This window comes from Bombina bombina, chromosome 4 (assembly GCF_027579735.1).
Source record: "Bombina bombina isolate aBomBom1 chromosome 4, aBomBom1.pri, whole genome shotgun sequence".
Classification (NCBI taxonomy): Eukaryota; Metazoa; Chordata; class Amphibia; order Anura; family Bombinatoridae; genus Bombina; species Bombina bombina.
The window spans coordinates 113,018,501-113,090,589 of NC_069502.1; positions in this window are offsets into that span (position 1 = coordinate 113,018,501).

The following is a 72,089-nucleotide window of genomic DNA, read 5'->3' on the forward strand; positions in this document are numbered from 1 at the left end:
CGGGAGTGAGGCGGATTAGGGGTTAATAACTTTATTATAGTAGCGGTGAGGTCCGGTCGGCAGATTAGGGGTTAATAATTGTAGGTAGCTGGCGGCGACGTTGTGGGGGGCAGATTAGGGTTTAATAAATATAATATAGCGGTCGGCGGTGTTAGGGGCAGCAGATTAGGGGTACATAGCTATAATGTAGGTTGCGGCGGTGTACGGAGCGGCAGATTAGGGGTTAAAAATAATATGCAGGGGTCAGCGATAGCGGGGGCGGCAGATTAGGGGTTAATAAGTGTAAGGTTAGGGGTGTTTAGACTCGGGGTTCATGTTAGGGTGTTAGGTGCAGACTTAGAAACTGTTTCCCCATAGGAAATAATGGGGCTGCGTTAAGAGCTGAACACTGCTTTTTTGTAGGTGTTAGTTTTTTTTTCAGCTTAAACTGTCCCATTGTTTCCTATGGGGGAATCGTGCACGAGCACGTTTTTTAAGCTGGCCGCGTCCGTAAGCACCGTTGGTATTGAGAGTTGCAGTGGCGGTAAATTAGGCTCTACGCTCCCTTTTTGGAGCCTAACGCACTGAAAACCCAGTCATTCTGTGAACTCTAAATACCAGCGGTATTTAAAAGGTGCGGCCAAAAAAAAGCACTCATAGCTAACGCACCCCTTCTAACGCAAAACTCCAAATCTAGGCCAAAGTCAACTGTGTGTGAAAATGAGACATTAAATTAACCCCTTCTCTACCGGAAAGTTTAGTGAAAAACTTGCTCAAAGTACCAGAGATTTTTTTAGCATTTTTGCTAGCACTCTATTTAAACAGAAATAAAGCCTTTGTTTTACGATTTACCTATGAAACCTATATGGGTTTTTTAAGGCTGTTCCTACGCATCCCCCTATGATTGGCCGTCCTTAGCAAATATACTGGGAAGAGAAATATCAATAATGTGCACTTGTTAAGTTGTTGACCTTGTGTGTTTTTTATTGTTGACACTGAGTTATGTTCACTGGTATTTGTTTATTTCATACCATATTGTACCATTACCTGTTAGATAGTATTTAGTTGTAGTTCCCCTACATTAGTAGGTGCCATCACCTCACATGGATAATACTTTGTTTAATGATGGGACTACCTTCCCTCTTCGCTTTAATGTAGAGTCTCCGGACTCAATAGTTATTCTCACCGAATTCCCCCCCGTGGCCCCTGAATCCCCTCTGCTAGTAGATAATTTGTTGCTCAGAAGCAGGGTCTAACTTAAGATCCCCCCCCCCACTTTGTTGTTTCTCATCTTGATGAGATCAAGGAATTAACATACCCATTTGGTTTATTTTGTATTCCTTATTAGGCGGTGAATAGTGCCGCCAAGTCTCCCTAGTATAGGATATAGCTAGGTCTAAGTCTAGACTAATTGTTCATACTGTTCCTGTCATTCTTCATCCCACACTATTTGTATGTACACCTACCCAGATTAGAGACGGTTCCACTACGTAATCCCTCCCCTGTGACTGCTTATCAAACTAAAGTGTAATTTGTTACCCACTAGTTGGTTCCAGCACTGAATATGGACACGGCATGAAATCCTGTATCCTTCAGGGGCCATTCTTGAGAGTCAGTCTCCAGGTAGGTGGAGTTTCGTCTCCCTTCTCTTCCCTTTTTGCTTCCCTCTCTTTTCTGTTTCTCTTGTCCTGCTACCTTCTCTCCCCTCTTCCCTCCTCTCCCAAAATGGAGAAAAAGCCAGTTAAACTAACGTTTGCATCCCTGAATTGTAAGGGACTGAATTCCTCCAATAAGCGCAGTCTTCTGGGCAATTACAAAAAAGGCCAACAATGCCAGGATTGTGTTTGTTCAGGAGACGCACTGGTTGTTCAACCCAACCCCTGTATTTAAGTCCCAAAATTTTACTAACTATGTCTCTGCCTCCCACTCGGATAAGACCAGGGGAGTAGCAATTCTCATTCACAGACTTGTCAGCTATGAGAACATTTACCTAGAATCAGACCCTGATGGTAGATTCCTCATTCTTATTTGTAAATTAGATGGCCAAGTATACACTTTGGTTAACTTGTATGCACCAAACCAGAATCAGCCTAGGTTCCTTAAGACCCTACTACAAAATATAAGCAGAATTATGACAGGGAGGTTATTAATAGGAGGGGACTTTAATATGATATGGCATCGTTCACTAGATAAAAAAGTCAGCCAAGGCAAAGTTGTCGATTCATACATTTCCACAGCAAAAAAATTCAGAGATCTTATTTTCCAACATAATTTATATGATGTTTGGCGGGCTTGTCATCCCACCACTAAAGACTATACATATTTCTCAAGACTGCACAACTCCTACTCTAGGCTAGATTATTTTTTCACAGATACTTGGACACTAAACATAATCAAGGATTCCTCGATTAGGTCTTGCTCCTGGTACGACCACGATTCTCTCCTAGTATCCCTAGACTCTGATATAGGTTCCTCTTCGTGCCCGAGCTGGAAACTTCCAGACTCCCTATGGGCTAACCCTGACTTTTAGCCATTGATCCAGAGCTCTATTCAGGAGTTTCTGACCCACAATAAGGACTCTACCCCCTCTCATCAAACGATCTGGGCGGCCCTCAAGGCCTACATTAGAGGAGTCTGTATACACAAACAGGCCTCTTTTAAACAGCTAAAGGGAGCCCCCCTCGGTCTCCTGGTGGCCAGGCTTTGAACAAAGGAAAAACTTAACAAGGACGATCCATCCCCTGAGTTAGCGGCAGAGGTAGTGGCCTTACGCTGCCAAATTAAGGAGATAGAATTAACTTGAGTCCAGGAAGCATTCCGTAGATTTAGGCAAGCCCGGAAGTTGAGGGGTAGAGCTGCGTCCTCCCACATCTTGTCCATCGATAATGGGAATCATAGGGTAACCTCCCCCAAGGACATAGGGGAAGCTTTTGCAGTTTATTACTCCAACTTGTACAACCTCCATAAAACTGAAAAAGAGGGTATCTCCTCTCATGATAAAATTTGAGTCTTCTCGGAGGGGTTGAAACTACCCACTCTGTCCCAGAAGGATGTAGACTAGCTTCTAGCCCCTTTCTCTGTCCCAGAGTTGAAGGGAGTGATTAACCAACTTCAAAATGGAAAGGCGCTGGGCCCGGATGGGTTCCCGGCCATGTTCTATAAGACCTTCCGGATGAAACTCTCCCCTTTGCTCCTTCAGGCCTTTGGGGAGGCCAGAGAGAAGGGCTCCTTCAGAAGTGAATTCCTGGAAGCAATGGTTCTTACTATCCCGAAACCTAAAAAAGACCCCTCTCTGTGTGGTAGCTATTGTCCCATCTCCCTCATTAATATTGATGTGAAACTATATTCTAAATTGTGGGCCAACAGATTGCGCCTTATCGTCCCAACCTTGCTCCACCCGGATCAGGTGGGGTTCACTTGGGGTAGAGAAGGTCCAGATAACACTAGACGCATAGTAAACATCTTTTCAGAGGCGAATAGATTGGGGGTTCCCATGCTGGCCCTGTCGCTAGACGTGGAAAAGGCGTTTGACAGGGTCAGATGGGATTACCTCTGGGAGGCTTTACATCGGTTTGGGTTCCCCAGGGAGGTAGTTCTGGCTATCCAGGCTTTATATAGTTCTCTGAGCGCTAAAGTCAAAGGTCTGGGCTTCTGCTCATCAAGTTTTCCTATAACCAATGGGATGAGGCAGGGGTGCCCTCTTTCGCCCATTGTATTTGCCTTAGCAATCGAACCGTTGGCTCAGGCCATTAGGAATTCTACCCTGATTCGGGGCGTCCCCCTGAGTCACCGGGGGGAGGAGTTAGGAGGAGGAGGTGAAAAGATTGCGTTGTTTGCAGATGACATTACTCTCTTTCTCACAAACCCAATAGGTTCCCTCCCGGCGCTTTTTGAGATTATAACCCAATTCAGCTCTTTAAGCTTCTATAAACTCAATCTCGCCAAAACGTAGGCGCTAGCTATCCATATCCAACAATTTGAACTAGAGATTCTTTGAGAATCATATCAATTTTCCTGGGCATCGGAAACTATCACCCATTTGGGAGTCCAATTAGGCCCGAACATTGACGTGGTTAGGGCAAAGAACTACGACAAGCTCCTATGTGAAATTAGAGCGTTGCTTAACTCATGGAACTTTCGGTAGGTGTCCTGGATGGGCCGCATGGCTTCAGTCAAAATGACTATCTTGCTGAAGATATTATACTACTTTTACTGTCTCCCACTGAATCTACCCCGAGCTCTCCTTGATAAGTTCAACGCCATGATAGTCAGATATATTTGGCAAGAGAAAAAGCCTAGAATTTCTAGGAAAATGCTGCAAAAACCCTACAATATGGGAGGGGTCTCTCTCCCCAATGTCTCCATTTATTATGAGGCAGTCCACCTTTCACATATGTCTCACTGGGGGACGATGGACATGTCACAGAGCTGGAAGAAGGTTGAACAGTTTTCCCTACCACCAGGAGTCAATCTAAGGGATTTACCCTGGATACCTGACTATAAAATTGATAGTTTACCTTTTCAAAATCCAATAGTTAAGCAAACTCTAGACTGCTGGAAAACTATCAGACATTATTCTGAAATACTGTAAAGATGAAATAAGAACAAACACAGAGGCGCCACATGTGTAGGTAAAAAAAACCAAGAGAATCCAATAAGCAACAGATTAAGGGTACTCACAAACAGGGCGGCACTCTCTTGTGCCGGCAGAGGCAGGCTGGTATTTACAGCAAACCAGCTGGCCTCATGATGAGGTTACTGATCCCTATTTAAAGGGCATATACACACACCTAGAGTACACAAGCCTGAGGAAACGGGGTCCGCCTGAGAAACGTGTTGCTATTGCACTCTTTGTGGGGAGATACTTTATGTCACACACCCAGCTGTAAATTGTAATACCTATGGTATTTTTATTGTGTATAATAAAATACTTATGTTTTTACTTTTACATTAGTCTGGTGTTGTTGTGGTAATCTCCATATCAGTAACCTTAGGGCAGCTGAGCCCCCCTCCCTTCCTTCTTTGCTCCAGTACAACTCCAGCTGAGGAGAATCAACATTCTGGGAACACCGGATAGAGGCAATACAACCAACAAACCACAGCGCTGACTACATCCGGTACAGACCTGCCACACAGCCAGCTGGTTTGCTGTAAATACCAGCCTGCCTCTGCCGGCACAAGAGAGTGCCGCCCTGTTTGTGAGTACCCTTAATCTGTTGCTTATTGGATTCTCTTGGTTTTTTTGACCTACACATGTGGTGCCTCTGTGTTTGTTCTTATTTCATCTTTACAGAAGTACACCATCACCTTGGGTGACCCCAGAGAGCTGCCTATCCAGTGTCGGGAAGTTGAAGATTCCCTTTGGGCTTTCCCTCCGGCTTTGTTTGGCTGGTTTTTATATACAATTCCTACTATTTTTTATTTTATGTTTATATTGTTATAATCATATATGTCATATTTGTGCATCTTCTGCCTCATTTTTTATTACCATTACATCAGCCTATTTATTGTTATTTTAACTATATAATTTTATTTATATATATCCCACGTCTGTTAGCGCCTCCTATAGAAGCACTGTGATTATTTTCTATCATTGTCACTTCTTTATCTATTATTCTGAAATAGCTCCTCATCCTTCCCCAATCCATTCAATCGCAGGTCTACTGCGGGGCCTCCCGGACTCCCATGTCTCCCAGTGGAGACAATGGGACTTATCATATGTCTCTGATCTGTATCAGCAGAATACTTTACAGTTGGTCAACCCGGCTTCCTTGAGGGAGACTCTCCATCTTCCTCCATGGTTCCAATTTTAAAGGTTTAGACTTCACAAGTTCCTTTCCAGCTGGGGTTTCCCGCCATTAGATCTTAGAGAACTAACCACTTGGGAGCAGAAATGGAAATCGGGCTCGAGTTTGTCGAGATTTTTATCTATCCATTACATGTTAATCATGAAAGATGTGGGTGCTGGTGAGGTTTGGCAGTTAAGGGCCTGGGAGCAAGACTTGAGAATCCAAATTCCTGAAAAGACTTGGTCGAAAACGTTTTTACTCACAAAAAAAACTCTCCACTGTGCCAACTCAATAGAATTATATGTTAAGGTATGTCTTAGATGGCACTACACTCTTCTGAGATTGGCCTAGATGGCCTCGTCCCACTTGTCCTCGTGCTGGAGAAACTGTGGTCAGATGGGCTCGGACCTACACATATGGTGGTCCTATCCTGTTCTAGAAAAGCTGTGGGAGGAGGTTTTTCGGTTGTGCAAATCGACTGGGATATTACTCCCGAAGGAACCTAAGGTGGCCCTTTTTAATATCTTCCCACGGAAAATACCCAAAATTCAGAAACAGCTAGCCATTTTTATTTTTGCAGCTACCAAAGTCTCAATTGCTAGATGTTGGAGACAGAAGGCCCCGCCCCCTTTGGCTGCAGTCTATAAGTCTCTAGAAATGTATGCTAAAATGGAAAGGGGATTCTATCATCATCTGAATAAAACTGACTCCTACTGGAAAATATGGGATCTTTGGGCCCTCAGACACAAATCCCCGGGTGACTCATAAGTTGGCCTGGGACTAACTCAGTCTCCCTGGATGTTGAGCCACTAACTGGTACTTTTTCTTACGAGAGAGACTTTTCCTAACTATTCCTGTATCCCCCCCTTTCTTTCTATACCCATTGCCTTACTGTCTCCCTCTTTCCATCCCCTTCATCTACTCCACGTCCCCCCTCCACTCCACCTGCCTGGACAAGGCGTAAACTGGAAGGTGATGGTGGGCCCAGATTAGATTGCCTAAGCCCCCCCTGCTTAGTGGGTATTACTTCAATGTATCCTATGTTTTCTATAGCAATCTCTAAGGTGATACCCAGTCTAGTAACGTGTGTAGAGGTCTCCTCAGGGAACTTTCCCTTAAGACATCCTGGGTCTCTATAATAATGGGTGAAATCTGGTAAGTGAGGGTGTTTTTTAATTGCATTCTGCCCGTTTTTTCTGGGATGGGTGTTTATAAGTAGTGATGTCGCGAATAGTTCGCCGGCGAATAGTTCCTGGCGAACATAGCTTGTTTGCGTTCGACGCGGCGGGTGAACATATGCGATGTTCGATCCGCCCCCTATTCGTCATCATTGAGTAAACTTTGACCCTGTATCTCACAGTCTGCAGACATATTTCAGCCAATCAGCAGCAGACACTCCCTCCCAGACCCTCCCAGCTCCTGGACAGCAGCCATTTTAGATTCATTCTGATCCTGCATTCTTAGTGAGAGGAGGGATAGTGTAGCTGCTGGTGATTTTATAGGGAATTGATAGCTAGGCTAGTGTATTCAGTGTCCACTACAGTCCTGAAGGACTCATCTGATCTCTGCTGTTAGGATAGCGCCCCAAAAAGCCCTTTTTAGGGCTAGAACATCAGTCTTTTTTTTTTTTTGCCTGTGTAATTTTGACTGTGAAACATCAGTCTGCTAGTGTAATCTAATTGCAGTTGCCTGCCTGCAGTGCCACCACTCATATCTGTTGTAACAGTAGTGTAAATTTTAAAAAAACAAAACTTTTTTGACTGTGAAACATCAGTCTGCTAGTGTAATCTAATTGCAGTTGCCTGCCTGCCAGCGTGTGTGCCAGGCCCACTTGCCCACAGTGCCACCCCTCATATCTGTTGTAACAGTAGTGTAAATTTAAAAAAAAAAAAACTTTTTTGACTGTGAAACATCAGTCTGCTAGTGTAATCTAATTGCAGTTGCCTGCCTGCCAGCGTGTGTGCCAGGCCCACTTGCCCACAGTGCCACCACTCATATCTGTTGTAACAGTAGAGTACATTTAAAAAAAAATTTTTTTGACTGTGAAACATCAGTCTGCTAGTGTAATCTAATTGCAGTTGCCTGCCTGCCAGCGTGTGTGCCAGGCCCACTTGCATTCTTAGTGAGAGGAGGGATAGTGTAGCTGCTGGTGATTTTATAGGGAATTGATAGGCTAGTGTATTCAGTGTCCACTACAGTCCTGAAGGACTCATCTGATCTCTGCTGTAAGGACAGCACCCCAAAAAGCCCTTTTTAGGGCTAGAACATCAGTCTTTTTTTTTTTTTTTGCCTGTGTAATTTTGACTGTGAAACATCAGTCTGCTAGTGTAATCTAATTGCAGTTGCCTGCCTGCAGTGCCACCACTCATATCTGTTGTAACAGTAGTGTAAATTTAAAAAAAAAAAACTTTTTTGACTGTGAAACATCAGTCTGCTAGTGTAATCTAATTGCAGTTGCCTGCCTGCCAGCGTGTGTGCCAGGCTCACTTGCCCACAGTGCCACCACTCATATCTGTTGTAACAGTAGTGTGCATTTAAAAAAAAAAACTTTTTTGACTGTGAAACATCAGTCTGCTAGTGTAATCTAATTGCAGTTGCCTGCCTGCCAGCGTGTGTGCCAGGCCCACTTGCCCACAGTGCCACCACTCATATCTGTTGTAACAGTAGTGTAAATTTAAAAAAACAAACTTTTTTGACTGTGAAACATCAGTCTGCTAGTGTAATCTAATTGCAGTTGCCTGCCTGCCAGCGTGTGTGCCAGGCCCACTTGCCCACAGTGCCACCACTCATATCTGTGGTAACAGTAGTGTAAATTTAAAAAAAAAAACTTTTTTGACTGTGAAACATCAGTCTGCTAGTGTAATCTAATTGCAGTTGCCTGCCTGCCAGCGTGTGTGCCAGGCCCACTTGCCCACAGTGCCACCACTCATATCTGTTGTAACATAAACACATATAAATGTGTTAGTTATGCAAAACTGGGAAATGGGTAATAAAGGGATTATCTATCTTTTAAAACAATAAAAATTCTGGTGTAGACTGTACCTTTAAACGTGGAGTTTGGTCTGTCACTGTGAAGCGGGCGTAACCCTTATACTACCTGATCGATACAACATCATACCCGATGTTTTTAAGCACGTTATTCCAAACAATTTAGGAATGTTAGATGATATATGCCCTTTATGGCTTAAAACCAGACTCTGCATCAACTATGTAATTTTCCATGGGAGTTTTGCCATGGATCCCCCTCCGGCATGCCACAGTCCAGGTGTTAGTCCCCTTGAAACAACTTTTCCATCACTATTGTGGACAGAAAGAGTCCCTGTTGGTTTTAAAGTTCGCCTGCCTATTGAAGTCAATGGCGGTTCGCCCGTTGCGGAAGTTCAAGTCCGCCGTTCGCGAACCGAAATTTTTAGGTTTGCGTCATCACTATTTATAAGTGGTTATAGAGATTTGCGTGATGGAATGACTGGGGATTTTGCTACTTAGGAAATTTTATATCAAGGGGTGTGCTGGTTATAGTTGATTCAGTTGTTTGTGTTCTATTCTTTTGTATCCTTTTACCAGTCTCTGATTTCTCCATATGTTGTGTTACTTGTGTATTTGTAATAAGATGTCTCGAGTCCCTGCTGTAACTCAAAGAGCCATAATCGTTTTAATATGCCTGTACTCAGTTCAATTTACCTCAATAAAACTTGAAGAAAAAAAAAGAGCTTTAAGTGGATAACAGTTTCAAATAGCTATTTGTTCACATGATTAAGAAAGTATTGTAAATTTACCCCAAAAAAGTAAAAGAGTATATAAAATATTACCACATGCCTGAAACACATGTAGCTTTCTAACTATAGAAAAACAATTTCAAAATTTGTTTATTGGCATCCTCTGATTCAGCTAAGACCACGCATATATATATATATATATATATATATATTGCATTATTTTTGATAATTTTAAGGTTTTTATCTGCAGCTATGTATACCATGTTCTAAAATGATACAATGGGGTAACACTCATTGATCTAGGTCCATTTTGACATATTTAATTAATAAAACAATTTGACAGTCAGATGTAAAGGGTACTGGGCATATTTGGAATGACATAACAGCTAGAATTCTCAAAATTGACCCCCAAAATGATATATATTTATAAAATAGACAACCCAAGGTATTGATCTAGGCCCATTTTGGCATATTTCATAATTCCATTTGGCAGTCAGATGTATGTAAAATATGATCATATAAAAAAATCATAGATTTTTTTCACAAACTTTGGGTTTCTTACTGAAATAATTTACACATAACTTGTGCAGTCATAAAACAAATGCTTGGACAAGCTGTTCTAGGATCCCCTTTGTTCAGATTTAACAGAATTGTATGTTTTTTTAATTTGTTTTTGGTGATCAGAAGGCCGCTAATTGAGTAACTGATTATTTTAACAAATTATTTGCTGGAGTATATATCCCATCTAAAAATATTTGTATTGATGAGTCTTTAATGCTTTTCAAATGTAGATTAAAATTTAAACAGCATATTGCCTACAAAGGAGTACATTATTGTATTAAATTGTATAAACTATGTGAGAGTTCCACAGGCTACATCCACATTTTAGAGTATATGAAGGGAATGACTTCAATCTGGATTCACCTGGCTGTCTTCCACCCACCTACCTCCCACCTTCCCATCCACACCTCCCATCCGCAACAGCAGGTGATTGTTATAGACGGTGACACACACAGTGTCACTGTCTGCAATGATCTGGCAATCTGCCTTCATATGGTAATGGAGCACCGATGAAGATTTGGGGTTAAACTATCTAACTTGGAGAGCCAGGTTCTTACTTCTTTGGGTGCAACATATCGTAGTAGAGTAGATTTAGAGATTTTGGAAGGTGTCGTGGTTTGTTATTAACACTAAACTTGGAAAGAGAATGTTTTCTATTGCAATTACCCTTAATAAGGATATAAAAGGTGCACTCACATTTAGGGAAAGCATAAATAGTGCTATAAGCGCAAACCAAGACCTCAGAGCCGCTCTGCAGACTCCCTCCTGTCAGAACTGTATCCCCAGCAGTTGCGGATCTCAATGTCTATGTCACTACTCTAGGCAGGGTCATTATGGAGCCACTCCACACAATGAGGCCTATCTATCAAGCTCCGAATGGAGCTTGAAGGGCCGTGTTTCTGGCGAGTCTTCAGACTCGCCAGAAACAGCAGTTATGAAGTAGCGGTCTAAAGACCGCTGCTCCATAACCCTGTCCGCCTGCTCTGATGAGGCGGACAGGAATCGCCTCAATTCAACCCGATCGAGTACGATCGGGTTGATTGACACCTCCCTGCTGGCAGCCCATTGGCCGCGAATCTGCAAGTCTGCAGGGGGCGGCATTGCACCAGCAGCTCTTGTGAGCTGCTGGTGCAATTCTGAATATGGAGAGCGTATTGCTCTTCGCATTCAGCGAGGTCTTGCGGACCTGATCCGTACTGTCAGATCAGGTCTGCAAGACCTTTGTTAAATTGGCCTCAATGTCTCTCCTAATAGGACATGAAGGGATCCACCATACAGGGTATGCAATCCAGTGAATGGGACTGAGACAGTAAAGGGGGGCTCTGTACAGCGTGAGTAATGGTCATGTAATAAAGCTCAAAGAGAGTAATATGATCAATATTTAAAAGTTTAACAAAACCATATATAAAAACAATAGTTAGTGATACAAAGCAACTTGTTTCTCAGCAGTAACGCCATTTCATAAGGTAGCCTGTGAAACAGTGTTACTGCCAAGAAACTTCCTCTGACTGTCTATCTGCCTCCCTGCAATTTCACAGATTTAGAAAAGAAACAGCTATGAAGTTTGGTTTCAGTACAAAAAAGTACACAGTGCAACAATATCCTCTGTGTCTATCAAAATAAAAAGTGCATATGTGTGCGTGTTTGTGTTTTTTGTTGTGAATATTATCCTTCCTTCTTCTTTGTACCCGCAAAGTGTATCATATGTTAAGACACAATAAATATTTTGGAACCTCTATATCATTCTTTTAATATAACTCAATATATATAAAATAGTGGTTACCAACTTTGCAGGGGCAATGTGTTCAATTTAATAACACTCTGAATTATTTCATTTGCAAAGAATAATACATATAAAACCTGAATCCTTTTAGTTGTTAAACTGAGACCAGATCAATAAACAGTGTATTAAAATAATTATTGCAAATAATAAGCAATATTTAAATAAAACTAATTTATAAGCATATATCATTGCAATGATTTAATGATTATCAGGTTAGAGCTAATGAAATCAGTCACTAAATTATTTTATTTGCAGTAGCTTGCATGTTTAATAGAGAAACTGAAATGTTTGTTATTCAAATTCATAACTGGCAAGAACCATTGCCAGATTCCTAATTGACCCAGTGTTATTGTCAATAAGACCAGGTTAAGAGGAATTACCTAACAAAAACATCCGTGACTATAAAAGGTGAACCAGAATTCATTTACTCACCTGATTAAGGGCTAGATTACGAAAGGAGCGCAATATTGTGCTTACGCGATCGAGATATTTACTCTCCACTCAGTAATAACATCGCACATAAATGTGCGCTGGTATTACTAGTACAGTGTATACCTTGCGTTTGCATTGCGCAAGCCAAGAACTCACGAAAGCTTGCTTCCATAGGCTCCAATAGGAGCCTTGTTTTTCATGCCGGCAGCCACGGCAAACAACCTAGCGTAGTGTAGGGGGCAATTTGCGCAGCGTTAGCCAGCAATAAATAAATGTATATGCTTATATACATATTTATTTATGTGTTTATATGTGTGTATATATGTATATAATCATATATATATATATTTATAGAGAAAAAACAGTCCCCCATTGACCTCCATATAAAGGCACTTTAGGTGCCGTTTTTTCCCCAACACCCCACATCCCCTCACTTTAAACCCTTATAACTGCTTTGTGCAGTTTAAAAAAAAAAAAAAAGCTTACATTTATATTTTATTTTAATGTACTGTCCTGGGGCAACTTTTTATTATTAACTAGAGGTCTGACCTCTGGTTAATTGCGCTTAGTGCAAAGTGAATCCGCAAGCTTGCAGTAGCATTAACCGGCAACTGGTAATTGCTGGTTATTTAGCATGGGCCCGTAAACAGGCAAATTTGCCCCTTTACGAGGGCACTTTAAAATAGCGTTCCACTGGTAATCTGGCCTTTTATAAGAAATCTTGTTTCATGTGGGTTTATTTCATACTTATTAATACTGTGGGATGATTTACTTGGGTTCAGTGTAAAAGACCCTCTTCGGTTACCCCTGGACCCTCTCCCGACATTATCCTGACTGGTCTGTTTGGTCAGCTTAGCCTCCCATCTCCTCTCCTCTTTTTTGAGCCACATTTGATTTATATCCCGTTAGATCCCTCTACATTCTAAGTCTAAATAATAGAACCTGTGTTTGCCAAGAGTTTTGTTTTTTCTTTCTTTCTTTTTTCACATTTTTTGACTTGACTGTCATATGTAGGCAAAGCAAAAAATACATTTTCATCTTCTTGCCTAGATTACTGAACTGTTCACTTCATAGAGCTTCATTTGAAACCCATTTTAAGCAGGCTGTTTGGATATGTTTGGATAGATCAAACTGGGAATGAGAATGAAATGAAACAAGCCAGCCAGAATGACTCTGCGCGGTTTACATTGGCTGCCAGTAAATTGATGGATGGGGATCAAGGTCTTGTCAACTACATTTGCAGGGAAATCTCATCAACATGTAAATAGCTCCCGAAATAACAGTTTTTGTGTATTGCAGATAATATCTATTTCCTTCTATTTTTCCTTGCATAGAAGCTTCCAAGACTGTCTCTGCTTTTTTTTTTGTTTTGTTTTAACAAAATTTAAAGTGATACCTTCATCAGAGATTGACATAAGAAAACAATTAGAAGCGTAATGAAACTTAATTTTTTTTAAATCAATTCTCCTACATAAAACGTATTCACTTGTTTACATCTTTAGCTTGAGTCTACTTATTATTTTTGTTCATGAAATGAATGCCAACTTTTGGATTCTGCTGGTTTTAGTGAAAGAAAAATCAGTATTTTGTTAACCAACCAAATTAGAGCCACTGTCTCAGACTATTAGGGCACTACCAGGGTTGGATTACATGTTAAATTGCATACATTTTTTGTCCACCACCAGTTTTTATTTTTTAGGACAGAGGGTGTCTTCAGCGGAGTGTCTTTTTTAGGGGACAGCCACATTTCAAGACCGCCCTCTGTATTTGCTGCCACAGGTTTATTTCTTTTTCCATCAACTTCTGAGGCTTAGTATTGCGTCAAAAGTGGATTCTGCTTATGTAGGGTTTCCCAATGTCCTGGGTGTCATAGATTGCACCCATGTGGCACTCAGGCCACCCCAAGAGACCATATAAAAGAACAAAACAAATCACTCTATCAATGTGTAAGCTGTTCGCAACCATTCCATGCACATACAAAGAGGCAATGCCTATTTCCCTGGAAGCACTCATGACTTATATATCCTATGTCACTAATCCCTCTTTGATAGGTTTGAGAATGTTGAGTTTCCTGATTGATAGTTGTGGGTAAGTAAACTGATACATCAGGCCTATCATTTTTTTTTTATCCATAAAATCATCACAGGTCTCTACACACTAACACCCGCTCAACACACAGACCCTCCCTACTTGCATATATGTCCTTAACTTTTTGGCATATTCACAATCTTACCTGTCACCTTCATCCATCACCTGCATATTATATTGCATGCATACATATATACATGTACATGGTCTAATGCTCACACATGGGGTTCAACCAATGGTTGACTTTTGCATACAAATTAATATCTTGGGACATTCTGCTGCTCAGCAAACTCCACCCCTCTCTTATATGTAATGGCACTGCTTGTCCCCTCCTCTAGGTGATGCAGGATATGGGTGCAGGCCCTGGCTTTACATGCCTGTCACCAAAAATCCTATTCCAACAGAGATAGTCTATAATGAAGCCCACCGGAGGGGCTGACACATAACTGAATGCACCTTTAGGGTATTCAAATTATGGTTCAGGTGTTTAGCTGGAACCTTGCACTACTTCCCCCAAAAGGTAATATTATATAATCTATTAATCTTTCATATACCCCCATTGTCATGGAAATGGCATATGAATAGTGTTTTCTTTATCATTCCCATAAAGCAACTTTCTAATTTACTACTATTATCAATATTGCTTCATTCTCTTGCTATCTTTATTTGAAAAAGAAGGCATCTAAGCTTTTTTTTGTGTTCAGAACTGTGAACAGCATTTGTTTATTGGTGGATGAATTTATCCACCAATCGGCAAGAACAACCTAGGTTGTTCACCATAAATGGTCCGGCATCTAAACTTACATTCTTGCTTTTCAAATAAAGATACCAAGAGAATGAAGAAAATTTGATAAAAGGAGTAAATTAGAAAGTTGCTTAAAATTGCATGCTCTATCTGAATCACGAAAGAAAAAAATTGAGTTCAGTGTCCCTTTAACTATCATTTCTGTGCCTATGCTTATACGTTGCGTACAAAAGTTTGATTGGCTTCCACAAATAAGGCAAATGTTTGTTGGATGTGTACAGTTTTAATTTAAGTGCATCAATGTAAAAATGTAATTGTTTTTCAATTTTTTTCGTTTGTGTATTTTATTTTTAAAAACATTAACATGTACACAATATGTAAAAGTTTCACTGTTTTTTCAGAGGCTCTAAATGTGTATGTTCATTTCCCCATATGTGATGTGTAGTCTAGCTCTAGCATATAATGAAAGAACAAACAGGTTATCAAAAAATAAAATATCTATATAAATTATCTTTTTATAATCTCTTTTGGACATAATTGTAATTTCAATAATCACATATATATTTGTTTATTACAAAATATCAGAAAAGTTATAGTATAATTTATGTTATAAAATATACAAAACATTTTCTAGAAGTTATTAAAAAACTTTTACAACGTTGTCAACAGGGCCGGACTGGGTAATCAGACTGGCTCTTGAAATTTTTGAAGATTATATTCAACACCCCCACCACCCAACCTCCACTCCCTTGCCTTGACTGCCAATGTTATCCTCTGTTCTAAGGGGTCACTTATCTGCCCCCACACCCTCGGCAGAAGCAGAGCGACCTTGAATAAATGCGCTACGCATGCGCACAAGGCTCGCTCCGTCGCCTCCCTGCCCAAAGGATGTGGCTCTGTAGGATTTGCAGCCCACCGGGAACAATACCAGTATCCTGGTGGGCCATTCCGGCACTGGTTTTCAATTTTTTTAAAATATAAAATCTATGTTTTTAACACCTGCCAATGTGTTATACACATAGGTACATTAGCACTTGTACAACTATTGCTGTTGAATAGACAACATATTCATTCAAGGAGCAGCAGTTGTATGTGGCACACAAACTATACCACATTGACACAGGTTAAACAAATAGATTTCATGGAGAACTATTGACAACATTTCATGTTAAAAAATTTCTCCATGTAAAATATTTCAATATAATTGCTATTTAAATATGAAGATAACGTAATAGAGTATAACATAAATATCCTGGGCTAGGCATTAATATTATAGTGGCCCCTGACAGAGAGGTTAGTGTGTGTAGCATCAGCAGGCTGGGTAGACATAACATAACATTAGCTGGTCAAGAACATGTAAATAACAAGTACAAAAAAAAATGTGACTGAAATAGGGGGCGCTGTACTATATAAAATGCCCAAATAGATATCTCCACACTCTTCCTCTCACAAGGGCAGATAGCTCTTTCAGGACCAGATGGGCATCTCACTCAGTATATACAAACAGGGTCTGTGAAACGTAAGAGGTGCCCCATAGTGTAGTATAGCATAGATATTATTAATCAAGTAAAAAAAGTAGATTAAATTATACACCTCCAATGTGGTGTAGAAATGGAGTGCTGAGAACTCTTTGTGACCCAGAACACTGTTTCCTGGCTTCATAAATCTTGGATGTTCAATTGTTTACATTCAATCACACCCAGGTATATAAAACAAGCTATAAAACAAAAATCTTCTGGTGGTTCAAAGAATGAAAAACCTTAATAAAAACCAAGCACAACACTCATGCAAGAGTGTATCACACAAGCACTGCAAACAACCGATTTCTTGGACCATAAATGGCCATTTCATCAGGTTTGTTATTCCAAACATTAAAATAATCATCTAAAGTCACCACTTACAAATAAGAATCGTCTAATAAAATCACATGACAAAATAGTACCTCATATGACTAATCCCATAATCAGAGTCCTTTTCATTAAATCTTTCTAGGCAGCCCTTTTCTTAACATGTGAGCAATATAAAATGTGAATAATATAAAAATGTGATACAACATGTGTAAATCTGTATAAATAACATAACAAGCCAGTGCATGATAAAATATAAATCCAAATACAACAAAAGAAAAAAATATATTTTCAAGGCCCTCTTAACAGCTTCACACCGTTAGAATATATCATGCCATCCTAGCAGTGCTGGGCTTTACCTCCTACCTTATATGGCGTTCTGCAGCCTCCTCCTTTTAGGGAATGAAAAATCAGACTTGGGGGCGTGTCTAGCAGCGTAGGCAGTCCCCTATGATCCAACCCCGGCCTTGAAATGCAAAACGTGATTTCATTTTTCCAGAACTTCGTTACCATGTTAAACACTTGATACCGGCATGAAGGGGTTAAAGAGCCATAAATGTGTCAATATAATAGGCTGAAGATGGAAAACCCCACAAAAGAAAAAAGAAATTAAAGTATGTGAACTATATTAGAATAAAATACAATATGTGTAAATATCAGAACAGGCTAGTGCTGGATAAAATATTGCCCTCTTAAAGGGCCAAAACACATCCCAATATCAGACCTGATTAGAAGTGCGCTCTAATTATTATTTTTTTGCTTGTGTGCTAACTGCGCTCAAAGGAAAAAATGATTGCTGCTGTGCTGAGCAAGCATGTGTACTACAAGCTTGCCTGAGCGAAAGACTAAGGCACGCTAACTTTAAGACTGAATATCATGACCCCTCTTACTTCTTCTCCCTATAGACTTCTATGGGACACACTACAAAAAAAACATCCCAGTGTGATAGGCAAAAACAAAAAAGAAGAAAGTGTATATATAGATGTGAATACAGATGTATTTATGAGTTTACCTGAATATTTACTGTCCATATGTAACATTCCAATGTTCTTCACTTACAGGATAATGTCCTTTTATAGTAAATACATATTTCTATATATATCTGTATATACCTATACCTATATATGTATTCCTATAGATATATAGGTGTAGATATGTATTTTACATGACTAGTATCAGATATATATATATATATATATATATATATATATATATATATATCAAGCTGGTTTTACTGACCACTCAAGCTAAGAATAAAGCCAACATGAAGATACAGTTGCAAGAAAAAGTATGTGAACTCTTTGGAATGATATGGATTTCTGCACAAATTGGTCATAAAATGTGATCTGATCATCATCTAAGTCACAACAATAGACAATCACAGTCTGCTTAAACTAATAACACACAAAGAATGAAATGTTGCCATGTTTTTATTGAACACACCATGTAAACATTCACAGTGCAGGTGGAAAAAGTATGTGAACCCTTGGATTTAATAACTAGTTGAACCTCCTTTGGCAGCAATAACTTCAACCAAACATTTCCTGTAGTTGCAGATCAGACATGCACAATGGTCAGAAGAAATTCTTGACCATTCCTCTTTACAGAACTGTTTCAGTTCAGCAATATTCTTGGGATGTCTGGTGTGAATCGCTTTCTTGAGGTCATGCCACAGCATCTCAATCGGGTTGAGGTCAAGTCTCTGACTGGGCCACTTCAGAAGGCGTATTTTCTTCTGTTTAAGCCATTCTGTTGTTGATTTACTTCTATGCTTTGGGTCATTGTCCTGTTGCAACACCCATCTTCTGTTGAGCTTCAGCTGGTAGACAGATGGCCTTAAGTTCTCCTGCAAAATGTCTTGATAAACTTCGGAATTCATTTTTCCTTCGATGATAGCAATCCGTCCAGGCCCTGACGCAGCAAAGCTGCCCCAAACCATGATGCCCCCACCACCATACTTCACAGTTGGGATGAGGTTTTGATGTTGGTGTGCTGTGCCACACTTTCGCCTAGATTTAGAGTTCTGCGGTAGCCGTCAAAATCAGCGTTAAGGGCTCCTAACGCTACTTTTTACCGCCCGCTGGTATTTAGAGTCAGTCAGGAAAGGGTCTGACACTCACTTTCAAGCCACGACTTTTCCATACTGCAGATCCCCTTACTCCAATTGCGTATCATATCTTTTCAATGGCATCTTCCTAACGCTGGTATTTAGAGTCTTGGCTGAAGTGAGCGTTAGAACTCTAACGACAAAACTCCAGCCGCAGAAAAAAACACTAACACCCATAAACTACCTATGTACCCCTAAACCGAGGCCCCCCCACATCACCGCCACTCTAATAAAATGTTTTAACCCCTAATCTGCTGACCGGACACCGCCGCCACCTACATTATCCCTATGTACCCCTAATCTGCTGCCCCTAACACCGCCGACACCTACATAATATTTATTAACCCCTAATCTGCCCCCCCAACCTTACCTACACTTATTAACCCCTAATCTGCCGACCGGACCTCACCGCCACTATAATAAATGTATTAACCCCTAAACCGCCTCACTCCCGCCTCGCAAACCCTATAATAAATTTTATTAACCCCTAAGCTGCCCTCACTAACATCGCTGACACCTAACTTCAAGTATTAACCCCTAATCTGCCGACCGGACCTCACCGCTACTATAATAAATGTATTTATAATAAATGTATTATAATTATTTATAATTATTTATTTATGTAAAGCTAAGTCTAACCCTAACCCTAACACCCCCCTAAGTTAAATATAATTTAAATCTAACGAAATAAATTATTTCTTATTAAATAAATGAATCCTATTTAAAGCTAAATACTTACCTGTAAAATAAACCCTAATATAGCTACAATATAACGAATAATTATATTGTAGCTATTTTAGGATTTATATTTATTTTACAGGCAACTTTGTATTTATTTTAACTATGTACAATAGCTATTAAATAGTTATTAACTATTTAATAGCTACCTAGTTAAAATAATTACAAAATTACCTGTAAAATAAATCCTAACCTAAGTTACAATTAAACCTAACACTACACTATCAATAAATTAATTAAATAAACTACCTACAATTACCTACAATTAAATCAACTAAACTAAATTACAAAAACAAACACACACTAAATTACAAAAAAAACACACTAAATTACAAAAACAAGCAAACACTAAATTACAAAAAATAAAAAAAGATTACAAGAATTTTAAACTAATTACACCTACTCTAAGCCCCCTAAAAAAATAACAAAGCCCCCCAAAATAAAAAAATGCCCTACCCTAATCTAAAATAAAAAGTTAACAGCTCTATTACAAAATTACCTGTAAAATAAATCCTAACCTAAGTTACAATTAAACCTAACACTACACTATCAATAAATTAATTAAATAAACTACCTACAATTACCTACAATTAAATCAACTAAACTAAATTACAAAAACAAACACACACTAAATTACAAAAAAAACACACTAAATTACAAAAACAAGCAAACACTAAATTACAAAAAATAAAAAAAGATTACAAGAATTTTAAACTAATTACACCTACTCTAAGCCCCCTAAAAAAATAACAAAGCCCCCCAAAATAAAAAAATGCCCTACCCTAATCTAAAATAAAAAGTTAACAGCTCTATTACCTTACCAGCCCTTAAAAGGGCCTTTTGCGGGGCATGCCCCAAAGAAATCAGCTCTTTTGCCTGAAAAAAAACCATACAATACCCCCCCAACATTACAACCCACCACCCACATACACCTAATCTAACCCAAACCCCCCTTAAAAAACCTAACACTAAGCCCCTGAAGATCTCCCTACCTTGTATTCACCCAGCCGGGTATCACCGATCCGTCCAGAAGAGGGCCCGAAGTCTTCATCCAATCCGGCAAGAAGAGGTCCTCCAGAGGGTCCAAAGTCTTCATCCAGGCGGCATCTTCTATCTTCTTCCATCCAGAGCGGAGCGGGTCCATCTTGAAGCAGCCGACGCGGAGCCATCCTTCCTCACCGATTGGCTAACGACGAATGAAGGTTCCTTTAAATGTCGTCATCCAAGATGGCGTCCCTCGAATTCCGATTGGCTGATTCTATCAGCCAATCGGAATTAAGGTAGGAAAAATCTGATTGGCTGATTGAATCAGCCAATCAGATTCAAGTTCAATCCGATTGGCTGATTGGATCAGCCAATCAGATTGAGCTCGCATTCTATTGGCTGATCGGAACAGCCAATAGAATGCGAGCTCAATCTGATTGGCTGATTGGATCAGCCAATCGGATTGAACTTGAATCTGATTGGCTGATTCAATCAGCCAATCAGATTTTTCCTACCTTAATTCCGATTGGCTGATAGAATCCTATCAGCCAATTGGAATTCGAGGGATGCCATCTTGGATGACGTCATTTAAAGGAACCTTCATTCGTCGTTAGTCCGTCGGTGAGGAAGGATGGCTTTGCGTTGGCTGTTTCAAGATGGAACCGCTCCTCTCTGGATGGAAGAAGATAGAAGATGCCGCCTGGATGAAAACTTTGGACCCTCTGGAGGACCTCTTCTTGTCGGATAGGATGAAGACTTTGGACCCTCTGGAGGACCTCTTCTTGCTGGATTGGATGAAGACTTCGGACCCTCTTCTGGACGGATCGGTGATACCCGGCTGGGTGAATACAAGGTAGGGAGATCTTCAGGGGCTTAGTGTTAGGTTTTTTAAGGGGGGTTTGGGTGGGTTAGATTAGGGGTATGTGGGTGGTGGGTTGTAATGTTGGGGGGGTATTGTATGTTTTTTTTTCAGGCAAAAGAGCTGATTTCTTTGGGGCATGCCCTGCAAAAGGCCCTTTTAAGGGCTGGTAAGGTAATAGAGCTGTTAACTTTTTATTTTATATTAGAGTAGGGCATTTTTTTATTTTGGGGGGCTTTGTTATTTTTTTAGGGGGCTTAGAGTAGGTGTAATTAGTTTAAAATTCTTGTAATCTTTTATTATTTTTTGTAATTTAGTGTTTTTTTTTTTGTAATTTAGTGTTTGTTTTTTGGAATTTAGTTTAGTTGATTTAATTGTAGGTAATTGTAGGTAGTTTATTTAATTAATTTATTGATAGTGTAGTGTTAGGTTTAATTGTAACTTAGGTTAGGATTTATTTTACAGGTAATTTTGTAATTATTTTAACTAGGTAGCTATTAAATAGTTAATAACTATTTAATAGCTATTGTACCTAGTTAAAATAAATACAAAGTTGCCTGTAAAATAAATATAAATCCTAAAATAGCTACAATATAATTATTCGTTATATTGTAGCTATATTAGGGTTTATTTTACAGGTAAGTGTTTAGCTTTAAATAGGATTAATTTATTTAATAAGAAATAATTTATTTCGTTAGATTTAAATTATATTTAACTTAGGGGGGTGTTAGGGTTAGGGTTAGACTAAGCTTTAGGGGTTAATACATTTATTTTAGTAGCAGTGAGGTCCGGTCGGCAGATTAGGGGTTAATACTTGAAGTTAGGTGTCGGCGATGTTAGTGAGGGCAGCTTAGGGGTTAATAAAATTTATTATAGGGTTTGCGAGGCGGGAGTGAGGCGTTTTAGGGGTTAATACATTTATTATAGTGGGGCGAGGTCCGGTTGGAAGATTAGGGGTTAATAAGTGTAGGTAAGGTAGCAGCGACGTTGGGGGGGCAGATTAGGGGTTAATAAATATAATGTAGGTGTCAACGACGTTGGGGGCAGCAGATTATGGGTTCATAGGGATAATGTAGGTTGCGGCGGTGTACAGAGCGGCAGATTAGGGGTTAATAATAAAATGCAAGGGTCAGCGATAGCAGATTAGGGGTTAATAAGTGTAAGGTTAGGGGTGTTTAGACTCAGGGTACATGTTAGGGTGTTAGGTGCAGACTTAGAGAGTGTTTCCCCATAGGAAACAATGGGGCTGCGTTAGGAGCTGAACTCTGCTTTTTTGCAGGTGTTAGGTTTTTTTTCAGCTCAAACTGCCCCATTGTTTCCTATGGGGGAATTGTGGCCGCCCGCTACCGTAAGCAAAGCTGGTATTGAGAGTTGAAGTGGCGGTAAATCATGCTCTACGCTCCCTTTTTGGAGCCTAACGCCCTTCAGAGAACTCTAAATACCAGCGTTATTTAAAAGGTGCAAGGAAAAAAAAACACGCGTAGCTAATGCACCCCTTTGGCCGCAAAACTCTAAATCTAGCCAATAGTGTTGTGTGTTTCTTAAAAACAACTCAACTTTGGTTTCATCTGTCCACAGAATATTTTGCCAGTACTGCTGTGGAACATCCAGGTGCTCTTGTGCAAACTGTAAACGTGCAGCAATGTTTTGTTTGGACAGCAGTGGCTTCCTCTGTGGTATTCTCCCATGAAATCCATTCTTGTTTAGTGTTTTACATATTGTAGATTCGCTAACAGGGATGTTAGCATTTGCCAGTGACTTTTGTAAGTCTTTAGCTAACATTCTAGGATTCTTCTTCACCTCATTGAGCAGTCTGCGCTGTGCTCTTGCAGTCATCTTTACAGGACGGACACTTCTAGGGAGAGTAGCAGCAGTGCTGAACTTTCTCCATTTATAGACAATTTGTCTTACCGTGGACTGATGAACAGCAAGGCTTTTGGAGATACTTTTATAACCCTTTCCAGCTTTATGCAAGTCAACAATTCTTAATCGTAGGTCTTCTGAGAGCTCTTTTGTGCGAGGCATCATTCACATCAGGCAATGCTTCTTGTGAAAAGCAAACCCAGAACTGGTGTGTGTTTTTTATAGGGCAGGGCAGCTGTAAACAACACCTCCAATCTCATCTCATTGATTGGACTCCAGTTGGCTGACATCTCACTCCAATTAGCTCTTGGAGATGTCATTAGTCTAGGGGTTCACATACTTTTTCCACCTGCACTGTGAATGTTTACATGGTGTGTTCAATAAAAACATGGCAACATTTCATTCTTTGTGTGTTATTAGTTTAAGCAGACTGTGATTGTCTATTGTTGTGACTTAGATGACGATCAGATCACCTTTTATGACCAATTTGTGCAGAAATCCATATTATTCCAAAGGGTCCACATACTTTTTCTTGCAACTGTACAAGTAGCATGTAGAATGTGTGTTTTTATCCTGTACACATAGGCCTTGATTTAGAGTTTTGCGGTAGCCGTGAAAACCAGCGTTAGAGGCTCCTAACGCTGGTTTTAGGCTACCGTCGGTATTTGGAGTCAGTCAGGAAAGGGTCTAACGCTCACTTTTCAGCCGCGACTTTTCCATACCGCAGATCCCCTTACGTCAATTGCGTATCCTATCTTTTCAATGGGATCTTTCTAACTCCGGTATTTAGAGTCGTGTCTAGAGTGAGCGTTAGAAATCTAACAACCAAACTCCAGCCGCAGAAAAAAGTCAGTAGTTAAGAGCTTTTTGGGCTAACGCCGGTTTATAAAGCTCTTAACTACTGTGCTCTAAAGTACACTAACACCCATAAACTACCTATGTACCCCTAAACCGAGGTCCCCCCACATCGCCGCCAATCTAATAAATTTTTTTAACCCCTAATCTGCCGACCGCCACCTACGTTATCCTTATGTACCCCTAATCTGCTGCCCCTAACACCGCCGACCCCTATATTATATTTATTAACCCCTAATCTGCCCCCCACAACGTCGCCGCCAGCTACCTACACTTATTAACCCCTAATCTGCCGACCGCAAAGCGCCGCCACCTACATTATCCTTATGTACCCCTAATCTGCTGCCCCTAACACCGCCGACCCCTATATTATATTTATTAACCCCTAATCTGCCCCCCACAACGTCGCCGCCAGCTACCTACACTTATTAACCCCTAATCTGCCGACCGCAAAGCGCCGCCACCTACGTTATCCTTATGTACCCCTAATCTGCTGCCCCTAACACCGCCGACCCCTATATTATATTTATTAACCCCTAATCTGCCCCCCACAACGTTGCCGCCACCTGCCTACACTTATTAACCCCTAATCTGCCGACCGGAGCTCACCGCTATTCTAATAAATTTTTTAACCCCTAAAGCTAATTCTAACCCTAACCCTAACACCCCCCTAAATTAAATATAATTTTATTCTAACAAAATAAATTAACTCTTATTAAATAAATTATTCCTATTTAAAGCTAAATACTTACCTGTAAAATAAACCCTAATATAGCTACAATATAAATTATAATTACATTGTAGCTATTTTAGGATTAATATTTATTTTACAGGCAACTTTGTAATTATTTTAACCAGGTACAATAGCTATTAAATAGTTAATAACTATTTAATAGTTACCTAGTTAAAATAATAACAAAATCACCTGTAAAATAAATCCTAACCTAAGTTACAATTAAACCTAACACTACACTATCAATAAATTAATTAAATACAATATCTACAAATAAATACAATTAAATAAACTAACTAAAGTACAAAAAATAAAAAAGAACTAAGTTACAAAAAATAAAAAAATATTTACAAACATAAGAAAAATCTTACAACAATTTTAAACTAATTACACCTACTATAAGCCCCCTAATAAAATAACAAAGCCCCCCAAAATAAAAAAATGCCCTACCCTATTCTAAATTACTAAAGTTCTAAGCTCTTTTACCTTACCAGCCCTGAACAGGGCCCTTTGCGGGGCATGCCCCAAAGAATTCAGCTCTTTTGCCTGTAAAAAAAAACATACAATACCCCCCCCCCAACATTACAACCCACCACCCACATACCCCTAATCTAACCCAAACCCCCCTTAAATAAACCTAACACTAAGCCCCTGAAGATCTTCCTACCTTATCTTCACCATACCAGGTTCACCGATCGGTCCAGAGTCTTGATCCAAGCCCAAGCGGGGGGCTGAAGAGTGATGTCCATCCTCGGGCTGAAGTCTGTATCCAAGCGGCAGCTGAAGAAATCCATCATCGTGCTGAAGTCGGAAGTCCATCATCGGGATGAAGTCTTCTATCAAGCCGCATCTTCAATCTTCTTTCTTCTGGAGCGGAGCCATCTTCTTCCAAGCCGACGCGGAACATCCTCTTCAACCAACGACTAGACGACGAATGATGGTTCCTTTAAGGGACGTCATCCAAGATGGCGTCCCTCGAATTCCGATTGGCTGATAGGATTCTATCAGCCAATCGGAATTAAGGTAGGAATATTCTGATTGGCTGATGGAATCAGCCAATCAGAATCAAGTTCAATCCGATTGGCTGATCCAATCAGCCAATCAGATTGAGCTCGCATTCTATTGGCTGTTCTGATCAGCCAATAGAATGCGAGCTCAATCTGATTGGCTGATCGGATCAGCCAATCGGATTGAACTTGATTCTGATTGGCTGATTCCATCAGCCAATCAGAATATTCCTACCTTAATTCCGATTGGCTGATAGAATCCTATCAGCCAATCGGAATTCGAGGGACGCCATCTTGGATGACGTCCCTTAAAGGAACTGTCATTCGTCGTCTAGTCGTCGGTTGAAGAGGATGTTCCGCGTCGGCTTGGAAGAAGATGGCTCCGCTCCGCTCCAGAAGAAAGAAGATTGAAGATGCGGCTTGATAGAAGACTTCATCCCGATGATGGACTTCCGACTTCAGCCTGATGATGGATTTCTTCAGCCGCCGCTTGGATCCAGACTTCAGCCTGAGGATGGACATCACTCTTCAGCCCCCCGCTTGGGCTTGGATCAAGACTCTGGACCGATTGGTGAACCTGGTATGGTGAAGATAAGGTAGGAAGATCTTCAGGGGCTTAGTGTTAGGTTTATTTAAGGGGGGTTTGGGTTAGATTAGGGGTATGTGGGTGGTGGGTTGTAATGTTGGGGGGGGGGTATTGTATGTGTTTTTTTTACAGGCAAAAGAGCTGAATTTCTTGGGGCATGCCCCGCAAAGGGCCCTGTTCAGGGCTGGTAAGGTAAAAGAGCTTTGAACTTTAGTAATTTAGAATAGGGTAGGGCATTTTTTTATTTTGGGGGGCTTTGTTATTTTATTAGGGGGCTTAGAGTAGGTGTAATTAGTTTAAAATTGTTGTAAGATTTTTCTTATGTTTGTAAATATTTTTTTTTTTTTGTAACTTAGTTCTTTTTTATTTTTTGTACTTTAGTTAGTTTATTTAATTGTATTTATTTGTAGATATTGTATTTAATTAATTTATTAATAGTGTAGTGTTAGGTTTAATTGTAGGTAATTGTAGGTATTTTATTTAATTAATTTATTGATAGTGTAGTGTTAGGTTTAATTGTAACTTAGGTTAGGATTTATTTTACAGGTGATTTTGTTATTATTTTAACTAGGTAACTATTAAATAGTTATTAACTATTTAATAGCTATTGTACCTGGTTAAAATAATTACAAAGTTGCCTGTAAAATAAATATTAATCCTAAAATAGCTACAATGTAATTATTAGTTTATTTTACAGGTAAGTATTTATCTTTAAATAGGAATAAGTTATTTAATAAGAGTTAATTTATTTTGTTAGATTTAAATTATATTTAATTTAGGGGGGTGTTAGTGTTAGGGTTAGACTTAGCTTTAGGGGTTAATACATTTATTACAATAGCGGTGAGCTCAAGTCGGCAGATTAGGGGTTAATGTTTGAAGTTAGGTGTCGGCGATGTTAGGGAGGGCAGATTAGGGGTTAATACTATTTATTATAGGGTTAGTGAGGCGGATTAGGGGTTAATAACTTTATTATAATAGCGGTGCGGACCGCTTGGCAGATTAGGGGTTAATAAGTGTAGGCAGGTAGCGGCGACGTTGTGGGGGGCAGATTAGGGGTTAATAAATATAATATAGGGGTCGGCTGTGTTAGGGCAGCAGATTAGGGGTACATAGGGATAATGTAAGTAGCGGCGGTTTACGGAGTGGCAGATTAGGGGTTAATAATAATATGCAGGGGTCAGCGATAGCGGGGGCGGCAGATTAGGAGTTAATAATTATAAGATTAGGGGTGTTTAGACTCAGGGTACATGTTAGGGTGTTAGGTACAGACTTAGGAGGTGTTTCCCCATAGGAAACAATGGGGCTGCGTTAGGAGCTGAATGCGGCTTTTTTGCAGGTGTTAGGTTTTTTTTCAGCTCAAACAGCCCCATTGTTTTCTATGGGGGAATCGTGCACGAGCACGTTTTTGAAGCTGGCTGCGTCCGTAAGCAACTCTGGTATCGAGAGTTGCAGTGGCGTTAAATATGCCTGTACGCTCCCTTTTTGGAGCCTAACGCACTGAAAACCCAGCCATTCTGTAAACTCTCAATACCAGAGTTATTTAAAAGGTGCGGCCAGAAAAAAGCCCGCGTAGCTAACGCACCCCCTTGGCCGCAAAACTCCAAATCTAGGCGATAGTCTTTCTTTAACGTGTATAAAGTGTTTTGTGTCTACCCATTTTTGTGGAATCTATAAGGCTGACATGTTTCTTTCATGACTTTGTATTGTTTTGTGTGCATTAAGGACTTGTTTTTTTAGTTATGTTGTTTGTATGAATTTCTAATATTTTCTTTTACTCACTAAGGGGCATATTTATGAAGCTCCGTATGGTCCAGACAGCGTATGCTGTCGGCATTTATCGATGTGCAGCAGACATGATCCGCAATATCGGATCATGTCCGCTTGCACAATGATAATTCGGGCCCTAGGTCTTCTAAGGCTGGATAAATCCTTGGTATCTATGCCATATTCAATTCCTCTTGTGTCATAGTTTTTCTCAGCATCTCTTCCTAATCATTGAATTTTATTTTTAAAGGAGGGCAGTTTTTTGGAATGCTTATGAATCATGACCGTTTTGTACTACATATTTTCAATCATAATATCTACGCTTTACACAGTTAATAGTTTTTTTGGGCCTGCTTATGCTACACACGCTGCCCCTGACTTTGGTCCATATGTTTTTTTTTTTATACACTTACTTTGTTTTCTGATGTGGCAAACAAGATGATGTTTTAAAATAGACTCATATTTTCTTCATATGTGAATTTGTGTCCTCTTACTTTTTTCATAATTTTTGTTTTTTGCATTACACCAAATTTTATATCCTTATCCTTCTCCTACTCTTCCTCTACTGGTTACTCCCTGCATGGACTATGGTTTTTTCTTTGTGTACCGCTGTAATATTGCTATTTTTTTTTTCTGTGTAGAACTTCCTGTCCCCTCTTTTGTCTCAACTGTGTTCCTTGTCCTTCCCCTTAGACCCTCACAGCCAATACCTACACTACTCCCTCTAACATTTCCTTGCCTTCCTCTAGTGTTCATCCTTTTTCCTTCTCTTATCTGCTCTGCCACTCTCTCTCTCTCAGTCATGATAGCTTTGCATCTAAAAGGAAGGCTGTGTATCAGATTTTATTTAGTGTGCAACTATGTTGCATTTTTATACTTTGGTTGAGTATTGTGATTGGCTGTGAAGTTGATAGGGATTTCATATAATGTGAAAGGGGCTCAAATCCACCATTTTATTTTTGCTAATTTGTGGTGCAGTAATAATTCTTTTTCTGTATATTGCACTGTTTGTTGATCCACATCCATTAATGTACAATTCAGAATGATCCATAAAAAAGTGTAGTAATGCTGCCATGTGTAGTGTTAACATAAATTATTTCTAAAGCTTCCATTATTGTTCTAACTCGTAGATGTAAGTTGTCCAAGTTTATTTATCCATTCCCCACTGCAGCTCTCAGGGAAGAACACTACAAATTTCTGTATCTAATAAAGAAACCTTAAACCATCCAATTTTTAAGAGCATTTAAACTTGAGAGTATAAGAAATAACAATAATAATAATAATCTATGAGTACCTGCCTCTCCCTTTCTGACTCTGACAGAGGATACCTATGTCACTATTTGTAGATCTATAAAGAACTTTAGAGTTGGTAAGAGATTATTGTAAGCAATAGCTTAGCCCAGTATCCGCCAGACACATTCCTATGCTCAGCAATCACCACTGGCAGCTAGTGGAGTGAAATTATACTGCAAATATGACAGAAGAAGCTGTCACATGACTTGATTTTTCAAAATAAACAAATACTTTATCCATTGTTAAATAAATTGTTCAGAAGATAAATCTAATTGTTCTATAGAGTGAAATTGTGCAGCATACAGAGCTGGCCTACCAAGTGTGGGACCCTAGGCAATATGGCAGTATGGGACCCCTACCCAGAAAAAATATACACACCTGTCTACACCAGGGATAGGCAAGGTGTCCGTACACGGACACTGGTGTCCGTGACTGGCCCTTGCAGTGTCCGCCGCCCCATTTTGCTGTGGGGAGGGAGAAGTAAGACAGATGAATACTGGTCCTGACTCCTCCTTAACACATGCGGCGCCACGTTTTGCAGGGTTGGGGACACTCACACATGATGCTGCTTAGTACCAGAAAATGACTGAGTGAGACAGAGAGAGGGAAGATTCAAGAAGCAAGCTGCCACTGTGTCCCTGGAGCTTTATATGCAAAGGTAAAGCACTTTAACCTGCACCTGAGGTTTATTATAACTAGTATTTAAATAGAAAGAAAAGATATAGTAAGGTTGTGAATCATAACCTTAGTATATCTTTTCTTTCTGATTAAATAATAGGAAAGCGAAAATATTTAGTGAGAATAAAATTAGTGGCTTGTCAAGAGACTGCTAGCAATATTGGGTGATAAGTTATGGAATAAATAAAGCCTGAGTGAAATACTGGATGTGTATCTTCTGCATCTGTATAATAAAATTCAGCACTATAAAATAATAGTTTTAATTGTAAATGTACCTTGGTGTCCTTCACTAAAGGTCTTTACTTTAGAAAATGTCCGCCACAGCCTTGGCTCGTGCCTATATGTGGTCTACACATACTTGTATATATACACATATATATACATATACACACATATATACATATACACTTATATATACATATACACACATATATATATATATGCACATATATATACATATACACACATATATACATATACACATATATATACATATACACTTATATATACATATACACACATATATACATATACACTTATATATACATATACACACATATATACATATACACATATATATATATATACACACACACAGATATACACATACAAACATACACACTGATGTGTAATATACACACATATATTTATATACACACATATACATATACACACATACTTGTATATACATGCACACACACACACACATATATTTATATACACACATACTTGTATATACATGCACATACACACACACACACACACACACACACATATATATATATATATATATATATATATATATATATATATATATATATATATATATACAGGGAGTGCAGAATTATTAGGCAAGTTGTATTTTTGAGGATTAATTTTATTATTGAACAACAACCATGTTCTCAATGAACCCAAAAAACTCATTAATATCAAAGCTGAATAGTTTTGGAAGTAGTTTTTAGTTTGTTTTTAGTTATAGCTATTTTAGGGGGATATCTGTGTGTACAGGTGACTATTACTGTGCATAATTATTAGGCAACTTAACAAAAAACAAATATATACCCATTTCAATTATTTATTTTTACCAGTGAAACCAATATAACATCTCAACATTCACAAATATACATTTCTGACATTCAAAAACAAAACAAAAACAAATCAGTGACCAATATAGCCACCTTTCTTTGCAAGGACACTCAAAAGCCTGCCATCCATGGATTCTGTCAGTGTTTTGATCTGTTCACCATCAACATTGCGTGCAGCAGCAACCACAGCCTCCCAGGCACTGTTCAGAGAGGTGTACTGTTTTCCCTCCTTGTAAATCTCACATTTGATGATGGACCACAGGTTCTCAATGGGGTTCAGATCAGGTGAACAAGGAGGCCATGTCATTAGATTTTCTTCTTTTATACCCTTTCTTGCCAGCCACGCTGTGGAGTACTTGGACGCGTGTGATGGAGCATTGTCCTGCATGAAAATCATGTTTTTCTTGAAGGATGCAGACTTCTTCCTGTACCACTGCTTGAAGAAGGTGTCTTCCAGAAACTGGCAGTAGGACTGGGAGTTGAGCTTGTCTCCATCCTCAACCCGAAAAGGCCCCACAAGCTCATCTTTGATGATACCAGCCCAAACCAGTACTCCCCCTCCACCTTGCTAGCGTCTGAGTCGGACTGGAGCTCTCTGCCCTTTACCAATCCAGCCACGGGCCCATCCATCTGGCCCATCAAGACTCACTCTCATTTCATCAGTCCATAAAACCTTAGAAAAATCAGTCTTGAGATATTTCTTGGCCCAGTCTTGACGTTTCAGCTTGTGTGTCTTGTTCAGTGGTGGTCGTCTTTCAGCCTTTCTTACCTTGGCCATGTCTCTGAGTATTGCACACCTTGTGCTTTTGGGCACTCCAGTGATGTTGCAGCTCTGAAATATGGCCAAACTGGTGGCAAATGGCATCTTGGCAGCTGCACGCTTGACTTTTCTCAGTTCATGGGCAGTTATTTTGCGCCTTGGTTTTTCCACACGCTTCTTGCGACCCTGTTGACTATTTTGAATGAAACGCTTGATTGTTCGATGATCACGCTTCAGAAGCTGCATCCCTCTGCAAGATATCTCACTATTTTTTACTTTTCTGAGCCTGTCAAGTCCTTCTTTTGACCCATTTTGCCAAAGGAAAGGAAGTTGCCTAATAATTATGCACACCTGATATAGGGTGTTGATGTCATTAGACCACACCCCTTCTCATTACAGAGATGCACATCACCTAATATGCTTAATTGGTAGTAGGCTTTCGAGCCTATACAGCTTGGAGTAAGACAACATGCATAAAGAGGATGATGTGGTCAAAATACTCATTTGCCTAATAATTCTGCACTCCCTGTATATATATATATATATATATATATATATATATATATATATATATATATATATATACATACACATATATGCTTTTTTCCAATTCAGATTCATCTAATTAAATTTTTTTTAATACTAAATACCTCTAATATGAATTAATTAAAATTATACTACAATATTGCATATGTTTGCACACTGAAAATTGCATTATTACCCCGTCACATTGAATAACAATAGCTAGATGAGAAATGATTTCTTCTAAATAAGGATTTTAAATAAAATACAATTTACATTAAGATATGATAAAATGGGCAGTGTATAAACATTTATGTGTGCTATGTTTAGGGAGGAATAGCTCCTATGCTAAAGCTGCTTGTCACAGGTGGGGAAAATTGATCAGCTAGCATTTTCACAAGTGATCCCCTGAAAAGCAGAGTTGTGATATTCCTGTATTACTCTATAAGTGATGTATTGTGGCTAGTGAGGAACAATAATACATCATCCCATAAAGAAGACTTTTATATATGCTAGTGAGTCTTGAAGTAGTTAAATGTGACTTTACTCCTATTAATTTCTCTCCATTCTCTTTCTATCTTTATTTGAAAAGCAAAAATGTAAACTTAGAAACTGGCCCATTTTTAGTTCAGCACCTAGGTAGCACTACCTATCAACAAGTGCTACTCAGGTACTGAACCAAAAATGGACTGACTTCTAAACTTACATTCATGCTCTTTCAAATAAAGGCACCAAAATGATAATAGGAGTAAATTAGAAAGTTGTTTAAAATTGTAAAAATGCATCGCATTCTTACCGTGCAGGCCCCTTTAGGACATGGCTTCTTAATATGATTTACTTAAAGCTATTTAGGCCATATATCCTTTTTTATTAGATAAGCCATGGCATTTAAACAAAGTTATATGAATTCCACACAATGCACAAATGTAATGGAGTTTAATCTTTTATATATAAAACAAGTATAGCAGACCATCCAAATCATCTGGTGCACAGTGACTAAGCTAGCTGTTTGATCTTTTTACACTCTTCTTGTAAATCAATTCTGCATATAAGAATGTCTGCAGTAAACTTGTATTAGCAAAAATACTTCTAGTAAAATACATTACTGTTCCAATGACATATGCTTAAGGGCTTAAACGCCCACTGGACATTCCTATCTTAATACCACTACCCAATTATCTAACTTATACCTGAACAAAAACACTGACACCAGGTTGGGTTAAGACTGGTCATGGTCACTTTTATTAAAGGGACAGTCTAGGCCAAAATAAACTTTCATGATTCAGATAGAGCATGTAATTTTACATTTTTTTCCAATTTACTTTTTTTTATTAGAATATCATTTTTATTAGGGAGGACAACATGCACAAATAAAACAAGATTCCATGATAATGTCATATTACAACAGAGAATGGTTGTTCACTACAATGTCAAGGAGCAGAATATAAGTTCCATGTTTAAACACATTATCTATAATAATAAGTTAACAGTTGAAAGTTGTATTTCAGTATATGTCATAAAACAGGAATAGCAGTTGTGCATAAGTCCTTATCCCACACTTTTCTTTTTCCTTTTTCTTTTCAAAACACAAAGTCGTAAACCTAACTAAACAATATAACCCTAACTAACAAGTGCAAGTGGTAAAACCTCTGTCAGAGGTATCTGTTACGGACCTGCAGCCGCTTTCTCAACCAGAATTGTATCTTACCCCAGTATTGCCTGATTGGGGGGCAGTCCCATATATAATGGAAGAGCCCAGGATTAGCTGATGCGCATTTGGTACACCTGTTCAGACAGGATGGGACCCATTTTGCTAGCGCCTTTGGGGTGAGGTAGGCCCTGTGCAAGAAACGTATTTGAGATTCTCTGTACGAAGCTGACAAAGTCGCTTTCCTGTTTTTTTCCAAGCTGTTTCTCACTTCTATCCAAGAGACCTCTTTCAAGCCCTCCCTAACCCAACCTGCCTGTATAGAAGACTGGTGACAAGTGGAAAGGTGGTGTAGGAGTGTGTGGTAAATTTCCGAGAGCGAGAACCTACCCATGGCAAATAGTGCCTGAGAAAGGCGGAAGGGAGAACCTTCCCAAAAATCTGCACTGTCCCTGATCAAAGCCCCCATATAATGCCGAACCTGTAGGTAGGCATAGAAATGAGCTCTTGGTATATTGTAATCTCTCTGCAAAGCCCCAAATGTTTTGATTGTTTTTGTTAGCGGGTCTAGCAGGTGTTTAAGTGAGGACAGCCCCCGCGCCTCCCAAACTCGAAAAGGCAGGGTCTCAGAGCCTGCCGGAAAGTCTGGGTTCCTCCTAATAGGTAAATAGGGAGAGGCATGACAAGTTTTACCCAGGTACTTATGTGCCAGTAGCCAGGCCTTCAAGGGGTCTTTGTATAGCATGCTAAGACCCAGGGGTCTCAGGGATCTTGCGTCAGGTACGTGTGGAAGGTAAGCCAAAGAGACATCACCCAACACCGCCTGCTCTAGATTTATACGACAAAAGTGTCCAGTGCCAACCTGCCAATCCACCACCAGTCGGGTTAGTGCGGCCCAATTGTATAGCCGAAAGTCTGGGAGTGCCAGACCTCCGTGGAGAAAGGGCAAGCTAAGCTTGTCTCTTGAGATCCTTGATTTCTTCCCCTGCCAGATAAAGGCTCTCGCTGCCGTATTTAAGAGTTTGATATCGGATTTGTTCAAAAGTAGGGGAAGCATGAGCAAAGGATAGAGCAATCGGGGGAGCGCCACCATCTTGAGTAGAGCCACCCTTCCCGATAATGAAAGTGGAAGAGATCTCCAGCTGTTCATCTGAGCCTGCAATTTCACGCAAATAGGGGTCAAATTGTTAGCATATAGTCTGTTGGGGTTAGCTGAGATCCTAATACCCAGGTATGTAATATCCTGGTTGGCTACCGAAAAGGGGTACCTCGCCTCCGAGCCCCTCGCGCGGTTCAACCAGAGAATCTCCGATTTTTGCACATTGACTTTATAGCCGGAGAACAGGCCAAATTCAGTAAGAGTCTGCAGGATATTAGGCAGATGTGTTTGGGGGTCCTGCACGAAGAGGAGCATGTCATCCGCGTACAGAGCCAAGTGTTGCGGGACACCCGCGACATCAATACCTGGAAAGGCCTGACGAAGCTTGATGGCTAATGGCTCCAAAGCTAGATTGAAAAGGAGGGGTGACAGAGGGCACCCCTGCCTAGTACCTCTGTGCAACTGAAAGCTGGGAGAGAATATATTGTTCACTAGCACATTTGCCATTGGTGTCTGATAGAGATTTTTGATAAGGTTAAGGAAGGGACCGGTGAAGTTGGCTTGAGCCATAGTGTAGAACAGATGACCCCACTCCACTCGGTCGAAGGCCTTTTCCGCGTCCAAGGACAGCAGAAAGGCCTCCGGTCTGTCTTCCCTGTGGCCATGGGCACCGGCCCAGAAGTGTTGGACAATCTGTAAGACCCTTCGCACATTAACCGTCGATGAGCGCGCATGCATGAAGCCAGTCTGGTCTTCATGAATGATGCTGGGCAAAATAAATTTCAGCCTCTCGGCAAATAATTTGGTAAGGGTCTTATAGTCCGAGTTCAGTAAAGAAATCGGCCTATAAGACTCAGATAGCAAACCATCCTTACCCGTTTTATGTATCAATGTGATAGAGGCCGACAGGAATTCCAGGGAGGGGGTCCTCCCTCCTTCGGAGTAGGCTGTGAACAGATCCACAAGGGAGGGGGCCACTTGCGGCTTGAGTAGGCGATAGAATTCAATCAGTAGACCATCTGGACCAGGCACCTTACCCATTGACATGCTCATGATGGTTCTTTCTACCTCCTCTCTTGTTATAGGGGCATTCAGCGTGGCCAACTGTTCCTCTGAGAGTTTTGGGAGAGTGATAGTCTCCCAAAAGCAATCCTTCGCCTCATTCCCTGTAGGTAGTTCGCTTGCATAGAGAGAGGAGTAGTAGGAGGCAAAAGCCTCTGCAATAGCCCCCGGATCCCTCAGGACCCTGTCCCCGACCTTAATCGCCGCAATATGCTTGGAGGAGGTGTTTAGTTTCACCAGAGTGGCCAAAAGTTTTCCCGATTTGTCCCCAAACCGGTAATATTTACCCCGGGTCCGTATGAGTGCTTAAGAGGCCTGGTGCGCGAGGAGTGAGTCATATTCCAGTTTGATGCCGGTGTAAGCGCGGTAAGTGTTGTGAGAGGGGGTAGTGCAGTATGCACGATAGGCCTCTGCCAACCTATCTCTCAATCCCGTGACCTTCTCCGTGCATTGCCTTTTTCTGCGGGCCATAAAAGCAATGATGTTGCCTGAAAGAACGGCTTTAGCCGTGCTCCAGAAGAGTTCTGGTGTATTTAGGTGTTGAGCATTGTTTGTCCTATAGTCATCCCAACAGTGGGCTAGGTAGGACTGAAATTCTTGGGACGTTACCAGATATTTTGGGAAGCGCAGGGTACGTCTGTTGGGCAATTTGGGTGCAGTGTCAAGGAAAAGTGCTATAGGAGCATGATCAGAGACAATGACTTCCCCTATCTTTGTATCTATGACCTGAGGGATCACCGAGTTTGAAATCATAAAGAGATCAATGCGTGACATGGAGGGCGTTGCCCTGGAGATGCATGTATAGTCTCTGCCATCGGGGTTGAGTTGTCGCCAGATATCAGAGACATCTAGGGCACCTCTCAGACCCTCAAAGATTTCTCTCTCAAATTTATCTGAAGCTTTGGGTAGACTCCTCGCTGCGCATCTGTTAGGGTCTCTAAGTCTATCGCGGTGGGGGTTGGGAGCTAGATTGAAGTCTCCACCTAAAATGATATGGGTACCCAGATAGGGCGTGAGTAGGGTCGTGATGGAATCCCAGAACTTTCTGTCTCTTTGGTTCGGGGCATAGATGTTACATAGGGTGTAGGTGTTGTCTAAGATGCTAATCTGCACTACCAGGTATCTACCTTCAGGGTCTTTAAGCACATTCACAATCTCGTATTCCAATTGTTTACCGAACAGTATAGCTAATCCTCTACTAGCTGATTTATATGAGACAAACTCAACTCTTCCCACCCAGCCAGTCTGTAATTTTCTATGCTCTAAGTCTGAGAGGTGAGTCTCCTGTAAGAATGCAATCTCTGCCCTTTTTTTCCTAAGGTGGGTTAAGATCGACTTCCTCTTAATAGGGGAGTGGATACCCCCTACATTCCAGGAATATAAATTAAATCTTATCTAGTGGGTATGATGGAAGTGTTAAGGGCATTTTCATGTCTAGGGGCGGTGAGGTATATGTGGCATCGCAGACGGACATATGGGGGGGTGGGCGGAGGGAGAAAAGGAAGAGGACTGTGAGGACAAGGTGGAGGGAGAGAAGGAAGAGGACTGTGAGGACGAGAGAGAGGGAGAGAAAGGGGGCAAAGAAAGGAAAAAAAAAAAAAAGGAAATTTTGTTTCAAACCTTTGCGGCGTGTGTTGAGGCTCCCGGTTCAGCCTTTCACCATGCCGAGACCCAGCCAGGCCCCATTGAACAGACATTGCAAACAGCGGTGCTGTAAGGAAATTCAAATTTGTCATCAGAACCCAATCTAATACAGCATTTATAATAAGATCAGTAAAACTTGACATGTTATGACAGTTATTCTTTTCATCAAGTGCACCAAAAATAGGAGGCAGCCCTAGAGAAGCTGACTCAAACAATAACTCAAAACATTTGTAACATTTGTAAAAAAACCTAGTGAGATCACAACCGGCACAGCCCCTTAGGGCTGCCCCGGGCGTGGACCCTGTGTCTGGGGGTGGGCCGAGCATCCGGCTCTTCCCCAAGGGGGGTCCCAACAGTAACATGAACAATTGGGACAAATTCAGAATCCAAGCCCAATCAACCATTATGGCAAATTAAGTCAGGTAAAATTAGCCTTAACTAAACATTTATTAGCTTTATCTAAATTTCCCAGTCATCCCTCCTCCCCTCTCAGGTGTCTCTGAGGACTGTGTGTGGGGCTGCGCGCTAAGGGTTCATAGTTGTCTAAGAATTCCTGGGCAGCCGCTGGGGTCTCAAAGAATCTGGAACCCCTGGGGGTGACCAGTTTGAGCCTAGCGGGGTACAAAAGGTAGGCCTGTTTACCCTCCCTATGAAGCTGTGAGCAAAGGGGCGAGAATTCTCTGCGGCGTTTCATTAGGTCCGCAGAGAAGTCTTGGAACAGTAGTAGCCTTGAGTTTTCAAACATCAGCTCACCCACTTTTCTGTAGGCTCTTAAGATGGCAGTTTTGGTTTGAAAATGCAAGAATTTTATCATTATGGGGCGAGGTTGCTCCAGATTCTGACTAGGTCTATCAGGTCCTACTCTGTGCGCCCTTTCCACCCCTCCAATAAGGTCTTTAATAGATACATTCAGCAGTGATGGCAAAGTGTTTTCTATAAAGTGAATTAGTTCCTGTTGTTTAACGGATTCTGGGAGGCCAAGGAGACGCATGTTATTGCGCCTCAATCTATTTTCTAGATCATCTATTTTCATCTGGAGGGAAGTGTTTTGTTTCTCTAAGTGTGCTACTTTACTCGATGTATTGATATTAGAGTCTTCCAGATCAGATATTCTACCCTCCGCCTCCCCCATCCTGGTTGAGAACTGCTTGAGTTCACCCGCAAGGGTGTCTACACCCCTTTGTAGGTTGTCAATTTTAGGCATGAAAAGTAAGGTGATTTGTTTTACAATAGGGTGGGTTTCCACCTTTTCCCCCTCCAGTGGGACTTCAGAACTATGACCCTGTGTGGTTTGATCACTAGCAACTCTATGGCGTCTGTCATTGGCTTTACTACGACTCGCCATTGGGGTGTTGGTTAAATATTTATCCATATACCTATAAACTGTCAAGGGGAGAAGTAAGGTATTAAAAAGCAGGCGTTACGTTGCTGTTACAGAATATAATGGCGGGTGCCACTTATAGAGATACCAAGACAAGATAAGGCAATTATCGAACAGAATACATTAACCATCAATGAGCAAAATAGTACGCAACAGAGAGAATATTATCAAAACCTGTCAGCAGAAGGGATATGCACTTCTTGCGCCTTCACCTGCAATCTCCTGAGTGATCAAGCACAACGGCAAGTCTGCGTCCAAGGGTTGTGTCTTTTCACTCCAGGGTGTTAAGATAGGGGTCTTCGGCGGGGGAGCTAAGATAACTCCTGTGAAAAAGTGCAGAGGGGGATTTCCATCAAGTAACCCCTCCGTTCCGGGCAGCGAGACCTGCCTAGGATTTTTTTCGTGGGGCTCCAGGGAGGCAGCTGAATATATGAGAGGCAAAATTAGTCGTAGATGAGCTACAAGAGGCAGTTTATTAGGCAAGTTAGAGCAAGTTGGTACGGAGCTCTGCTGCTCTGCTGCCTATCCCGGAGCCCGCCCACCGGAAGTCTTCCAATTTACTTTTATCACCAATTTTGCTTTGTTCTCTTGGTATTCTTAGTTGAAAGCTTAACCTAGGAGGTTCATATGCTAATTTCTTAGACCTTGAAGGCCACCTCTTTCAGATTGCATTTTAACAGTTTTTCACCACTAGAGGGTGTTAGTTCATGTATTTCATATAGATAACACTGTGCTCGTGCACGAGAAGTTATCTGGGAGCAGGCACTGATTGGCTAGACTGCAAGTCTGTCAAAAGAACTGAAAAAGGGGCAGTTTGCAGAGGCTTAGATACAAGATAATCACAGAGGTTAAAAGTATATTATTATAACTGTGTTGGTTATGCAAAACTGGGAAATGGGTAATAAAGGGATTATCTATCTTTTAAAACAATAAAAATTCTGGTAAATCCCCCAGTGTCACGCCGCTCCGCTCTAGCCGTTGATAGGGGTGCAGCATCTCCTTCCCTGCTCGTTGCCAGGGGCATTGTTGGGTCAGGATGCGTACGGAACTGATATCATCGCTGCACGCTCCTGATGCCGGTCACAACTCAGTGGCGTGAATCCTGCACCTATTTAAGAGCTATTCTAATGATCTGTCACTGCCCAAGTATAGGTGTTACTTTGTGTGCCCCTGGATGTGACAGATCGTTCCTTCTAACTGCCTGATTGCTGTTGCTGAACCTGCCTACCTGACTACTCTACCTTCCTTAACCCTTACATTGCTGGATTGGTTACTGTTGCTGAACCTGCCTGTCTGACTACTCTACCTGCCTTAACCCTTAAACTGCTGGATTGATTAATGTTGTTGAACCTGCCTGCCTGACTACTCTACCTGCTTTAACCCTTAAACTGCTGGGCTACTTTACTGATGCCAAACCCTGCCTGCCTGACCATTCTAGTGGTGTGTCTTTGGACTGCTTTTCTGTTGCCAGACCCTGCCTGCCTGACCATTCTAATGGTTCATCCTTGGTCTGCTCTGCTGTTGACGCTGTGCACTGTCCTGACTGTGGTGAGTGACGCCTTCCTCATCTCACTAACTTTCTCTGCTCTGGGATATTCCCTATCATTCCGGTTTGACGCCGGGATAACAAGACTACTGGCCGAGTTTGGTATGATAGAGGAGTATCCCACGAGTGTTACATTATACTTGGGCCATGCAGCCAGATGAGGTGGCACAAGTCATTTATCTTCAGGGACTGATGTTGGGAACCCATACCACACAGTTGCAGATTATGGATTACTAGCTAGAGGCTATTACCGCCCAACTCTCCTTACTAGTTGCAGCAAGGGATGCCGCTCATGTTGCCACACCACCAGCACTTACTCCTAGTACTGTGATTTCTTCCTCTGCTTCTGGAAGTATACCCCTTATACCCTTGCCTGATAAGTATGAAGGTACTACTGATTGCAGGGGTTTTCTAAACCAATGCAGGCTGCACTTATGCACCGCAATTATCCTCACACCTTTCAGTCTTATCAGTCAAGGGTCACCTTTATCATTTCCTTGCTAAAGGACAAGGCCCTAGCCTGGGTCTCTTCCCTTTTGGAACAGAACGCTACAATCCTGCGTGATGCTGATGAGTTCATATCTGCTTTATCTTCTGTGTTTGGGACTTCTGGCCGTACCTCTGTTGCAGAATATTCTCTCATGTATCTCCGCCAGGGCAATAAAAATTTGGCACAATTTGCCATCGAGTTCCGCACCTTGGCATTTGAAAGCACCTGGGATGGCAGTGCTCTCAAGACAGCCTTTAGGAGGGGTCTCCATGAACGCATCAAAGATGAACTCACTTATTGTGATATTACTTCTTTTTTGGATTACTTTATAGCGCTTTGTATCAATCTGGACTCTCGCTTTCCAGAAAGGCAAGCCGAGAGAGATAGAACAAGGAGGGTCCATCCCTCCCGTCCTCCTATTCACTTAGTTTTGGCAGCATCCGCTACCCCTTCTGCAGCTCCAGTTTCTTCAGTAGAGGAACCCATGGATCTCTCCTCCTTCAAACCCTCATAGTCTGAAAGGCAGAGAAGAAGGAGACTTAGATTATGTTTTTATTGTGGATTTAACACCCAGCAACTAAAGGACTGTAACATTTGGCCGGGAAAAGCCAATGCTTAGGGGATAACACTGGGGTACCTCTAAGCATGGTCTCAACTAAATCCCCTCACTCCTCTCGGATCCTGGTACCCGTTACCCTTATCTTCCTTCAGAATACTGTCCACACTCAAGCCTTCATTGAGTCAGGGGCAGCTGGAAACTTCCTGGATCACCATTTCATGATTCAAGCTGGTTTGCCTCTTCTGCAGAAAAGACATTGTCTCAAAATAACTATCCTGGATGGCACCCCCCTTGGTTCAGGCTTGATCCATTTTGAGTCAGCACCCCTAACCCTGACTGTGGGAGTCCTCTACACTGAACAGCTGAAGTTTGAGGTCATTCATTCCCCAGCACAGCCTGTCATGCTTGGTCTTCCTTGGCTTTGGGCACACAATCCACAGTTCAACTGGGGTGAGGGACAACTGGTCTCCTGGGGTACTTCCTGTTTCCACTCTTGCCCTGCTAAAGTCATTCATCTGCCCCGTATTCCCATAGCCAGTATACAGACTCCTTCAAACCTTCCTTCAGTATACACAGACTTTTCGGATGTGTTTGAGAAAAAAAGCAGCCAACATGCTACCACCCCACTGTCCTTATGATTGCAAGATCGACCTCTTTCCCCGAGCCCCACTTCCTAAAGGGAGGACTTATCCACTCTCCAAGGCTGAAACAAAATCCATGGAGGAGTACATCCAAGAGAACCTAGCTAAAGGTTTCATTCACATTTCCTCCTCTCCTGCTGGGGCTGGCTTCTTTTTTGTCAGTAAAAAGGATGGTGGGCTCAGAGCCTGCATTGACTACAGGGCCTTAAACAACATAACCATCAAGAATCGCTATATCATACCATTGATCACCGAACTGTATGACTCACTCCAGGATGCTCGCTTTTTCACCAAACTGGACTTACGTGGGGCATACAATCTGATTCGCATCTTTCCAGGCCACGAATGGAAGACTGCCTTTAACACAAGATCTGGGCATTATGAATACCTTGTAATGCGCTTTGGGCTGTGTAACGCCCCTGCAGTCTTTCAGGCATTTGTCAACTATGTCTTCCGTGACCTCCTCAACAGCACTGTCATCGTTTATCTGGATGACATCCTTGTTTTCTCTTCCACTTTAGAAGAGCATCATAGGCACATGAGACAGGTGCTTCTTCATCTCAGAGATAATTCTTTGGTAGCCAAGCTAGAAAAGTGTGAGTTTGATCAAGTTCAGATCCAATTCCTTGGTTATGTCATCTCGAAAGAGGGTTTTGCCATGGATCCTGCTAAACTCACCGCAGTACTAAAATGGCCTCAACCTATCTCTTTAAAGGAATTGCAGATGTTTTTGGGATTCTCCAATTATTACCGCAAGTTTATAAAGAACTTTTCACAAACAGTCGCTCCTCTCACTGAGTTGACAAAACGAAACAAGGACTGTAAACATTGGCCTCCTGGCACCATAACTGCCTTCTGTTGTCTGAAAAAGGCCTTCTGTTCAGCTCCTGTGCTCCGCCTGACCTACACTTCACTTTAGAGGTTGATGCCTCCAAGATAGGGGCTGGAGCAGTTCTTACCCAAAGGGATCCTTTGACTTCCAAGTCACACCCTGTAGCCTTTTTCTCAATGCCAGGGGCATTGTCGGCTCCGGATGCGTGCAACGCTGATGTCATCGCCGCACGCTCCTGATGCCGGTCACAACTCAGTGGCGTAAATCCTGCGCCTATTTAAGAGCTATTCTAACGATCTGTCATTGCCCAAGTATAGGTGTTACTTTGTGTGCTCCTGGGTGTGACAGATCGTTCCTTCTAACTGCCTGATTACTGTTGCTGGACCTGCCTGCCTGACTACACTACCTGCCTTAACCCTTACATTGCTGGATTGGTTACTGTTGCTGAACCTGCCTGCCTGACTACTCTACCTGCCTTAAACCTTAAACTGCTGGATTGATTAGTGTTGCTGAACCTGCCTGCCTGAACCTGCCTGTCTGACTACCTGCCTTAACCCTTAAACTTCTGGATTGATTACTGTTGCTAAACCTGCCTGCCTGACTACTCTACCTGCCTTAACCCTTATATTGCTGGATTGGTTACTGTTACTGTTGCTGAACCTGCCTGTCTGACTACTCTACCTGCCTTAACACTTAAACTGCTGGACTGCTTTACTGTTGCCAAACCCTGCCTGCCTGACCATTCTAGTGATGTGCCCTTGGACTGCTTTTCTGTTGCCAGACCCTGCCTGCATGACCATTCTAGTGGTTTATCCTTGGTCTGCACTGCTGTTGTCGCTGGGTACTGTCCTACCCATGGTGAGTGCCACCTTCCTCATCTCACTAACTTTCTCTGCTCTGGGATATTCTCTATCATTCCGGCTCGACGCCAGGATAACAAGACTACTGGCTGAGTTTGGTCTGATAGAGGAGTATCCCACGAGCGTTACACCCAGTGTCCATGACCACCTTCCCAAACTCTTTACCTTCTTCCGGACCCTATATGCTGTCCTAGGTGAAAAATTCCTCCACTGCAACCAGCCCACTTTTACTCCTTGGAAGGATGTTGCTAACCAACGGATGTAAGATTTCATAGCTGTAATCATATCTAAAGCTGGGTCCGAGCCTAAATCATTGCCCCCAAGGTGCAGGATGATTAAGTTGGGTCTCCTCCACCTATGCTGAGCCTATTGCAGCAAATGGGGACGTTCGTTCTATCCCAGTCCCCTGAGACCCAGCCACCACAAGGATGTCTGAGATGGGGAACATCCTAACTGCTGTCCACCTGGAAGGGATATTGCTCTAATGGAGGCCCAGTGAATAAAGGAATGTCCCACTATCCATACCCTAAGGGAGCGGCTGGAAACACCTAAAACAGATAAAACAACTTAGAACTTTACTACCATACTTTGAACCACACCATGCTAGAGAAAGGGGGAAGGGGAAGGCAACCTGGATAAGGAGAGTTTAAGAATCATGCACACCTTTAACTGCGCCTAGACGGGCGAATATACACTTTATAACGTTGAGACTTCCAGCGTCCTAACCTTTTAATGGCTGCTATGGACCAACCTAGGGCATTGGCGCTAGTGGCAGCTCCGATGCGAAATGAGTGTGGAGCGATTCTCCTAGGGTCAAAACCAGCTAGGTCTGACACTCTAGCTAACACTCGATTAACCTGGTACTTGGACAAGCATGTTCCATCCTCATGTATCAGCAATTGGCTACCACCTGTAGGACGAATCTCAAAATAGGATCTGGCAAGGGCCACTGGGCAGATCCCAACTGATTGAGCCGGCAGGGTCAGCCATGTTCCACTTGCCTCTTGGTCTGTCTTTGACTTAGGTATGAAAAGCAGCAGAGCCTCTTCAGAGACTCACACATGCCCTGTCTGGATCCCTTTCCCGCAAGCCCGCTTGGAAGGAGACACTAGCTCCCCGACCTGTAAGGCTCCAAAGAAGGCTAAGCAAACGCTAGGCTAAATAACTATATTTCAAAGTCGACCATACAGACTTGTGGCAGGCATTGGATTAGATTGCGCAAGTGCTGTGCCGTAATATGCTCCCTTACATCCTGCTGACACGGTTCTAGCTGCCCCCAACCTTTCACTATTTGACGTACTAGAAACGTACCAGAAAAATCAGGCAACCTGTACATCCTATTAAAAAATGCCACAGCAGGCAACCTACCATGCACACTGCCTTTCTTAACCCCTTCATTCCGCAAACGCAACAACCTATCTCATAGTAGTACCTGTGATCTGTTAGCTGGGTAAGCTGACCTTTCTTGACAGAAACATACCCACTCTTCCCAATGATGCCTATAGGCTTTCCATGTTGACGGTCTTCATCTATCCAGGCGGTGTCTTCTATCTTCATCCAGGCGGCATCTTCTATCTTCATCCCGGCGGCGTCTTCTATCTTCATCCCGGCTGCGCGGAGTGGGTCCATCCTTCAAGACATCCGGCGCAGAGCATCTTCTTCATACGGTCGCCGCCGTACACTGAATCTTCAATGCAAGAGATCTTATTCAAAATGGCGTCCCTTGCATTCCTATTGGCTGATTTGATTTTTTAAATTCAAATCAGCCAATAGGATGAGAGCTACTGAAATCCTATTGGCTGTTCAAATTAGCCAATAAGATGAGAGCTACTGGTGCTCTAGCCACAAAAAATAATTGTGTGAGTGGTGTACGGCTAGAGCACGAATTGGACAACAGTTCAACCTCTAGCTCACAAAAAAAATAATTTTGAAGTGGGCGATCGGAGCGTATTAGTAATGTCTAAAATATTGTTTCCATTCCAGATTTGATTATTCGAATTGGAAACTTTACCATCACTTTAAGGAAAAAATATCCATTAGAAAAAGCTACCTTTTTAACTGTGCATGCGGGTAAGAAATCAGTAACAGAGGCATAGCTTGACAAATTTGTCAACGTTTAGAAAAAGCTACCCTATAACTCCGCTTGCACTTTCTGAGGTCACAGCATTCCAAACATATTTGTGTTACATACTTGGAATGCAGTGACGTCAAATATCGCATGCGAAGTGCAACTGTATCTTTTTCTAACGGGTAGCTTAGAACACTGCCTCTTTGACAGTTTCACAGCTAGACATAGCTAGTTCATGTGTGCCATAAAGATAACATTATGCTCACTCCCGTGGAGTTATTTATGAGTCAGCACTGATCGGCTAAAATGCAAGTCTGTCAAAAGAACTAAAATAATGGGGCAGTCGGCAGAGGCTTAGATACAAGATAATATAACCATGTTGGTTATGCAAAACTTAGGTTCACCTTTTCACACATACCAGTTTCGCCAGCCTTTCAGTCTCAGTTTTAGACACCTACTCACTACTAAGGGCCAGATTACAAGTGAAGCATGCAATTGATATCAGGTTTACGTGATTGTTTGCGTGCAGGTTAAATTGCACTGACATTACAAGTTGAAAGTAAACAGAAGAGTCTTTAGGGAGTGCTTGACGCTTTCAAAACTAGGGGAGAGTCTTGTGGAACGAGGCAGAGGGTTCCACAAGATGGCAGCCAGTATGGAGAAGTCCTGTAAATGGGAATGTAAAGAGGTAACAAGAGAGGAGAAGAGTAGGAGGTCGTTAGCATAGTGAAGGGGACTGGAGGGAGAGTATCTGGAGACAAGGTCGGAGATATAGAGGGGAGCATTGCAGTTGAGGGCTTTGTATGTCAGAGTCAGAATTTTGTGTTTAATCCTGGAGGCAAGAGGAAGCCAGTGAAGGGATTGGCAGAGAGGTGCGCAGATGAAGAGTGATGTGTAAGGAAGATGAGCCTGGCAGAGGCATTCATTATGGATTGTAAAGGAGCTAGATGGCAGCTAGGGAGACCAGAGAGGATGGAGTTGCAATAGTCAAGGGGGGAAAGGATGAGAGAGTGGATTAAAATCTTAGTTGTGTGATTTGAGTCGTGTGACCCCAAGACATCGGGCATGCGGGGTAGGGGTAATGATAGAGTTGTGGACAGTTATAGAGAGATGGGGGGGTGGAGATTTTAGAAGTAGGGGGGAAAATAAGGAGCTCAGTTTTGGAGAGATTTAGCTTAAGGTAGTGAGAGGAAGAGATGTGAGAAAGATGTGAGAAAGACAGTTAGTGACATGTTACGCTGTGATTGATTACACAGGGTCTTTTGCATCTTCCTATAACTAACCTCAGCAAAGGAGACCAGGAACGTGGATACCACTAGGCTTTATATGCCTTGGCTGCTCTTGATTTGCAAAGATTGCAGTGTTAAAGGATTTTAAAACATTTCTTTCAATACAGCTCTTTTGTAATTAACCTCTTGGTTGCCTAAGAGGGCTGCAATACATTAGATATACTAGGAATATATATATATATATATATATATATATATATATATATATATATATGTATACACTGATTATATATATATATATATATATATAAAACGCAAGACAATGGCTTGCACTCGCTGGTATTTTAAAAACGTGCCTTTAATGTAATGTTTCGGGGACCGTATCCCCTTCCTGGTCTGAGGAAGGGGATACGGTCCCCGAAACGTTACATTAAAAGCACGTTTTTAAAAGACCAGCGAGTGCAAGCCATTGTCTTTCATTATTTGTTTCCTGTTTGCACCCTGGCAAGTTGGTTTTGAAGTGAGAGTGCTCTCCATTTGCTAAACTATATATATATATATTTATATACATGTATATACTGTGTATGTGTATATATATATATATATATACTGTATGTATGTATATATATATATATATATATATATATATATACTGTATGTATGTATATATATATATATATATATATATACTGTATATATATTTATATATATATATATATATATACACTTACTTTTATTATTTCAAGTGAGTCAGTATTCATATTCCTATATTCTTACATTATAATTATTCTGTCTTTATTTGTATTCATATTTCTCTGTTACTCACTGTGCTTGCTGCTATTTGCTACTGTAATTTATGAATTATTGTCTAGCATAAACACAACAACAGAATCTTTCCAGTTAACTCATTTTTGTATTTAACAAGGTTTCCCAGCTAATTACCGTCCCGCTCTTTCATTTTTCTAGCGATTTTCTTGTGAGCAGCAAAACGTCAAAACCTTTATGAGAATCAGGCTGGGTTTCATATTTCATTGAAACCCTCATAAGAAAAGCCACTTTTCATGCTTAAGTCTTTTTCAGATCACTTCAAACCAGTCAATGTACATTCTGCATTTTATCTTTTTCTATATGGCCTTGGGCCAAACATAATCCTTCTCTCCTTATGCTTCTTAAAGAAAATACAAGCCCTCGTTTACCCGTGGATCCAGGCTGAGAATAAAAGCTTAATACCATGACAGGGCTGGATATTATTTTGTGTCCTAAGTCTGATTTATAGCAGTAGCCAGCAAGCCAGGTTGGTGAAATATTTTCTGCTGCTCACAAAGATCTGGAAAAATGAAGTGTGAAGTTTTGAGGAGAGCAGGCAGTAGTCCTTCAGTCACTAAACACTTCCAAAGAGTTGGCAAAGGAACAGAGCTGTGGTCTGAAACCAGGATCCTCAAAGGAATACAGGAGGAGAGCTGTGTAGTGAGAAGCGACAAAACGTTATGGAGTTTTAAAGCAGCAGTTAAGTCTGTGAACCCTGCATGGAAATGAACATGTTGTAGGATAATGGATATGGAGTACGACTGCACCATTCCATCTGGATTACAGTTTTGCCAACTAAATAGAGGTGGATAGAACAGGTTGTTCCAGTCAGGGTCTTGTGTCTTTCTTTAATAGACAAAAATGTTAATGCAAAACCTCAGAAAACAGTTCAAATATAGACATAGTCAAATTCTCCTAATTTATTGTATGAAATTGACAACCGTACATGGATATTCTCCGTCTTAACCTTGACCTTAAATTGCTACCTAACATATGACGGCATCTCATTTTCAGTTATTATTATTATTTATTTGTAAAGGACTATTAATTCCATAGCTATGGTTACATGGATAGGGATACACAATGACACTGATTCATGGCAAAACAAATAAACAAAACAAAGTATTACAGGAGAAATAGGGACCTGCTCCAAGGAGCTTAAATACATGTTTTTGTCTAGTTATACTTTATATAAGCTGTATAATAGATGTATTAGATAACTGACACCTAGATTACGGGTTTTGCGTTAAACAGGGTGCGAACTTCAAAACTAACACCAAAAAAGTTGCGTTATTTAACCCTGAAAAGCCTCCTTGAGCGTGCGATATGGTGGCGATAAGCTCCATACCGCAGAAAAGCCAAGGGCTGCTTTGACATGCTCGTCCACGCTTTCCACCATAGACATCAATGGTGAGAGAGTATTAGAAAAAACACATGAAGTGCGGAATGAAAATTCTCTGTAATGCAACCCTATTGATGTTTATGGGGAAAAAAGTTATGTTTAAACCCACCACCCTAACATAACCCCCTAGTCTAAACACCAGTAATCTGCTTCCCCCGACATCGCCGCCACCTAAATAAAAATTTTAACCCCTAATCTGCTGCTCCCGACATCGCCGCCACTTATAAAAGTTGTTAACCCCTATTCCGCTGCTGCCTGATATTGCTGACACTATAATAAAGCTATTAACCCCTATTCCGCCACTCCCCGACATCGCCAAAACTGTAATAAAGTTATTAACCCCTAAACCTCCGGCCTCCCACATCTCCACCACTAAATAAACTAAAAAATCTCCACCACTAAAAAATGAAGAATCAAATCAGCCAATAGGAATGCAAGGTAGGCCATTTTGAAACGGCTACCTTGCATTGAAGCTTCAGTGTACAGCATGGACCGTATGAAGACGACGCTCCGCGCTGGATGTCTTTGCCGCTCCGCCGGGATGAAGATAGAAGATGCCCCCGTGATGGATGAAGATGTCGCCGCCTGGATGGGTTTTATTTTGAGTTAGGATTTTTTATTTTGGGGGGTTGGTTGGGTGGTGGGTTTTACTGTTGGGGGGACTTTGAATTTTTTTTACAGATAAAAGAGCTGTTTAACGTAGGCCAATGCCCTACAAAAGGCCCTTTTAAGGGCTATTGGTAGTTTATTGTAGGCTAAGTTTTTATTTTCGGGGGCTTTTTTATTTTTATAGGGCTATTAGATTAAGTGTAATTGTTTTTATTTTTGATAATTTCGTTTATTATTTTTGTAAGCTTAGTGTTTTTTATTTTTCGTAATTTAGTGTTTATTATTTTTTGTAATTTTAGATTTTTTAATCTTTCTCGTAGTGTTAGGTATTTTTAAATTTATAATTTAGATTTTTTAATTGGTAGTTTTTAAATTTTTTAGAATAGTAAGGCTAGGTTAATTTGTAGTTTAATGTTAGGTTTATTTTTATTTCACAGGTAAGTTTTTATTTATTTAAATATAGTTATATTGTAATTTTATTTTAAAGTTAGGGGGTGTTAGGTTTGGGGGTTAATAGTTTAATTTAGTGTTTTGGGATGTGGGATGACGACGGTTTAGGAGTTAATAGGTTTATTTAGTGGTGGAGATGTGGGAGGTCGGGGGTTTAGGGGTTAATAGGTTTATTTAGTGGCGGAGATGTGGGAGGCCGGAGGTTTAGGGGTTAATAACTTTATTATAGTGGCGGTGTTGTCGGGGAGCGGCGGAATATGGGTTAATAATTTTTATTAGTGTTGGTGATATAGGCAGCGGCAGATTAGGGGTTAATACATTTATTTAATAGTCACAATGTGGGTGAGCGGCGGATTAGGGGTTAATAAGTTTAATATAGTGTTTGCGATGTGGGAGGGTGGCCGTTTAGAGGTTAATAGGTAGTTTATGGGTCTTAGTGTACTTTGTAACATTTTAGTTATGAGTTTTGTGAAACATTTTTGTGGTGCAAAACTCATAACTACTGGTATCAGATGGTGGTATGGATCGTGTCGGTATAGGCTGTAACGCAAGCTTTTTATCCTCACCGCACAACCTGTAATACCGGCGCTATGAAAATCCCCACCCAAAAACGTTATTTTTTTGAGTGCAGAATGGACATTGCGTTACTGGCTAAAATGCTTGCGGTACAGCTATACCGACACAACTCGCACACTAAAATTGCCATTTGTTCAGCGTTAAAAGACGTAATGCAAAACTCCTAATCTAGGTGTTAGATAGCTACATAAATAAGATGATATATAGATAGATAGACAGATAAAAAGTCAGACAGATAAATAGATAGATAGATGGATAGATAAATAGATAGATGATAGATAGATAGATGGATAGATAAATAATAAAAATAATTTAAGAACATGTACTACTAAAAGTGACCCAAATGTGCCTCAAAAAAGCCTTAAAGGGGCCTTAGTCAAATAGCCTCCTGCACCCTTTATATATCATGCAGCAGGAACAGTAAAAAAGTTATTTTAAAATGACTATTGTTTCTGGCCCCTTTGAAATGGCTGCCAAGCTCCGCCCACTGATGACATCACGATCTGGGCTGCATCTAGGCACTCTGCTAAATAGCATTGAAAGTCTTTTGAATCTAACTAATGAGTGTTTTGTGATTGTGATGTCATCAGCGGGCGGAGCTTGACCGCCATTTCAAAGTGGCCAGAAACAATATTCATTTTAAATAACTTTTTTACCATTCCTGCTGCATGATACAGAAAGGGGTACAGAAGGCTATTCGCAGGTAAGGGTAAAACTTTAAGATGACTAAGGTGTAGATTGTCCCTTTAAGTCAGTCAAAGTTGTTATTAACCTAGTGATGCCTGTAAAAAAGGAGGAAAATTAAAGTTTTAACCCCCCAAACTTTGACTTACTTTCCCTTCCTCGCCGTCCTCTTCAGCTCCGCATTTTTTTTCAAAAGCGCTGTCTAATCACAGAGCACCAGGTTGTGCCGCTAAACTACATGTAACATGCTCCCACCCTGTTTACCCAGTGTGGGAGCACGCTACATGTAGTTCAACGGTGTGATTAGACAGCGTGCCCATGATGCACTTTTGAAAAATAAACGAGGAGCTGAAGAGAATGGCAATAAAGGAATGGTAAGTAAAGTTTTGGAGGGTTGAAGCTTTAATATTGCTCCTTTATTATAGGCTTCGCTAGGTTAATAACTTTGACTAGCCCCTTAAAGGGACACTAAACCCAAATAATTTTTTTAAGGATTCAGATAGAGCAGGCAATTTTAAGTCAATTTCTATTTTACTCCTATTATCAATTTTTCATTTTTCTCTTGCTCTCTTTATTTAAAAAGCCACAATATATAGACTGAGCTCAGCACTGTATTAGATATTCCACAAGATTCTTAAAAAGGTGCACACGGAAGGGGTTACTGCTTACCCTGAATCATACAAATGTCCAAAGAAAGTTCCACAGCACCAAAGGTTATCTTCAATCATGCGTGATTAAAGGGACATTCCAGTGAAAATTGGTATCCACATGGATGCATTTCAATTTTGAATAGAAGAATTTTTGTAATATACATGTATTTGCAAAAATGTTTCTAATAAAAGCTATAGCTGATTCAAACGTGTATTTAAGTATGCACCGTGCACCAGCATTTTAAACACATCACTTGCTTAGAAAGCCTTAGGTGCTTGTAGTATCTGGTAATGATTCAATTTCACCTAGATTACGAGTTTTGCGCTAAACAGGGTGCAAAACTAACACCAAAAAAGTTGCATTATTTCACTCTCCACAGCGCTACCATTACGAGTTACTGAAAAGCCTCCTTGTGCGTGCGATATGGTGGCGTTAAGCTCCATAATGCACAAAAGTCAAGGGCTGATTTGACGTGCTCATGCACCTGAAGTGCGGAATGAAAAATCTCTGTAACGCAACCCCATTGATGTCTATGGGGAAAACAAAGTTACGTTTTAACCTAACATAAACCCCAAGTCTAAACTTCCCTAATCCACCGAATCCCGACATCGCAGACACTAAATAAAATGATTAACCCCAAAAACGCCACTCCCCAACATCGCAGCCACTAAATAAAATGATTAACCCCTAAACCTCCGGCCTCCCATATCGCTGCTACTAAATAAACATATGACTCCCTAAATCCCCGCCCCCCACATCGCTTCTACTAAATAAACCTATTAACCCCTAAACTGCAAGTCCCCCCACATTGCAAAACACTAAATTAAACTATTAACCCCTAAACCTAACACCCCCCTAACTTTAAAGGGACAGTCTACACCAGAATTTTTATTGTTTTAAAAGATAGATAATCCATTTATTACCCATTCCTCAGTTTTGCATAACCAACACAGTTATTTTAATATACTTTTAACCTCTGTGATTATCTTGTATCTAAGCCTCTGCAAACGGCTCCTTTATTTCAGTTCTTTTGACAGACTTGCAGTTTAGCCAATCAGTGCCTGCTCACAGATAACTTCACGTGCACGAGCACAGTGTTATCTATATGAAATACGTGAACTAACACCCTCTAGTGGTGAAAAACTGTTAAAATGCATTCTGAAAAGAGGTGGCCTTCAAGGTCTAAGAAATTAGCATATGAACCTCCTAGGTTAAGCTTTCAACTAAGAATACCAAGAGAACAAAGCAAAATTGGTGATAAAAGTAAATTGGAAAATTGTTTAAAATTACATGCCCTATCTGAATCATGAAAGTTTATTTTGGCCTAGACTGTCCCTTTAAATTAAAATTACAATATAACTATCTTACAATAAATAAAAACTTACCTGTGAAATAAAAATAAACCTAACATTAAACTATAAATTAATCTAACATAGCTATTCTAATAAAATAAAAAAATACTTCCTGGGGGGCGGAGCAAGCCCAGAGCGGAGCAGTCCCATGTACCTGATGCTCCATACAGCTACGGGCTGCACGATAATAAAAAATTCCATAATATGACATAGATTCGACCACAGGAGCGGGATAAGGTGCAGAGATTAGAAGGGCGACAGAAAACAAAACAGATTCTGCTGAAGGACTGTGGAAAATTGCTCCTTAGATCACTACTAGTCGGCTGAGAGAGGCGGGCGCCATCTTGAGAACGGTATTTGAAGGCCCAAAGCGAATAAGATAAGTAACGTCTGGGAGAGACAGAGGAAAGATAAATACCTCTGCAGCTTCCTGATCACCAGCACTTCTCCCGACCTGTCCTGGTAACCAAATTGTTTTAGAGGAGTTGTGGCAATAGAGATTCCAAAGTACCGACATACGTTTCACTGTAAGCTACCTTGAAAAAGCCGCACGCTTACGGCAAAACATATGTCGGTGCTTTGAAATCTCTATTGCCACCACTCCTCTAAAAAAATTTGGTTACCAGGACAGGTATTGAGGGTTTGACATTTATTGGATTGGGGTTAAGCGTAAGCCATTTGGCAGGCTATTTTACCACAAGTCCATTACAAATTTGTTATAGCGCTCCCACTAATAACAGAAAGTGAAACAGATACCCAAGTAACTATTAATGTGAGAGTATTACGTGTGGCTTTTTAACATTGTATATGTATTTTAATGAAAATATATTTTACTGAAGCAGCGGTCTGCGTTTGGAGTTATACTGGAAGCCTGGCAGTATAAAACCGGGTGTGCGTCTGAACCCAGAGCCTGGTTGGCTCTTCTAAGTGTTTGAAGGAAATCCTAATTTACCAAGAGGAAGGAGAAACCACACGGATCACACATATCGTTAAATTGGAATATATATTTTCCTTTAATATTTTGTAATTTATTATGTGGATGGGAAAAGTGTGGAAGAAAAAGGTGCACAAGCTGCAGTGATGACCGCAGCCTGGAGAGGATTGTCAGGAAAAGGCCATTCAAAAGTGTTGGGGACTTTCACAAGGAGTGGACTGAGGCTGGAGTCAGTGCATCAAGAGCCACCACAAACTGACGGATCCTGGACATGGGCTTCAAATGTCGTATTCCTCTTGTCAAGCCACTCCTGAACAAAAAACAACGTCAGAAGCTTCTTACCTGCGCTAAAGAAAAACAGAACTTGTCTGTTGCTCAGTGGTCCAAAGTCTTCTTTTCTGATGAGAGCAAATTTTGCATCTCATTTGGAAACCAAAGAGTATGGTGGAAGAATGAAGAGGCACACACTGCAAGATGCTTGAAGTCCAGTGTGAAGTTTCCACAGTCTGTGTTGATTTGGGGAGCCATGTCATCTGCTGGTGTTGGTCCACTGTGCTTCATTAAGTCAAGGGTCAACGCAGCCGTCTACCAGGAGATTTTGGAGCACTTCATGCTTCCTTCCGCAGACGAGCTCTATGGGGATGCTGACTTCATTTTCCAGCAGGACTTGGCACCTGCCCATACTGCCAAAAGCACCAAAACCTGGTTCAATGACTGTGGGATTACTGTGCTTGATTGGCCAGCAAACTCGCCTGACCTGAACCCCATAGAGAATCTATGGGGCATTGCCAAGAGAAAGATGAGAGACATGAGACCGAACAATGCAGAAGAGCTGAAGGCCGCTATTGAAGCATCCTGGTCTTCCATAACACCTCAGCAGTGCCACAGGCTGATAGCTTCCATGCCACCCCGCATTGAGGAAGTAATTGCTGCGAAAGGGGCCCAAACCAAGTACTGAGTACATACAGTATGCATGCTTATACTTTTCAGAGGTCCGATATTGTTCTATGTACAATCCTTGTTTTATTGATTGCATGTAATATTCTAATTTTCTGAGATTGTGGATTTGGGGTTTTCATGAGCTGTAAGCCGTAATTATCACAATTATGACAAATCACGGCTTGAACTATCTTGCTTTGCATGTAATGAGTCTTAAACAATGCTATATAAGTCCTTAATGTTATAAGGTGAACATTGTATGTAGTTTATATCGCAAAACCTCAATAAAAAAATATTTTAAAAAAAATACTTCCAATTAAAAACCTAAATTACAAATTTAAAAAAACCTAACACTATGAAAAAAATTAAAAAATTAAAAAATACAAAAAATAATAAACACTAAATTACAAAAAATAAAAAACACTAAGCTTACAAAAAATAACAAACAAAATTATCAAAAATAAAAACAATTACCCCTATTCTAATAGCCCTATAAAAATAAAAAGCCCCCCCATACCTACAATAAACTACAAATAGGCCTTAAAAGGGCCTTTTCTAGGGCATTGCCCTAAGTTCAACAGCTATTTTACCTGTAAAAAAACACAAAGTCCCCCTAACAGTAAAACCCCCACCCAACTTACATCCAAAATAAAATACCTAACTCTAAAAAAAATCCTTAACTACCCATTGCCCCTAATGGGGCATTTGTATGGGCATTGCCCTTAAAAGGGCATTCAGCTCTTTTCCAAGTGCCCATCCTTAGTCTAAAAAACAAAACAAAAGAAAACCTAACACTAACCCCAGAATATCTACTCATGGTTCCTGAAGTCCGGACATCCATCTTCATCCAGGCGGCGAGAAGTCTTCATTCAGGCAGCGACACATTCATCCATCTTGGGGATGCTATCCTGGAAGTTGATCCCATCCTGCGTGGAGCGTCCTCTTCATACGGTCACTGCTGTACACTGAAGTTGAATGCAAGGTAGCTGTTTCAAAATGGCATACCTTGCATTCCTATTGGCTGATTTGATTCTTCAAATTTAAATCAGCCAATAGGATGATAGCTTCTGAAATCCTATTGGCTGTTGAAACAGCCAAAAGGATGCAAGCTACTGTAATCCTATTGGCTGTTCAAATGCAAGGTCCGACATTTTGAAATGGCTACCTTGCATTCAACTTCAGTGTACGGCGGTTACCGTATGAAGAGGACGCTCCGCGCAGGATGGGATCGGCTTCCAGGATAGCTCTGCTCCGCGACGCTGGGATGAAGATAGAAGACGCCCCCGAGATGGAGGAAGGTGTCGCTGCCTGGATGAAGACTTCTCATCGCCTGGATGAAGATGGATGTCAGGACTTCAGGAACTGTGAGTAGATATTCTGGGGTTAGTGTTAGTTTTTTTTTTTATTAGATTAGGGATGGGCACTTGAAAAAGAGCTGAATGCCCTTTTAAGGGCAGTGAAAAGGAGCTAAATGCCCTTTTAAGGGCAATGCCCATACAAATGCGTAGTTTAGGATTTTTTAGAGATAGTTTTTTTTTAGTTTGGGGGGTTGGTTGGGTGGTGGGTTTTACTGTTGGGGGGACTTTGTGTTTTTTTACAGGTAAAAGAGCTGTTTAACTTAGGGCAATGCCCTACAAAAGGCCCTTTTAATGGCTATGGTAGTTTATTGTAGGTTATGGGGTGTTTTTATTTGTTTTTTTTATTTTATTTTTATAGGGCTATTAGATTAGGTGAAATTGTTTTTATTTTTGATAATTTCGTTTATTATTTTTTGTAAGCTTAGTATTTTTTATTTTTCGTAATTTAGTGTTTATTATTTTCTGTAATTTTAGATAATTTTTTTGTAGTGTTAAATTTTTAATTAAGGTTTTTAATTGGTAGTATTTTTCTAATTTTATTAGAATAGTTATGTTAGGTTAATTTATAGTTTAATGTTTATTTTTATTTCACATGTACGTTTTTATTTTTTAAAGATAGTTATATTGTAATTTTAATTTAAAGTTAGGGGGTGTTAGGTTTAGGGGTTAATAGTTTAATTTAGTGTTTTGCAAAGTGGGGGGGGGGCTGGAGGTTTAGGGGTTAATATATTTAAATAGTGTTGGCGATGTGGTTGGGCGACAGATTAGGGATTAATAACTTTATTTAACCCCTTAACGACCAAGGACGTACCAGGTCCTGCAAAACTCAGTGACAATCAACGTACCTGGTACGTCCTTAGTCTAAGTGAGCGCTGGACGCGATTGCAATCGCTTCCAGCAGCTCTCAGGGTATTGCAGTGATGCCTCGATATTGAGGCATCCTGCAATACCCTTTTTCAAGCTTCCAATACAGAGAGAGACACTCTGTGGCCCTCTCTGCACCGGTAGTGATGGTGCCGATCGTTGGTGGGTGGGAGCCTTAGCAGCAGGGGTTAAACTATAGGGGGTGCAGAGGTCGCAACTATTTTTTTCTTTTTTTTAATAAAAAACGTTGACCTGCCACTGCCTGCACTGATATCATGTGAGTGTGACATGATGCTTCACTAGTGTCTCTGACTACAGGGGTTAGTGTTTCTGTTTTACCCATTGGTGTTTATGTGTGTGTGTGTATGTGTGTATGTATGTATGTGACTGTGTGTATTTATGCATGTATGTGTGTGTGTGTAAGTTTGTAGAACCAGCAAATTACAGACCTTGTTACTACAGCATGAGGGGGCGGGGGGTAAAAAGTGCCACTATACAGTACTACTATATACAGTACGGGGGGGCTGGGCCATGTCACAGACTACTGTGGTCACTATATAAAGTACTGGGGAGGGTAGGGTCAGGCCAGCCATCTCACTGACTACAGACTGTGTCACTAACTCACTATATACAGTTCTGGTGGGTTAAACAGTGTCACTATATACAGTAATAGGGGGTCAGACATCTCACAGAATGTGGGCGCAGGGTACCTCCTTTTGCAGACATGTAATCTGATTCACATTTTTTTCTGTGTTAAATGTGTGTTTTTTTTTTAAAGATATGTAAAATTCACCTTTTTTGTGTGGGGTGGGGGGGTGGGGACCCCCTTCTTAGATTCTTGCACCTGGGCCCTGTGGTTTCTAGTTACGCCTCTGCTTAGCAGGGAGGCGGGTGGGCAGAGGGAGGGGAGTAAAAAATAAAGTTAAAAGGATCTGGGAGGGGGTGTTGAAGGGGGGCAGCTACACTACAGAAAAATGTATATTGTATAAAAAAAAAATACTTTTTTTGGCGGGGCAAAATGGGTACTGGCAGACAGCTGCCAGTACCCAAGATGGCAGCAAATAGGTGGCATGGGAGGGTTAGAGAGCTGTTTAGGGGGATCAGGGAGGTTGGGGGCTAAGGGGGGTCCATCACAGCTGAATAAATATTAAAAAAAAACAAAAAAACTTTTATTTTAGTACTGGCAGACTTTCTGCCAGTACTTAAGATGGCGGGACAATTGTGCGGTGGGGGAGGGAAGAGAGCTGTTTGGGAGGGATCAGGGGGTGGGATGTGTCAGGTGGGAGGCTGATCTCTACACTAAAGCAAACATAACCCTGCAAGCTCCCTACAAGCTACCTAATTAACCCCTTCACTGCGGAGCATAATACAAGTAGGGTTGCCACCCGTCCCTTAAAACACAGAACACTTATAAGTTACACATGCTGCAGGGTGTGCAGGGAGGAATATGAATAGTGCTGTCCAGAAACACAATACATGTTCCTCCCTGCACACCCTGCAGCATGGGTAACTCATAACTGTCCAGGAAAACATGGCTGAGGTGACAACCCTAAATACAAGTGTGGTGCGCAGCGGCATTTAGTAGCCTTCTAATTGCCAAAAAGCAACGCCAAAGCCATATATGTCTGCTATTTCTGAACAAAGGGGATCCCAGAGAAGCATTTATAACCATTTGTGCCATAATTGCAGAAACTGTTTGTAAATAATTTCAGTGAGAAACCTAAAGTTTGTGAAAAAGTTTGTGAAAAAGTGAACAATTTTTTTTATTTGATCGCATTTGGCTGTGAAATCGTGGCATGAAATATACCAAAATGGGCCTAGGTCAATACTTTGGGTTGTCTACTACACTACACTAAAGCTAAAATTAACCCTACAAGCTCCCTAATTAACCCCTTCACCGCTGGGCATAATACACGTGTGGTGCGCAGCAGCATTTAGCAGCCTTCTAATTACCAAAAAGCAGCGCCAAAGCCATATAAGTCTGCTATTTCTGAACAGAGGGGATCCCAGAGAAGCATTTACAACCATTTGTGCCATAATTGCACAGGCTGTTTGCAAATAATTTCAGTGAGAAACCTAAAATTGTGAAAAATGTAACATTTTTTTTTTTTATTTGATCGCATTTGGCAGTGAAATGGTGGCATGAAATATACCAAAATGGGCCTAGATAAATACTTAGGGTTGTCTACAACACTACACTAAAGCTAAAATTAACCCTACAAGCTCCCTACATGCTCCCTAATTAACCCCTTCACTGTTGGGCATAATACACGTGTGGTGCGCAGTGGCATTTAGCGACCTTCTAATGACCAAAAAGCAATGCCAAACCCATATAAGTCTGCTATTTCTGAACAAAGGGGATCCCAGAGAAGAATTTACAACCATTTATGCCATAATTGCACAAGCTGTTTGTAAATAATTTCAGTGAGAAACCTAAAGTTTGTGAAAAAAATTGTGAAAAAGTTAACAATTTTTTTTATTTGATCGCATTTGGCGGTGAAATGGTGGCATGAAATATACCAAAATTGGCCTAGATTAATACTTTGGGTTGTCTTCTAAAAAAAAATATATACATGTCCAGGGATATTCAGGGATTCCTGAAAGATATTAGTGTTCCAATGTAACTATCGCGTATTTTGAAAAAAAGTGGTTTGGAAATAGAAAAGTGCTACTTGTATTTATGGCCCTATAACTTGCAAAAAAAGTACATGTAAACATTGGGTATTTCTTTTTGGTGGTTGTAGATGTGTAACAGATTTTGGGGGTTAAAGTTAGAAAAGGTGTGTTTTTCTCAATTTTTTCTTCATATTTTATAATTTTTTATAGTAAATTTTTTATAGTAAATTATAAGATATAATGAAAATAATGGTATCTTTAGAAAATACATTTAATGGCGAGAAAAACGGTATATAATATGTGTGGGTACAGTAAATGAGTAAGAGGAAAATTACAGCTAAACACAAACACCGCAGAAATGTAAAAATTGCCTTGGTCCCAAACGGTCAGAAAGTGCTGTGGTTCTTAAGGGGTTAATAGTCACGATGTGGGTGGGTGGCAGATTAGGGGTTAATAGGTTTAATATAGTGTTTGTGATGCGGGGGGGAGACGTCAGTTTTTTGAGTGTAGAATGGACATTGCGTTACAGGCTAAAATGCTTGCATTACAGCTATACCGACACGACTCGTAATATGCGTTCCTGTCCATTATGCTGGAATGGCCATTTTTTCATCGTTAAAAGCCGTACTGCAACACTTGAAATCTAGCCGTTTGTTAACCCCTTAATGACCAAGGACGTACGCCACACGTCCTCAAAAAAAAATACAGTTAATGACCGAGGACGTGTGGCGTACGTCCTTGGTCTGGAAAGCAGTTGGAAGCGATCCTGCTCGCTTCCAGCTGCTTTACGGTTATTGCAATGATGCCTCGATATCGAGGCATCCTGCAATAACCCCCCGTGGCCATCTCTGTGGCCCTCTCTGCACCGGACATTGGTGGCCGGTATCGTTGGTGGGTGGGAGCAAGTCTGGGAGGCGGGTGGGCGGCCATCAATGTGCCGAGTGAAGTGGAGGGGGGGCGGGATCGGGGGCGGGACAGGCGGGAGCGCGCACGGGGGGCGGCGGGTGGGCGCGTGCACGGGGCAGGAGCGGGAGGGAACCGCTACACTGCAGAAAAACAAAGTTTAATAAAAGTTACAAAAAAACATTTTTTTAAAAAAATTAAATAATCATCTAAGGGATCTGGAAGGGGTGGGGGGTTGGTCTGGGGGGGGGGAGCTACACTACAGAAAAGGGCAATTAAATAAAAAAAACATACTTTTTTTTACTAAACTGGGTACTGGCAGACAGCTGCCAGTACCCAAGATGGCGCCCATTAAGGCAGAGGGGGAGGGTTAGAGAGCTGTTTGGTGGGGGATCAGTGAGGTTGGGGGCTAAGGGGGATCCTACACAGCAGCATATGTAAATATGCTAAGAAAAAAACAAAAAAAAAGCCCAAATATAGCTTTTATTTTAGTACTGGCAGAGTTTCTGCCAGTACTTAAGATGGCGGGGACAATTGTGGGGTGGGAGAGGGAAGAGAGCTGTTTGGGAGGGATCAGGGGGTCTGATATTTCAGGTGGGAGGCTGAGCTCTACACTAAAGCTAAAATTAACCCTGCAAGCTCCTACAAGCTACATAATTAACCCCATCACTGCTAGCCATAATACACGTGTGATGCGCAGCGGCATTTGGGGGCCTTCTAATTACCAAAAAGCAACGCCAAAGCCATATATGTCTGCTATTTCTGAACAAAGGGGATCCCAGAGAAGCATTTACAACCATTTGTGCCATAATTGCACAAGCTGTTTGTAAATAATTTCAGTGAGAAACCTAAAGTTTGTGAAAAATGTAACGTTTTTTTAAATTTGATCGCATTTGGCGGTGAAATGGTGGCATGAAATATAACAAAATTGGCCTAGATCAATACTTGGGGTTGTCTACTAAACTACACTAAAGCTAAAATTACCTCTAAAACATCCCTACATGCTCCCTAATTAACCCCTTCACTGCTGGGCATAATACACGTGTAGTGCGCAGTGGCATTTAGCAGCCTTCTAATTGCTAAAAAGCAACGCCAAAGCCATATATGTCTGCTATTTCTGAGCAAAGGGATCCCAGAGAAGAATTTACAACCATTTAAGCCATAATTGCACAAGCTGTTTGTAAATAATTTCAGTGAGAAAAAAAAAGTTTGTGAAAAAATTAGTGAAAAAGTGAACGATTTTTTGCATTTAATTGCATTTGGCAGCGAAATGATGGCATGAAATATACCAAAATGGGCCTAGATCAATACTTTGGGATGTCTACTAAAAAAATATATATACATGTCAATGGATATTTAGAGATTCCTGAAAGATATTAGTGTCCCAATGTAACTAGCGCTAATTTTGAAAAATAATGGTTTAGAAATAGCAAAGTGCTACTTGTATTTATGGCCCTATAACTTGCAAAAAAGCAAAGAACATGTAAACATTGGGTATTTCTAAACTCAGGACAAAATTTAGAAACTATTTAGCATGGGTGTTTTTTGGTGGTTGTAGATGTGTAACAGATTTTGGGGGTCAAAGTTAGAAAAAGTGTGTTTTTTTCCATTTTTTCCTCATATTTTATAATTTGTTTTATAGTAAATTATAAGATATGATGAAAATAATGGTATCTTTAGAAAGTCCATTTAATGGCGAGAAAAACGGTATATAATATGTGTGGGTACAGTAAATGAGTAAGAGGAAAATTACAGCTAAACACAAACACCGCAGAAATGTAAAAATAGCCTTGGTCCCAAACGGACAGAAAATGGAAAAGTGCTGTGGTCATTAAGGGGCTAATTGCTGACATGAAACAAGCACTACTGGCGCTCTGAACAGCTGCAGTATTTAAAATGATACTGGTGCTCTGAGAATATCCAGCTATGCTTCACGTGAACTTGCAGGGAAAAATGTTACCATTTAAACAGAAATAACTTTTACTAGAAGCATTTTTGCCAATACATGTATATTGCAAATATGTTTATATTCAAAGATGTAATTCATCTATGTTCAATTACATTTTAACCGGAATATCCCTTTAAGGCCAGTGGGGCCAAAACGTCACGTGATGTATGGTAAAATAAAAGTATCAAATTTGAAGATAACCTTTGGTGCTGTGGAACTTTCTTTTGGACATTAATTTAAAAAGCAGGAATGTAAAGCTTAGGAGCCAGCCCATTTTAGGTTCAGCACCTTGGATAGTAATTGCCAATTGGTTGGTAAATTGAGCCACCAATAAGCAAGCGTAATCCAGGTTCTAAACCAAAAATGATCCTGCTTCTAAGCTTTACATTCCTGCTTTTTAAATAAAGATAGCAAGAAAACAAAGAAACATTTATAATAGGAGTAAATTAGAAATGTGCTTAAAATTGCATGCTCTATCTGAATCACGAAAGAAAAAAATTGGGTTTAGTATCCCGTTAAGAAGCGTTTTGGTTCTGAATGAAACACAGGATGCAAAAGCAAACAGCCTAAAAGTATCAATTATATCAGCTGAAAATGATGATTTTAACACAGAGGGGCAGATTTATTAAGCATGGATGCTGCAATCTATCCCCGAAGTTTTAGGTCCGCATGAAACTTAAGTTAAGAATCAGCGGACCAGTTAAGGAGCAGCGGTCTTAAGAACGCTACTTCATAAATGCTGTTTCCGGCGACCCTGAAGGCTCACGCGGAAACAGGGGCATCTGAAAAATTGTCCCCATAGTATTCATTTAAACACAGATATTTTTTACAGATTTCATAAGATCATATTAAAGCAATACAGTATATTTTATAATTTTGAGATTTGTGCACATTTTATTTTGTTGGAGGAGACGTCCTCATTTATGTGGGAAGATTTTCTATAATTAATTGTAAATAAAATATTTTAGAAGAATTATGCTTATAGCTTTTATTAGGTTTTAACCCGTTGATCATCCTGAGTGCTTTGTTTAATAACCTAATGTCCAATCTCTCCTATATCTGCTCTCAAAAATGAGGTTTCGATTCAGGCCATTTGGAGGAGATTTCAAACAAGATTTCACTAGAAATGTTTCTGAAAATGTGTTTTCAGCTGTTAGGTACAGTGTCAAAATTGGGAATCCAACTGAAACTAACATATACAATGGCAGTTTATATACCTCTTAAGGTTACATTACAGTTGTTTTGAATGAACTCTTTTGTATTATGTGTAAGGAAAATCATCATTTTCATGTGTGAGTTTAACCCATTCAGAGAACTAGTAAACAATATGAATGACATTTGTATATAGGAATGATGGGTATACTGGGCATGTATACTCAATGATTATATATTAAGTCCCCCCCCCCCATTATTTCCAGTTTTTGATTGAGAAAGCACAGTTTTCCATTTTTGGTGAGCTTTATATCAGAAATCAAGAAGAACAGCGCAGGAAATGAGTTTTTATTAGAAGATAGCAGCATAAATTGATATAATCTTCTAAAACAGAATTTTAACAGTTCTCATACTGTAAATCATGAAAGTGATGAGGTTTTAAATATAGTATAAAGTTGCAGAGCTCGCTGTACAGATCGTGTTTTCAATAATTCACTATGCAGAGCATGTTTTGAAAGTCTCACTCTTACTGTACAGGACTGGGTTTCTCTTTGCCCCATTTCAAACAAGACAGAATGTCAAAAAGTGAAATCCCGGTCACAAAGATGCTTAGTACTGTTACTGAGAATAACGACAATTCAAGTGTATATTGTAAACAAATAATTACAGAACACATTGCTATACGCTATATTTTTAGATGTTGTGGTCATGATTTCCCTTTTATCGCTTTTCCTGCAGTTATTGTAGCTGTACAGGATTTGACATATTAAATACAGTACACACACATATGTAAATATGTGTCCTGCCCACTACAGAGGGACTATACGATAGGCTTAATATAGGTTTAATTCATAAATACCATTTACTGATTAATACATATATATATTTCACAACTTTATCAAGTGCCTTTAGGTGTTGAATTTGGTAAGATTAAAATAGTCTTGAAAATCTGTTGAAAAGTACTTGTAATAATGAATTGTAATTACCAAGGTTTTATAAGACTTTTTTGGCTAGATGAAAACATGTTCTTGGCTCAGAGAAACAGTAAAAAACAAACAAAAAAAAACCCAGCTGTAATTGTGTCAAAACTAAAAGGCCCTTTTTATTTTTTTCTGAAAACCTTCTGGGAAAAAAAATGTCCAATAGATTGCTTTCCTGAAAACCCTAGAAAGGCTGGAGTGCTTTCTGTGGAACTTTGATATACTTACAAGCTGCCAGTGATTTGTTGATTTGAGAAGAAACCCATTTACAATTGTTCCTAATTGTACAAAGCAAAATAAATAAGATAAATACAATTTCAGAAGATTTCCAATGGGCGATGTGCTATGGGTGGGGTCTTTAACCAATCTGGCCGTGGGTGTGGAGGCTCTGGGTAGAGTGGTGGTGGGAAAAACATAGGTGATTACAGTTAAGGGGGCACATGGGAGGCAGCGCTATTGCATATAGTGCTCCAGACACATACCTGAGCCTACCTAGGTATGCTCTTGAACAAAGAATAACAAGAGAACAAAGTAAATTGATAACAGAAGTAAATTGGAAAGTTTTTATTATTCTAACATAATTCTGAATCATGATTTTAAATATTCTCTCATTAACTCCCTCCAGCCCTAATTTTATGCAATGCCCATAAGCAGAGTGTTTAGAGTCCAGGGGCGCGATCCTATATACGGCATAGTTTTCGGCGCAAGCGAGGGAACCCGTGCCGCCCGTGGTTTCACCTTGCACATCGGGGTATTACATATACCCCTCCGGCAGTTCCTAAAGTGCCGTAAGTCGGATAAACTAGAGATGTCCAGAAATAAGCGTAACTACAAATTTCTGGAGTCGCTAGTGACTTACGGCACTTTAGAAACTGTCGGCGCCTAAGAAAAGTAATTTTTTTTTTAAATCTCCCGTAACTGTCTAACCTGCCTCCCAAAAAAAGCCTGATACATATACCCCTATATCCGCAATCCCCCCTCTCACTCCTAATAATAAATGTATTAACTCCTAGACCGACAACCCCCACAACACAATAAGCCTAATTATTAACCCCTAAACCGCCATAGCCCACACCGCAATAAACCTATCCTAGTATTAACCCCTAAACCGCCGCTCCCGGAGCCCACCGCCACCTACATTATATGTATTAACCCCTAAACCGCCGCTCCTGGACCCCGCCGCACCTAAATAAAGTGTTTAACCCCTAAACTGCCACTCCCGGAGCCCACCACCACCTACATTATATGTATTAACCCCTAAACCGCCGCTCCCAGACCCCACCGCACCTAAATAAAGTGTTTAACCCCTAAACCGCCGCTCCTGGACCCCGCCGCCACCTACATTAAATTTATTAACCACTATTCTCCCGCCCCCAACATCGCCGCCACTATATTAAATTTATTAACCCCTAAACCTAAGTCTAACCCTAACACCCCCCTAACTTAATTATTATTTAAATAAATCTAAATAATATAACTATTATTAACTAAAATATTACTATTTAAAACTAAATACTTACCTATAAAATAAACCCTAAGATAGCTACAATATAATTAATAATGACATTGTAGCTATTTTAGGATTTATTTTTATTTTACAGGCAACTTTGTATTTATTTTAACTAGGTACAATAGCTATTAAATAGTTAATAACTATTTAATAGCTACCTAGTTAAAATAATTACAAAATTACCTGTAAAATAAAACCTAACCTAAGTTACAAATACACCTAACACTACACTATCAATAAATAAATTAAATTAATTAACTACAATTAGCTAAAATAAAATACAATTAAATTAAATAAACTATAGTACAAAAACAAACAAACACTAAATTATAAAAAATAAAAAAATTTACAAGAAGTTTAAACTAATTACACCTAATCTAAGCCCCCTAATAAAATAAAAAAGTCCCCCAAAATAATAAAATGCCCTACCCTATACTAAATTACAAATAGCCCTTAAAAGGGCCTTTTGCAGGGCATTGCCCCAAAGTAATCAGCTCTTTTACCTGTAAAAAAAAGAACACCCCCCCCCAACATTACAACCCACCACCCACACACCCCTACTCTAAAACCCACCCTATCCCCCCTTAAAAAAAACTAACACTACCCCATTGAAGATCACCCTACCTTGAGCCGTCTTCACCCAGCCAGGCCGAAGTCTTCATCCAATGGGGCAGAAGAGGACATCCAGACCGGCAGAAGTCTTCATCCTATCCGGGCAGAAAAGGACATCCGGACCGGCAGACATCTTCCTCCAAGCGGCATCTTCTATCTTCATCCATCCGACGAGGAATGGCTCCATCTTGAAGACCTCCGGCGCGGAGCATCCTTCCTGGCCGACGGACTAACAACGAATGATGGTTCCTTTAAATGATGTCATCCAAGATGGAGTCCCTCGAATTCCGATTGGCTGATAGGATTCAATCAGCCAATCGGCATTAAGGTAGGAAAAATCTGATTGGTTGATTTAATCAGCCAATCGGATTGAAGTTCAATCCGATTGGCTGATTGGATCAGCCAATAGAATGCAAGATCAATTCTATTGGCTGATCCAATCAGCCAATCGGATTGAACTTCAATCCGATTGGCTGATTAAATCAACCAATCGGATTTTTCCTACCTTAATTCCGATTGGCTGATAGAATCCTATCAGCCAATCAGAATTCAAGGGACGCCATCTTGGATGACGTCATTTAAAGGAACCGTCATTCGTCAATAGTCAGTCGGCCAGGAAGGATACTCCACGCCGGAGGTCTTCAAGATGGAGCCGCTACTCGTCGGATGGAAGAAGATAGAAGATGCCGCTTGGATGAAGATGTCTGCTGGTCCGGATGTCCTCTTCTACCCGGATAGGATGAAGACTTCTGCCGGTCTGGATGTCCTCTTCTGCCCCATCGGATGAAGACTTCGGCCCGGTTGGGTGAAGACGGCTCAAGGTAGGGTGATCTTCAATGGGGTAGTGTTAGGTTTTATTAAGGGTGGATTGGGTGGGTTTTAGAGTAGGGGTGTGGGTGGTGGGTTGTAATGTTGGGAGGGGGTATTGTCTTTTTTTTTTTACAGGTAAAAGAGCTGATTACTGTGGGGCAATGCCCCACAAAAAGCCCTTTTAAGGGCTATTTGTAATTTAGTATAGGGTAGGGCATTTTATTATTTTGGGGAGCTTTTTTTTTATTAGGGGGCTTAGATTAGGTGTAATTAGTTTAAAATTCTTGTAATTTTTTTTATTTTCTGTAGTTTAGTGTTTTTTTGTAATATAGTTTATTTAATTTAATTGTATTTTATTTTAGCTATTTGTAGTTAATTAATTTTATTTATTTATTGATAGTGTAGTGTTAGGTGTATTTGTAACTTAGGTTAGGATTTATTTTACAGGTAATTTTGTAATTATTTTAACTAGGTAGCTATTAAATAATTATTAACTATTTAATAGCTATTGTACCTAGTTAAAATAAATACAAAGTTGCCTGTAAAATAAAAATAAATCCTAAAATAGCTACAATGTAATTATTAATTATATTGTAGCTATCTTGGGGTTTATTTTATAGGTAAGTATTTAGTTTTAAATAGGAATAATTAAGTTAATAATAGTAATATTATTTAGATTTATTTAAATAATAATTAAGTTAGGGGGTGTTAGGGTTAGACTTAGGTTTAGGGGGTAATAAATTTAATGTAGGTGGCGGCGGTGTAGGGGGGTCAGATTAGGGGTTAATAAATTTAATGTAGGTGGCGGCGGTGTAGGGGGGTCAGATTAGGGGTTAATAAATTTAATGTAGGTGGCGGCGGGGTCCGGGAGTGGCGGTTTAGGGGTTAAATACTTTATTTAGGTGCGGCGGGGTCCGGGAGCGGCGGTTTAGGGGTTAATACATATAATGTAGGTGGCGGTGGGCTCCGGGAGCGGCGGTTTAGGGGTTAATACACTTTATTAGTTGTTGCAGTGGGGAATTGCGGTTGACAGGTAGATAGACATTGCGCATGCGTTTTTTTTGGAAGGCATTTTAGGGAGTTACGGTTACTCAGCGCAAGGCCTGCTACGGCTGCATTTTATGGCAAGGTGAAAATGGAGTAAGATTTCTCCATTTTCACCACGTAAGGCCTTGCACTGGATATTGGATACCGATTTACGACGCGGTCCCATGTTAGCCTATGGGAGTAAGAATTGAGGGCGACGGGTGAAATATACGGGCGTAAGTTGTATGCTACACTATATATGTGATACCAAACCTGCGCAAAAACCGGCGTTGCTGGCTTTTGCGGGCGACGCTGCATATCGGATGGGACCCCACAAGCCTTGACTGAGAATCATGGCTCTAATGAGTAATGTAACACTTTCCCTTTACTGCCAGTATCAGACATGACAGTGTGATGTATTGTGACAAATCATATCTTGTAAGATTTAAATAAACTACTTTACAGTCTACAGTTTAGTTGAATCTGATATTTTGGTCAATTTAACCTTTTTTTCCCAGTGAAAACAAATAAAACATCACTATAAATAATTTGTTACTGGGTGTTCCTTGTTTATTACAGTGATTATTCATCTGTAAGCAGAGGTATTATTACAACTGCAAGAAATGTATATGGGATGAAGCATTTGCAATAAACAGCGGGTTTTGTAGAATTATTTATTTTAGCACTGAGCGTGATTTACAGATATGCTGCTCTTTGTTTTGCTTTTAGTTCTGGATGTCATGATGAACTGTTGATATGAAGGTTATTATTTTTTTTTATAAAGCAAATTTATTTTACTAGTGATGCCGGCTCTCATCCACAATAATACTGGAATATCTGTGTGAGACCTGGCACAATGGTACTTAGAGTCATAAAATGCTCCCCCAAAAGCTCTACCTTAGCTCCCACTCTTGAGCCCACCATGAATAGTCATTTTTCCCCTTGGCTGCCAGTAAACAAAAAACATTAAATACATATAAAGTGACTTGGCTCCCTTGACTGTGCCTCACTTTTTTCTTTTCCATATTTGTAAAGCATTGAGGAATTGGACTTTTTATATTTAGCAAATACTTAGGGACTTTAAAAAACTGGACATTTAAGTATTCAATACTGGACAGCCTGCTAAAATACTGAACTGTCCAGTTGAATACTGGACACCTTGCAACCCTACATTTTACACAATTACATCCTAGCGCAAAAAAATAACATTTTACTTTTACACAGATTTGCTTTTTTATAACTCCTTCAAAAAGATACAGGGATTGATCACAATTTATAGGGCCAGAATACAAATGGAGCGCAAATTAATGCCTCCGCTTGAGCATTAATTGTGCTAGAAGTAAGATTTTTGCGCTCGTCGGGTTGTGCTCATTTTACGAGTTTAAAGTAAACTGTTTTGACTCTTGCTCTAACCAGACAAGCACAAAAATACAAAAAAAGTTAGAATATTGCATGCGCGTTTACAAATTCCCCAATGGAAGTCAATGGTGAAAAAAAGTGGAAAAAAATACTAACACCACACTCTCACACACATCCGATCTCATAGTCTCAGTTACATTAACCCGACATGAAAATATTAATATTTCCCATTCCATTGTTCTGTGAATAACAGAATATGTTCTATTTATTCAGAAATACATATTTCAACATATAGCTGATGGTATTTTGGTACAATATATATCTATACCTATATATATCACTTCCCATTTCCTTACATTAAACTCCCTCTTCAACCCACTGCAATCTGGATTTTGTCCCCATCACTCCACAGAGACAGCAATCGTTAAGGTTACAAACGACCTACTTACAACAAAATCAAAAGGCCACTTCTCTCTGCTTATCCTCTTTGATCTGTCCGCAGCCTTTGATACTGTTGACCACCCTCTTTTGCTCCAAACCCTCCAATCCTTCTGCATTTGTGACACAGCCCTCTCGTGGTTCTCTTCCTACCTGTCAAACCGTACCTTTAGTGTAGCCTTCTCTGGGGCCTCCTCTTCCCCGTCACCACTTTCTGTTGGGGTACCGCAAGGCTCTGTCCTCAGTCCCCTTCTCTTCTCAATCTACATGTCATCA